The 65,795-nt window shown below is 43.8% G+C and overlaps 2 protein-coding genes and 1 pseudogene across 6 annotated transcripts; all 3 read right to left on the bottom strand.

Annotated features, from left to right (window-relative positions):
* Positions 1-5,182: 5,182 nt before the first annotated feature.
* On the bottom strand, positions 5,183-6,192 carry LOC119537213 (annotated as a pseudogene).
* Positions 6,193-19,269: 13,077 nt separating this feature from the next.
* Positions 19,270-31,642, bottom strand: LOC119537211 (cohesin subunit SA-1-like). The gene is given in 7 exon segments (XM_037839761.1): positions 19,270-20,004; positions 20,007-20,432; positions 20,435-21,072; positions 21,156-21,502; positions 29,192-29,405; positions 29,933-30,086; positions 31,558-31,642. Coding segments are annotated over 7 exon segments (2,397 nt in total). The 3' UTR covers positions 19,270-19,471.
* MOGAT2 (monoacylglycerol O-acyltransferase 2) lies at positions 31,451-64,408 on the bottom strand. Of its 5 annotated transcripts, none has more exons than XM_037840698.1 (7): positions 64,206-64,408; positions 58,974-59,152; positions 51,131-51,335; positions 50,630-50,804; positions 49,837-50,036; positions 33,745-33,836; positions 31,451-33,219 (listed from the first exon to the last, which is right to left on the bottom strand). In XM_037840698.1, the coding sequence occupies exons 1-7, from the start codon at positions 64,294-64,296 to the stop codon at positions 32,974-32,976; spliced, it is 1,188 nt and encodes a 395-aa protein (XP_037696626.1). In that variant the 5' UTR covers positions 64,297-64,408; the 3' UTR covers positions 31,451-32,973. The 5 variants fall into 5 exon arrangements, with proteins under 5 accessions (XP_037696626.1, XP_037696628.1, XP_037696630.1 ...); XM_037840702.1 differs by having other exon boundaries at positions 33,086-33,219; positions 49,841-50,036; XM_037840700.1 differs by lacking the exon at positions 33,745-33,836.
* Positions 64,409-65,795: the final 1,387 nt, after the last annotated feature.

Genomic DNA, 65,795 nt, shown 5'->3' with positions numbered 1-65,795 from the left:
TGAAGGTCAAATTGAAAAGAGGGAGTACAGTCAGCACTGGAGTTTTCAGGGATGGTGTGCTTCAGGGAAGAGATCGAGGACTGATATAAATCTAGCCCTGACTTTTTGCATAACACTGTATATGAATCTTATTTAATCTTCAAAGTACTCCTTGAGTAGGCGTAAGCTCTATTTCTAAACATCTAGATTAGAGATTAAAAATCCCTAGATTAAGAAATTGAGGCTTAGAGAGGTGATAGCTATTTAGAGGCAGAGCTGAGACTTGAATCCTGGTTAGTATGATGTGATGGAAGTGTGGGTCTTGGCTAAGTGGAGAGAGGCAGGGCAGCAGCAGGCTAATCTCTGGTTTAGTCCCAGAATGAGATGGTGCTGTGGAGGTGGCTTGGGCAGAAAGCATATGTCTAGGGGTTTTCCATCACTACCACTGGGCAATCCCTAGAGTTGAGTCCATGGCTACCACTACTTCTCTATCTGATACTGAGAAAGAGGCTCAGACCGGAGATAAACTTAGAATTTGAACCTAGTCAACTATCGCCAGTGTGGCCTCTGCCAGTCTAACTCCATCTCCTTTGGGGTGGGGGATTTGTTTGCTACAATAGTTTGGGCACTCTGTAGCCCACACTTCCTCTCTCATTTGCCCCCAGCTTCAGCATTAGACCAGACTCAGATAGGGAAGAAATGGCTTGGCCACTTCTGAAGGCCCTCCGTTAGGACATTTCAACTAAGATATCAAATATATTGACATAAAATTGTTTATAATATTCATTTATTAGCCTTTTAGTATCTGTAGGAGCTGTAGTGATGTCTCTTTTTCATTCATCATGTTGGTAATTTGTGTCTGCTTTTTTACTTGACCAGTCTGACTAGAGGTTTATCAATTTTATTGATTTTTTTTCAGTAACAATCTTTTGATTTCAGTGATTTTCTCTATTTTAAATTTCATTTATTTCTGCTCTTTATTGTTTCCTTCCTTCTGCTCACTTTGGATGTAATTTGCTTTTCTTTATCTTAAGCTTTGATTACTGATTCAAAACGTTTCTTGTTTTATAATATAAGCATTGAATGTTAAAATATCTCTCTAAAATTGCTCTATCTGTATCTCATCAATTTTGAAATGCTGTGTTTTCATTTTCACACAACTCAAAATAGTTTTAAATTTCCTTTGTGATTTTTTCTTTGACCCATTATTTATTTAGAAGTGTGGTTTTACAATTATTTGGGGATTTTTCAGATACCTTTAAAAATTGATTTCCAGTTTACTTCCATTGTGATTAGAGAACATACTTGATGTGACTTCAATTCTTTTAAGCTTGTTGAGGTTTGTTTCATGGACAGAATATGCTCTATCTTGGCAAATCTTTCACGCACATTTGAAAAGAATATTTACTCTGTTGTTCTTGGGCATAGTGTTCTATAAATGCAATTAGGTCAAGATATTTGATATTGTTGTTCAAGTCTTTAATATCCTTAGCAATTATTTGTCTACTTGTTCTATTGGTTACTGAGAGTGGAATTTTAAATCTCCAACTATAATTGTGGATTTGTTTATTTCTTCTTTCAATTCTATCAGGTTTTGTTTCATATATTTTGAAGACCTGTTAGGCTCTGTTTCAGATTCCTAGGCTTCTCCAAGTAAATACCATGAAATGGGTTGACTTAAACAATGGGAATTTATTAGTTTACCATTTTGAGGCTATGAAAGTGTCCAAATCAAGGCATCAGGGCAATGCTTTCTTCCTGAAGATTGGCTGCCCACAATCCTTGGCTCCTCTGGCACGTGGCAAGGCACATGGCAGCATCTCCTGATCTCTTCCTTCTCTTCTGGGTTCCCTTTCAGCTTCTTGCTTCCTGTGGCTTTCTTTTCTTAGTCTGCCTTTCATTCTCTTATAAAGGACCAGAATGGATCCAGGATTAAGACCCATTCTGAACCATGCCTTAACTGAAGTAGCCTCATCAAAAGTTCCTACTTACAATGGGTTCACACCCACCAGAATGCATTAAATTTAAGAACACAATTTTCTGGGGTACTTACAGCTTCAAACCACCACAGACTCTTTGTGTTTAGGATCATTATATCTTATTGATAAATTGACCCCTTTAATGTTATGTAATATCCCTCTTTATTCCTTGTAATATTCTTTATTATGAAATCCACTTTATCTGATACTAATATAGCCACCTTAGCTTTCTTTTGATTAGTGTTTGTGTGTTATAACTTATTTCATCCTTTTACTTTTAACCAATCTATTTCTTTATATCTAAAGTGAGTTTCTTATGGAACTTGATTTTTATCCAATCTAATTGGGTGTTAAGATCTTTCATCATTGATATAATTACTGATATGCCTGGATTTAAATCTGCCACCTTTATCAGCATTCCTCAACCTCTTCTCCATGACATCTATTTGCTACCTTATATCTGTGGTTGGTCTTGGGTGGAAAAGTGTTTCCAGCCCCTCTCCAATGGTAACAGACTTCTGCTTGCTGTCTGTGCAGAATCCTAGGACCAAGACAATTTCCTTCACCTCCACCAAGAGGAGAGGGTTTCTGTCTTTACCTGTGTCCTACAGTGAGTTTCTCATCCCTCTCTCAAAGCAAATGAATGTTGCTTCTACTCCTCCCCCAGAAGCCATGATTTTTGCCTGGGCCCTAAGAATGAGATGATTTTCTGCCCCTACCGTTTAGACTTAAGGCTGTTGTGTTGTAAAGAGAAGGGTCTAAGGAAGAGGGTGGGGTTTCTTTTCCTTTTTTCTTTTCTTTTTTTTTTTTTTGACATACAAAAAGACAAATCATGCTTATTTTACTCAAGTTTTCTTATAAGGAGTTGAACAAAATGATCCCTAATTGAAAACATTATAAAAAATGTTCTTAGCATTGTTTCATGTATCCCTTTGATGCCTAGAAGTAGAAAAAAACTTATCTAAATGAAAGAATAAAAATGACCATTCTTAGAGTGGACTTACTTAATATGTGAGAAAAAAAATCCATATGGGTAAGATATAAAATAATAAATGAACCTATTAGTTTCCTGTGGGTGATGGGAATCCCACTGATGTGTGAAGTCTCCAAGACCTCTTAAGACCTGGGAATCACTTTTCAGCCATTATAAAACAGCCATAGGTACTCCCATAATTCACTGACCCCCTTTTCCCTCAGCTATTTTAACTGCTAAAAGAGGAGGAACCAAAATACAGTTTCCCCATGGCCAGGCTGCTTGACTGTCAGCACCAATAATTCCTTGGCCAATCAGAATTCCAAAGCATCCCCATCCCCCAACTGCTGTCTAAATGGGAAAACAGTAAAAATGGCTTTGGATGAAGCATTTAGGTGTTTTGTCTCCCAGAATCATAAAATACCTAGCTAGGAAGTAATCTGGTTCCTATAGAGGAAAACCAAATATTCCTTCCAGAGAACAAAAGAACAAAGTAGAACATCCATTGTGCCTTTCTCCCAGCCTCAATATGACCTCAAAAATAAGAGCACAGTGAGGAAATGACTTTACATCTACCATTACCCTGAACTCCAATTTCCTCAGAAAAACCAGGGCAGAGTGCCCTTCCACTATGGTGGAAGCATGTTGCCACTTTTGCCCAAACCTGTGGGGAGAAGGGATTTCTGATCTTCCCTCACAAAGAGCAGGAATTGCAAGTAGCATATCTTTTTTAATAAGAATGGGTAAATGTTCCCAGAGCTTGTGATATCAAGTGCCCAATTTCCTTACCAGTAATTTGAGTCTTTGTAGGTGTGAGGAGAGAAATGCTGCGGGGGTGGGAGGGGGGAGGGTGGTACGGACCTCTCATTTCCCATACTTCTTTAAATTTGGAAAAATTAGGAGGAATATATGGATATGTTGTGGGGATGAGTGAGAATGGAACCCTAGCATTTGCAAAAGATTAGCACAAACACAGCATCTTGGATGGATGATTATCATACAAGACAGAAAACTTACTTAATAACCATTTGTGGCAGTCAGAGAAAAGAGGATTCCCAGAGCCAATCTTGTAAAGAAAGAGAAAATGACTGAACTATTCTTTTTCCTCAAACAAACAGCAATTTTCTAAGTGAAGGTAGTATCTCATTTCTGTTTAGAAAACATGTAGAGAAACATTAAATGTGGAAAACCCTCAAACAATCGGGGACTCACTCAGAAGTTATAAATTATGCAAGCATTAGTCATTTTTCTCAGTCTACTCACACTTAACCTGAAATGCAAGTTATCCTTGCCTCTGTAGGTGTTCTGAGCAGAGTTATATCCTGATTTTCAATGAAAGGTGAAAGTTAGGCTACAATAAGGGGAGTGAGGGAGAGTGCAAAAGGGGAAATCAGGTGGGAGAGTTGAGGAATTGAAAGGTCTGGAAAATGATTGGTGGTAAGCACTGAGAGCCCTAACTGGAGTTCAGACTCTGTGAGGGGGATCATGTCTCATACCTGGGAGCCTGGCCAAGCTGGGCACATAGTAAATACATGATTTGAGTAGCTGAGGTAAAGAAAAAAATACATCACTAGAGACTGCATGGTTTAAACTTTAATACCCAATGAATCACTCTGACTCCTGACTCCACTGCTCTCAGAAGACTGCAATGGCTTTTGAAAGATCTTGGTAAAGAGGATGCCTCTGATTTTTCTGTAACTGTCATCATCTTGGCTTTGAAAGCAGGTAAAGTACTGCTGAAGGGGATGATGAGTCTGAACTATTATAATAGCCGTAGACATTACTCAATGGGATCCCCAAAAACCAGAATAGATTTTATCAATTTTGTTTGCTGGATGTTCTCTGTGATTCGGTTCGGCATTAGCATTTGCCACCCAAAATGAGTTCCCCCAAATAAAACTTGTTGGTGCTATTTGACAGAGAGAATACAAAGCAGGCATAGATCTCTTAGGAAGTTGCCACAACTCTCAATAATATTAACTCTACTATCATTATCACTTTTTGCTTTATCCCCTAGTTTGAGGCCTTCACATAGGAGTCTGCTTTTATAATTCAATGAGAATGACTCTACTCTTTTTCATTTTTCATTTTTCAGTGCACAACTCAACCTGAAGATCTGTGACTCGTACGAGCTGCCTATTTTAAATGGTCTAGTAGTTTCAGTTTCCATTTACTAAGTTCCCAGATAATAAATGGAGAATGGGATGAATCTTCACAAGGCCACATTGAAGGTAAAAGGAAATCATTCCCATCACTGAGAAGCTCTCTCCAGGTTTTCTATCAACACTGCAGACTCAGTTTCTTCTTTGGTTTGTTTTTCATAGATGCCATACTTCTTCCAGTGCAGAGTATCATCATTCTGGTCTCCCAACATTTCTTTAAAAATCTTGCCTGGCTCAGGAATGGGAGGAAATGTAATGACCTTGAGCCTTTTTAGGTGAAGCAGGAGGACTATGATTGCACCTGCAGCCGTGACTGGAATGATGAGTAATGTGATAATGCAGGGGGTGGAATTGACCTCATTGCCTGTACTCATTGCTTGACTCCAATTACTCCAGTTTGTCATCTTCATTGCAGAACTTTATTTGTTTTGACTCTTATTCTGACTGTGTTCAGAGTATCAGGAAGTACACCAGGGGCCATGAAGCAAATTTTATCCTGCAGGTTTCCCTTCATGTTCTGAGCTCTGACACATTTAGTTTTGGTATCTTCAACATACGTTGAAAACAACGTATGTCTCAGTTTGGCTGTTATTGACTTCTACATGGTAAGATTAGCATCTGCTAATAAAATTCTGTGGATTCTTCCATTCCATGTACAAGCCACCTTTTTTGGAAGGAAAGATTTAACATGTGGAGGATCAGGTTTCACACAGGAAGTTAAGGCACTGTATTGAAGGATGGTCTAATTTTTCCTGCATTATCCTTGACCATTATTTGGACACTGTGTTGTTAAAAACTGGAATCCTTCACTTTAGTAAGATAAAGGAACAACCAACGTGTTGACCTTCTCTATAGATGTTTTCACATTGAAGAATTTTTTCCAGGCTGCTGTATCAATTGTAGAGAGTGTAGTTAATGTCCGGATTTGTGTCTTGCCAGGGAGCCAAGAACAATTCCATTGCAGCTCAGTCACAGCAGACTCAGGATCACCCTCATGGGGTGAGATGCACTTTTCCATTAAAATGCTAGTGAAGTCATCTGGTCCTGGACTTTTCTTTGTTGGAAGATTGATTAGTGATTCAATGTCTTTACTTGTCATTCATCTGTTAAGATCTTCTACTGATTGCTTCTTGAATCAGTTTAGGTAATTTGTGTGTTTCTGTGAATTTGTCCATTTTATCTAAGTTATCTAATTTGTTGGCACACACTTGTTCATACTATTTTAACCCTTTTAATTTCTGTAAGGTCAGTAGCAATGTTCCCCCTTTCATTTCTGATTTTAGTTATTTGTGTCCTCTCCCTTTTTTCTTTGTCAGTCTGCAGGTTGTCAATTTCATTGATCTTTTCAAAGAATCCCCTTTTGGTATCACTGATTGTATTAGGGTTCTCCAGAGAAACAGAATTGGCAGGATAGATAGATAGATAGATAGATAGATAGATAGATAGATAGATAATTAGATATAGTAATTGGCTCATGTGACCATGGGATTGACAAGTGTGAATTCCATAGAGCAGACTGCAAGCTGGAAACTGCAAAGAAGCTGAAGTTGTATTCCCCAGGAGAAGATGGCTGGCAGAAATTCTTCTTTCTGGTTGCTAAAATCCTCAGTTCTCACTTTAAGGCCTCCAACTGATTTGATGAGGAGACTCCCCTCATTGCTGAAGGCAGTCTCCTTTCTTGATTGTAGCTGGATTCAGCCATACATGTAATCAGCTGACTAATGATGTAACTCCATCTATGTAATACCCTCACACTAGCAATTTGGCAGGTTCCTGTTTGACCAAACAATTGTACACCATAACCTAGCCGAGATGACACATAAAATTAACTGTCACATTGATTTTCTGCATTATTTTTCTATTTTCTGTTTCATATATCTCTGCTCTAATGTTTATTATTTCCTTTCTTCTACTCACCTTGGGTTTAATCTGCTCTTTTTTTTCTAGTTCTTTCAGGTATCATGATAAGCTACTGATTTGACACCCTTCTTTTCTAATGTAAGAGTTTACAACTATAAATTTATATCTGAGTACTGCCTTTGCTGCATCCTGTAAATTTTGGTATGTTGGTTATTTTTTTTTTTCATTCATCTCAAGATATTGCCTAATTTCCCTTGTGATTTCTTCTCTGACTCATTGGTTATTTAAGGATATATTGTTTAATTTCCACACATTTGTGAATTTTCCATATTTAACTGTTAGTGATTTCTAGCTTCATTCCATTGTGGTCAGAGAAGAGTTTGTATGATTATAGTATTTTTTAATTTGAGACATGTTTTGTGACCTAACATATGGTCTATCCTAGAGAATGATTCATGTGCACTTGGGAAATATGTGTATTCTGCTGTTTTGGGGTGAAGTGTTTCTGTACATCTTTTAGGTTTAGTTGGTTTATAGTATTGTTCAAGTCCTCTGTTTCCTTATGATCTCCTTTCTAGATGTTCTATCCATTATTGACGGTGGTGTGTTGACATCTCGTACTATTCATGTGGAATCATCTATTTCTCCCTTCAAATCTGTCAGTGTTTGCATTATATACTTTGGGGCTCTGTTGTTAGGTGCATATATTTTTATGATTGCTGTAACTTCTTGATAAATTTGCCCTCCTTTCAATATATTGTGTCCCTCTTGTCCCTTGTAACAATTTTTGACTTAAAGTCTGTTTTCTCTGATATTAGTATAGCCATTCCAGCTCTCTTTTGGTTATTCATGTGGATTTTTTTTCCCATCCTTTCTCTTTACACCTATTTGTGTCTTTGGTTTTTTTTTTTTTTTTTTAATTTTACAATTTTTTATTTATTGAGATTGTTCACATACCATACAATTATCCAAAGATCCAAAGTGTACAAACAATCAATTGCCTCTGGTACCATCATACAGCTGTGCATCCATCACCACACTTAATTTTTTTTTCAATTTTTAGAACATTTTCATTACTCCAGAAAAGAAATACAGACAAAAAAAAGGAAACTCAAATCCTCCCATACCCCTAACTACCCCCCCTCCATTGTTGACTCATAATATTGGTATAGTACACTTGTTACTGTTGATGAAAGAACATTAAAATACTACTAACTGTAATTGGTTTGCAATAGGTATAATTTTCCCTATATGCCCCCTATTATTTTTTTTTAAGTTTCAGAATAGTATTTAATTTTCAGATATTTATAGTCATCTTATTTGATATCACAAACTAGTGGCCGTGTTATAAATTTTACAGATGAGGATATTGTTGCACTATTCTCACCATACATAGGTTGCAGAATAAATTTGAATACAGATCAATACTTCCCCTTCTTCCTCCTTTGTATATTTACAAACATGCCTACATATAACCCTTGCTATTCAAATTATTTTTATCTGAACCAAGGAACTAAATGCATTGAGATAATTTTGTTTTGTTTATAGGAATTCTCACTGTAAACTATAGAAGCTTAGGGATCAGAGAGTAAATAGATTTTTTTTTTTTTTTTTGCCAAACCCTCTATCTGAACTCAGAAGCTAAAATTGTTCAGTATTTTCCTTTAACTATGCAATAAATAGCAAATCTTGGGTCCACAATTAATGTTCTTTTCTTTCAGCATATGAAATAGAAGTTAATAATTGCCACTTCAATTTAGTGGTTCAATGACTACCATAACAGATGTCTCTCCATATATAAATAGACATTTTCCCCAACACTGCTCTCTATATGCATTTTCTCTATATCCCATGCCTATCTCTAGACAATGGCATCTAATCTATACCAACCAATAAAATGTAATTGAGAATACACATTTTTCAATGGTCTCAAAAAGTGTAAGAGTCTTCCTTTGGATTTTCAAAAGAAGTCTTTATTTTCAGATGTCAATTTAATAGTTTTTAATTAATTTTAGTCTAATTCCTATTTTATCAATTAGGAAACTAAGAGTCATCTTACGAGTTAAGTGAGATGACCACATTTACAATCAGCGAGTCAGAAAAGTGAGGCAAGTATCTTCATCTTCTGACTTCTAGTGTTTCAGAAAGAATGCCATACCATAAGCCTGAGTTATCCATTTGCAATAGAGTGAAAGAAATGGTGGCATGGAATAGGATGTGATACCAAGTATGTTTTCTCCTTCATAATGTCACTATTCTGCAATGTCTGTTTATTCCTCTCTGAAATATGGAATTAAAAATAATTTAATATGAAAAAAAAAAGACAGTCTAAATAGATGACAATTGAATGCCACGGATGAACCTGGATGGGATTGGAGGATGGAGGACAGGAGGCTCAAAGGGTCACAGTTGAGACATAAGGAAAAGGAAATACAGAATGTAAGCCTTGTATCATTGTTGAATGTCTTGTACTTCTTAGCTGCGCTTAATGAGATTGCATAAAAGAATGTTCTTATTCATGGGAAGTGTATATGTGAATTATAGTGTTTGTTCAAGGGTGTGAGCAGCTAGCTCTCATATGTTCAGAAGACAGAGCAATAGATGATGGATGATAGGGAGGCAGGGAGGGAGGGAAAGAAATAGCGATGTGACAGCATGTTAAAGTTGGTGGATTGGGCTATCAGGGGAGGGGGGCCAGGGTATGATGGAATTCTGTGTATGGGGTTAGTATTGTTTTTGCAACTGTTCCTATAACTTTGAATTTATTTCAAAATAAAAAAATAAAAAAATAATTTAATATAGGGTTGTGTCTTATGATGACTATGATGATAATAAAGCCAAACTTATATTCAGTGGTCACTATATGGCTTAAAAAATGCATCTTCATCTAATATTACGGAAACTTCCTCCATCTCTCTCTCTCCTTTCTTTGTTTCTCTGTTAGTACGGCTCCTTTTAGAATCTCAAGTAGGGCAGGTCTTTTATTAGCAAAATATCTCAGCATTTGTTTGTTTGTGAAAAATTTAAGCTCTCCCTCAAATTTGAAGGAGAGCTTTGCTGAATAAATAATTCTTGGTTGGCAATTTTTCTCTCTCAGAACTTTAAATATGTCGTGCCACTGCCTTCTCGCTTCCATGGTGGCCGCAGAGTAGTCACAACCTAGTCTTATGCTGTTTCCTTTGTATGTGGTGAATTTCTTTTCTCTTGCTGCTTTCAGAACTTGCTCCTTCTCTTCAGTATTTGACATTCTGATCAGAATATGTATCGGAGTGGGCTATTTGGATTTATTCTATTTGGAGTTCACTGGGCATTTATGCTTTGTGTATTTATATTGTGTAGAAGGTTTGGGAAATTTTCCCCAACAATTTGTTTGAATACTCTTTCTAGACCTTTACCCTTCTCTTCCCCTTCTAGGACACCAGTGAGTCTTAAATTTGGAAATTTTATTTTATCTATCATATCCTTGAGGTCCATTTAGATTTTTTTGATTTTTTTCCCTCATTCTTTCTTTTGTTCTTTCATTTTCCATTTTGTCATACTCCAGGTCACTGATTCATTGTTCAGCTTCCTCTAGTCTTGTAATATGAGTATCCAGAATCTTTTTAAGTTGGTTGACAGTTTCTTTTATTTCCATAAGATCATCTATTTTTTTTATTTACTCTTGCAATTTCTTCTTTATGCTCTTCTAGGCTCTTCTTCATTTCTTCTATATCCTGTGCCATACTCTTCTTCATGTCCTTTATATCCTGTGCCATGGTCTCATTCTTTGTCTTTAGTTCTTTGATTAATTGCTTCAAGTACTGCATTACCTCTGATCTTTTGATTTGGTGTTGGATTTGGGTTATCCCTATCGTCTGATTTTTTCATATGCTTTAAAATTTTCTGTTGTTTTTGGCCTCTTGGTATTTGCTTAACTTGATAGGGTTCTTTTAGGATGTGTATGCTAATTCAAAGACTTCTCTCTAATTTGCAGATCTACAGCTTGGTGGGGTACACTTTCTCTAACTAACCATCAGGTGGCATCTGTGAGCCACCTATTCCCCTTACGCCAGTTCTCCCCAACTTTGTCTTTGTGGTGTGTGGGGGTCTGATTCTTGTGGAGTCCAATTGGTGCACCAGTTTTGCATGTGTAGTTGGTGCTGTCTGCCCTGAATGTGGGGCATGTGTCTGAGCAGTTAGGGAACGAGGGCAGCTTTAACAATCAAATCTCCCAGGTGTTCCTGGAGATTAAAGGCTGTTCCAAGAGTCTAAACCTTCAGTTCAGTCTCACCACAGATTGTCTCTGCTGCTGACCTACAAGTCCTTGGTATTGGCATATGGTCTCTGGGATTTACGAGTGGGTCCCTCTTCCAAGCCGTGCCCTTCTAGGGCCTCTGCTGAGGGAAGGCTGTGCTATGTCACAAGTGCGTGTTGACCCTCAAGAGAAGTTCTGGGCTGCAGGGCTGTGTAGGGGCGTTCCCAGCCTGCTGAAAGGATGGCTGAATGGGGCATGTTAATTTTCCCCTTTTCACACCTCTCTGCCTTCCTAGCTCGGGGACAATTAGCTGCGGGTTCGCAAAAGGCTATTGTCCACACCAGATATTGTAGCGTGTGTGCGCATTGCTGGAAACACTTCCTGTCACACTGGGTTTTTTGGTGCAGCTTTTGGCTGTGGCTCTGGTGCCAGGCAGGAGTGTTCCCAGCTCACCAGGAAGATGGCTGCAAGGGGTGTGGTTTTTTCCCCTTTTGGCTAACCTCTGCCTGACTTGCTCCAAAACACTTAGCAGTGGGTGCACAAAAGGCTGTCATCCATGCCAGATACTGAGGCACGCTCACAGGTTGTGGAGATGCTGTTCCTGCCACGCATCCCTGTGCAGTTCCTGCTGCCATATCGACAGCCGCTTTTGGGTTTTTAAAAAAGAACTAGTCTGACTCCAAACGCCAACCCATGGTTTCCCCACACTGCAGTGTGGCTGCTGGATATTCAGCAGACTCACTCACTTGCTTTGGAATGCAGACTCCCGGTTTCACCAAGTGCATGGTCTCTGTGGATTTAGCAGACCTTGTCCAGCTGGTGCATCGCTGGAACTGGGGTTCTGGGTGACTTTCTGGCTTTTATCTAGTATTTTTCATGGCGGTGTTTTTTTTGCCCTGTCTCTCCTAACCGCCATCTTCCGGAGGTCTCGATCCACAGTTTTTACTTACAGATTTTATGCTGTGATCTCAGGCATTCCTCCCAATTCAGGTCGGTGTATGATGAGTGGGTGGTCACGTTTGTCCCCCCACAGTTATTCCGGCTTATTTACTAGTTGTTTCTGGTTTTTTTTAGTTGTTCCAGGGGGACTACTTGGCTTCCACTCCTCTCTATGCCGCCATCTTAGATCTAGACCTGTCTTTGGTTTTAAGGTCAGTTTCTTGTAAACAGCATATAGTTAGGCCATGCTCTTTTTTTATCCATTCTGCCAATCTCTACCTTTAGCCTGGAGAGTTTCATCCATTTATATTTAAAGTAGTAACGCAAAACCTATTTCTGCCATTTTGCTCTTTAATTTTGTAAGTCTTATACCTTTTTTGTCCCTTAATTCTTCCATGCCTGCCTACCTTTGTATTTAATTGCTCCTTTGTAGTGAATGATTTAGAATCCTGTCTCATTTCCTTCTGTGTATATTTGTCAGTATTTTCTTTGTGGTAACCATAGAGTTTAAATTTATTGTCCTGAATATACAAAAATCTCATTTTATTTGCTACCAGCCTAACTTCAGTAGCACTCACAAACTATGTTCTTATTCCCTTCCACACCCCCAGTGTTATGTTGTTCTTGTCACATCTTTATACGTTTTGTGTCTAAAACCATAATTTATCATTACTTTTTATGCATCTGTATTTTAGACCCTATAAGAAGTAAAAAGTGGAGTAACAAATCAAAAATACAATAACATTGGCATTTATATTTACAAATGTAGTTACCATTGCAGGAGATCTTTTTTCTTCATGCAGCATTGACTTACTATCTAGTATCCTTTCCTTTCAACCTGAAAAATTCCCTAATATTAGTCTCTTGGGCAGGTTTAATGCGATGAACTCCTTCAGCCTTTCTTTATCAGAGAATGTCTTAATCTGTCCCTATTTTTGAAAGATAGCTTTTCTGGATATAGAATTTTTGGTTGGCAATTTTTTCCTTTCAGCACTTCAAATATGCCATCCTACTACATTTTTGCATCCATGGTTTCATATGAGAATTGGCACTTATCTTATTGGGGATCCCTTATTGAAAGATGTGTTGCTTCTCTCTTGCAGCTTTTAGGATTCTCTTTGTCTTTGGCGTTTGACATTTTGATAAAAATGTATGTCATTGTGAGTCCTGAGTTTATCCTTCTTGGAGTTCATTGAGCATCTTGGCTGTGTATAATCATGTCTTTCATTAAATGTGGGGAGTTTTCAGCCATTATTTTTTTGAATATTCTCTCTGTTCCTTTCTCTCTTTCTTCTCCTCTGGGAGGAGTCCCACAATGCATATATTGGTACACCTGGTAAAGTCTTTAGGTCTCTTAAGTTCTGGTAACTTTTCTCCATTCTTTTGTCTTTTTGCTTCTGAGATTGGATTATTTCAGTTGTTCTATCCTCAAGTTGACTGATTCTTTCTTATTCTAGTTCCCATCTTCTGATATACTCTTCTAGGGAATTTCTTTTTCAATTATTGTGGTCTTCAGCCCCAATATTTCTATTTGGTTCATTTTTGTGATTTATATATCTTTATTGAATTTCTCATTTTGTTTAGATATCATTTTTCTAATTTCCTTTAGTTCTTTGTCCATGTTTTCCTCTATCTCTTTGACAATATTTAAGATAGTTTTTTAAAAGTCTTTTTCTGGGATATCCAAAGTCTGAGTTTCTTCATTAATGGTTTCTGATATATTATTTCATTCATTCCTTGGAATGGGCCATCATTTTTGTTTCTTTGTATGCCTTGTCATTTTTGTTGCATACTGGATGTTTGATATTTTAATGGGTTAACTCTGGAATTTTGTCAGTGACGTGTCTCTTCCTTAAGCTTGTATACAGCTAGTTTATATTGTTATGACAGAGATTTCCTTTAATACCAGGACATAACCAAGAAAAAAAATGAAGAAGAAAAAAGAAGGAGAAAATGAATGTAAACTCCTTTCCCAGTCTTTGCAGATTTGCTGTGTGTGAGTGTTCTCCTTCAGAGCCTAGCCAATCTTACAGTGGGCCTAAAGGACAGCCCAAGGCAAAAGTATAGGGTCCTCTCCAGTCTTTTATGAGTATGTATCTTGTTCTGGGCATATGTGTGTGGCCTTATCAATTCCTCCAAATACATAGAAACTCCAAATGCCTCTCTTTCCCCAGGAAATTTGAAGTCTTTCCTCTGGATCCTAGGCACACTGTTGTATGTAGTAAAGATGGTAATCTTTTGCCCATGGCAGTTGAAGTTTGAGTGTTTTCTTACGTTTTAGCCTCCCTTTGAGCCGCTTCTATGTCCCAAGCAAGTTCTGGGACCAGCCAGCCAGAGATAAGCATCCTGGTTGAGTCTTTCAGGCTGCCTCTGGACGGATTAGTACAGACATGCATTAACCCAATATGAATATAAGGGTTACTCTGCTTCCTCTGGAACTGAGACCAAGTATCCACATTAGGAGCACAGGCTGGCTCCACAATGAGCTGGGAAGGGGTGGGGAAAGGGCCAGTGAAGGCACCATGAGATTTTCCTACTGTTTTTAAGTTGCCTTTTTCTTAATTTGGTTCTTGCCCAATTATTACAATCCTTTAACTGTTTTCCAGTGCTCTGAGAAAAAAGGTTCTGCCAGTTTTTGTTTCTTGTTCAGAAATTCTGTGAGGGGACAGAACCCTGGAACATCTCACTCCACCATCTTGGTGATCCCCACCCCAATCTTTCCAATGGGCAATTGGTGGAGGCCTGTGGCAAAGAAGTTGTGAGCATGAACCCCCCTTGTATCTGAGGCTCTTACTTTTTTCCAACTCCATGCTAACCCATACTTACCCTTTAAGAATTCATTGAAATTGTATCTGATTTCTTCCTACCCTTGTATGGCAGCTGCCTTTCTTTTGTGTTCTGGCAAAGGTGCCATACTTTATATGTCCTGTCTCTCACTGGAGGGCTTGTCATTTGTAATTCAGTTTACTTCATTACCTTGAGACTTCACCTTTCTGATGGGCTCAACCAAAGCTCTGATTCTTTAGATTATCTGGCTTTTTCTCCTTGTTTTCTGGCTTTTCCTCCTTGTTAGGATGAGAGAGACATTCTCTTTAAGTTTTCTACATCTTAAGCAGAGGCAGAATAACCCTCTACTAGGACTTGTTCCTTTCTCTCTACAGGGCCGACGGGGACCTGTGAGTCAAGGACTCCTCAGGTACAACCTGAGGGGATTTGGCTAAGCAGAGAAACATGGAGAGGGGAAGCCAAGATGGCTGGTGGTCATGCCTGCTTCTTTACCCTCCCAACAAACATGGGCCGGTGTCCTTCATTGCTGCTTCCCAGCCCCATGAGCCTGACAGGGTCAGGAACATTTTGTTGAATGAATGAATGAAAATTTTTCTCTTCCATTGAATCCTAAACCTTCAGTGTTAGTGAGTTCCTTCTGAGTTCCAGGCTTAGCACCAGTGCCAGGCACATAGAAAACCAGGAAACTATTAGTAAATATTTATTAACTATCTCATCCCTCCAAACCAAATTCTTACACAGATTAAATAATAAAAACAAAGCTAAACAAAAATGCTTTCTGAATGAAGGCTGGTGGGGAAGAGGGTAGAGGTAAAGATTAAGCTTGCATTATTTCTGTTTGCTTTATCAAATGGAAAGGAAACAAGGTTTGGCTGTTCTCTTCAGCTGATACTGTCACACACACACACACACACACACACACACACACACACACACACATCCCTGCCCAGAATAGCTCATCTGCCCTGGGTACCCACTGGGCACCCAGTCATGTGCCTGGAGCCACTGGGGAATCTGTTTCTTCTTTCTGAAGCCAGGGTCAGTGTTAGAGGCAGGATAGGTGGGACAGGGAGAAGGGAAGCTCCTTAAACTCTCCTTCCAAACAATCTCCTTTGTGCAATGTCCTTTGATTTTTGCAAAGCATGGGAGTTGTGTCAAGTCAGTGAGGCCATGGGAATAAGCTAGTTACACAACACTGGGACAGAACGAAACAAGGGCCAGAATAGCCATCCCCTCCCCAAGCTTACCATGTGTCAGATCTGCCAAGAGCCTTACGTGCATCACCCCATTTAATCCTCACATTAAATGCTGTGGTTGTCTACATTTGACAAATGAGGAAATGAAAGTGTAAATGGACAGAGCAACTGGCTTGTTCAGAGTGCCATGCCCGTCAGAAGTGGATTTGAGACTTGAATCTTCTGCTGTGAAACACTATGCTTCGCTGTGCTCCATTGCTGGCATTCCATAAATGGAGAAATTGAGTCCCTCGGGCCTTGGCTAAGTTATTCAGGCAGGTGATAGCAGGGTTGCTTCTGGGATCCAGGTCTCCCAATTCCAACAGCAGGGCCTTTCAGCCACACCAGGCCTTGTCTGAGAATGAGAAGGTCTGGATTTTGTCAGCTGCCTCCTAGTTGTTCACCCCGGAAGGCAGTGTGGTAAGGAGTATTGGCAGAAGAGATCTTGCCTTGCTGATGCCTGTCTTGAAAGATTTCTCTTTTCCTGCTTTCTTGCCCTGAGCACTTCATTTTCCAAGGTGAGCTGGGAATTTAAAGGGACACCCGCAGGGATAGAGGACCCAAGCAGGCTCAAGAAACCTTCCTAACCCAGGACTGTCGGGGATTGTTGCAGAAACGGCCTCGGGCCTGAGGTGGGGATGGTAGAAGGGGCAGCAGAGATGAAGGGTAGCATTACAGCATGCCAAAGGAGGCTCTGAAGACACACATGCCCCCTCTGGGTCTCACTTTCTTTGTCCAGTGGGGTTCAGGGGGAGATAGTCGGGCTAAGTTGTTTCTAAGCTCATCCTCCCTGTCTTCGTTTGGGTTCCCTGGAAGCAGACTCTGAGATGAGCATTTAGGAAATGTTCCCAGGAAAATTGGTGGGGGAGTGGGGGAGGCAGAACAGGGAAGAGAAAGAAGCTAGGCAAGGGTGTACTTTCCAGCCAAGTGCAGCCTCAGCCTGATCCTGAAGAGGGGCTCAAGTAAAAATTATGCCCCAGAGTTAGTTCCAGCTGGAAGCAAGGCAGCTGGGGCCTTCACCAGTCTTGACTAAGGTTCACCTGGATGGCATGGTGGGAGGAGATATAATATCCCAACTGTTTATCATTCTCTGCACAGGGGAACAGTGTCTTCAGTAGCCCAAGGGCAAGCCCTAGAGAGTTGCAGGTGTAGTTAGAAGGAAAAGCAGACAGAAGCTGGAGGAGGCACAGAAACGATAAAAGGGAATTTGGTGTGCACTGAGTATTCCTGTACCTCCCTCAGGATCCATCCTGTTCTTTCAGGATTCTGGGTCTCTCCCAATAGCAACAGTCTGATGAGAGATGGGGTGAGGGCACATAAACACTGGAAGCCAAGAGCAAGTGACTTGAGTGGGAGCTTCAGAGGGAGAATGGACGGTACAGTGTCAGGGGAGCCCCAAAGAAACAGAACTGTCATAGTTTGGCAGGGGTAAGGGAGCTTGACTCTGCTGCACTCGCTCAAGTTCTGCTGTGCATTTGAACATACAGGGGCACAAGAACACACTTGTGTGAATATGCATGTGGAAGCACACACACTAGTGCACACAAGAATACAAACTCAGGCACACGCATGTACACACTGTCACACAAGCTCATATACACACACAGAAACTTTTGCAGAAACAGATCTGTAGACATACACACTTGCTCTGGCTCTCAGGGGAGGGAAGGGTAGGAATAGTCAGACAGAGGCCAGCTGCAGCTGGCCTCTGAGAGTTGACTTTGGCTGGCATAGCCCAGATCATGCCGTTCCCAGAGCCCAGGCTCGTGTCTGTCTGGGTAAAAGTATCTAGAAGCTCAGCTGCCACACCCCCACCCCCGGGTCCCACTGCCACCTTTGATCCAGGCCATAGACTGTTGGCAGCCAGGGGTCCCCTGCTCCCATGGATGATGGCACTGCAGGCCAAGGAAGGCTAGGAACTGCTCGAGTCAGAACTGACACTTGTGGCTTCTGAACCCCAGTCCTGGCCTGCTTCCTCCCCAAATGACAAGAGCCAGCAGAAGCATTGCCTTTGGGAAGCAGGGACATCAATGTAGAATCAGACCAGCCCCTGCTCTCGAGGGGCTCCCTGTCTGGTGGAGGTCACAGGCATTTAAAAAGTAAGATCAGTGCTGGACTGGAAAGAATCAGGATTGTGGAAGCCCAGAGGTAGCATGTAACAGCCTGGAGGGCGGTGGGATTAGGGAAGACTTTCTGGAGAAGGTGATATCTGAAATGACTTTTGAAAGACAGAGTGAAATTTGGCTTGGGTTGGTAGAGAGTAGGGTAGAGGCATTTGGGGCACAAAACTCTGGAGGCTAGGAGAAGCAGGTGCACTGGGAAGCTGGAAGATGGTGAGCATGGAGGGAGAGGAGGAAGTGGCTGTGGGGGAGGCAGGAACCAGTTGTAAAGGGTCAGAAGCCAGCCAGGGTCTGGGTGGTGTGCCTAGGGTGCACTGAGAAGCCATTGGGAAATTTATTTTTATTTTTATTTTTTTTTTACTGAGAATACTTTATTTGCTGGTAGAAGTTGCTAAAAATGCACAAAACAAATACCAATAAAAAATGTACTGTATTTGAATCTCCCTAATCTATATAAAATGAATGGTATAACAGCATCTGCTGGAAAAATGCCTGTATGGACATTTCTTATTTTATGCCCCCTTATAAATAAAAATAAACCTTTTTATTCAAGAGTATATAAAATCTGGGAATTCATATCCATATCCACAGAGGGTGTATGGTTTTTGGCAGAGATGCACTGTGTCAGAATTTCATCTTAGCTTGTCAATGTTCTCCATATTTCTATGGTCCACAAGGTCAAACAAATCCAGTGAGCTCCGAAACACTCTTCGGCAATTAGGATGAGCTGCTTACTCATAGGTTTAATAAAAATGGTTAGCTCTTAAAACATAAAAAGGCAAAATGTTAAAACAGTTTTTAAATTGTATGACAGGTAAATAAAGTTAAAAATATTTTTTTCTTTACTCAATGCTGAGTTTTCATAAAACAGGTATATAACAGTGTTTATCTTCACAGCTGTTTTAAAAATTTAAAATGTCTTCCTCCCTCCAGAAAAACACACACACATCTGTGCTGAGATAAGTCCAATATTAGGACACACATGATTTTTCAGGTCAGTCTTTCTGAGGTGACATTCACCAACATTCTCTTGAATAATTTACATGCTCCTCTTCTCAGTCACTGCAAAAAAGGGATTGACCTCAATCATTGGATTAAAAAACAAATCAATCAAAAGTGTTTTTTCCCCATACAAGCTATCACAGTATATAGGCCTCTAGCTCTAAATAATAGAGTTCCAGATTTGTAAAATTTCTTCAGACTTCAGAACATAGGCATTCCAAATCCTGAATCGTCTTCTATGATAGCTGCAGAGTCAAAGAAGTCTGGCCTTAGCTCAGCTCTCTCTCGCTGATTTCTTGAAGGGGGCAGATCAATAACCATGGTGTCTTCGAATTCTTCATTCATATCTTCTAACTGGCTCCGGGATTACATCATCACATCTTCAAAAATGGGCTCAGCATCATCCTCCATCAGACCCCGAACAGCATGCCTTACTCCAGTTCTCACTTTCATGTAGTTCATTCCTGTTCTGTCCTTCTGATTTAAGTCTTCTAACTTTGGCTGGCCTAACCAAGAGATCTGCATCTGAGGATTGTGTAAAAAGTCTGGTTCAGAACCAGGTTCAGACTCAGGTTCCTGAATCTGCTCTCCCATGGGCTGGCTATTCTCCCGTAGTACAGTGGAAGTGAGCTGTGGTGCTGGCAGGGGTCCATGGGTCTGAATCGTGGTGTCAGTCCTATTTAGCCATGTGTTATCCAGACTTTCATGTTCCACTTGTTTTTTGTGAAGTGGGGCCGTCCTTTCTTATTTCTTACTGATGAGATTTTGCTGCTGCTAATTCCACTGTTCACAGACATTCTGTCGTCTTCACCACCAGTAATTAACGAATTTCTATAGGAGATGAGTGGAAGCCATACATCTTCCCTCCTTTTCATCATCTGCTCGGTGAGGAATTTCTCTAGGTATGAGTGAACAGTCTTTTTGTCCTGTCAAAGAAGTTTAGAAGAAAATTCACTTAGTACTTCAAGGAAAGCCAGATTAGGAGGTGGATATTCTTGTCCTTTCTGATTTTGGTATTTAAAAGCAAACTCTATGCCATCCTTGTGAAGCGTGGCAACTGCTTCTCGTGTCTTGATCTGCTCTAGTCCAAATGTAAGCACAAAGCGACGGGCCAGTTCTTTAATGCCACTGACATGGGCAGATGTCCTGTCCAGGTTGGGACTTGCTCTTGAACAAGTTCATTAAACAACTGTTGCAAACTGAGAATGAGGGTCTTGACACACTGAATTTTATCAATCTGCCTGGTTTTACTCAGCGTTTCCTTAATAATATCACCATAGTCATTGTAATACTTCGTGTAGTGTTTGAAGGTGTCTGTGGCTGCATGCATGTCAACAATGTCATAAATGATAAGTTTGCTGAAGGCAGCAAGCAGATTCCTTCTTTTATGTAAGGCCTCAATTTTATTAGCTTCATCTTCTTCATCTCCCTCCATGCTTTGATTCTCCTCATCTTGGTCAATGAAAACGTGATCCATCACAAAACTGAGGAGTTCAGACTGAAGTCCAGTATCTGGATTAAACACCAAAGGTTGAAGGCCCTCCCTGCCACCTGTCATTAATTGGTGGCTAAAAATCATTAAAAGGTCACAGAGCAACATGAAAGCCTGTTCTTTCACTGGACTATTAACATTAGATAGGCACTGTTGGCAAACAGCCAGAAAGGATTTCACTGTTTTTCTCAATACCAACAAATCCTCTTTGGAAGGAGAACCATCAGTAATTTTCACCAACTGCCAAAGAATTGAGTAATGGGACACTGTAGTGCCTGCACGACTATCTGTTCTGGCATAGCTCCATGCTCAATTCCAGTCTTCAATAATCTGTAGCAGTTACCAAACAGATCCCATTTTGTGAGATCATGAGCATTGTGAAAAGAAGTTAACCTCTTTAATGTAGAAAGAACATTGAAAATATCATCATCATCGGCTTCTTCTCCCTCTTGCAATAGATCTTCCACAGAATGATTGAATTGGTCTGCAAACTCATCAATCAGCTGGCTTCGAGCTATGTCAACTCTGTTCTGGATAGTATATTCTTCACTGCATAAGATGCTATAGGTTTTACTGCAGGCTTCTAGAACATCTGATTCTACATGTTGCTGCACAACAAACTTAATCTGCTTTAATGGAGCATCCAGACGCTTTTCCATTCTCCCTGTGCTGTAGATTTCTAAATCAAAATACTGTGGGATCTGTAGCAAGTTTGCTACCTTCTCTGCATCTGCAGAATACTTTGATGGCAACATAGGAAGTGTGATAATAAAATGTTCAGTCAATTTGTTTCTATCATCAGTTTGAGTTTTCCTTTCTTTGGCAGTTAGCACTCTCTTGCCAGTACCCCTTCATTGGGAAATTTTAATCAAAGTAATGACATGGTCAGTTGCTACGTTTGGGAAGATCCTTTGGTTGTGAAGTGGATTTGAGATTGTGACTGATTAAATGGCGGCAGGAAGAGGCTTTGCAGGCCAAGAGGCAAAATCGAGGATGTTATGTAGATACTTATTAACTTAAAGAGAGGAGACAAATTTCCACAAAATTTGAATTGGAAAATTTCAAAATTAATAATAATTGAATAAATTTTTTGTAATTCATGGCTGCTAATGTGAAGAATGAAATCCTTTTGTGGGGTATGGCATTTCATGTCATTGCAGTTCAAAGTTAGTGTTCCTCATCATCAAATCAATCATCTGTAAAAATCGTTCTTAGCTTACAGGTCATACAAACACAGGCTGTAGTTTGCTGACCCTTGGTCTAGACTAATGAGGCTCTGGCGAAGTGAGTGAGAAACAAAGGAGGCTCCCTACCATCCCACCGCTGCAGCAGCCACAGGATTGCAGAGGGCTCCAAAAATGCATCTTTGTTACAGTGAGGGACTGAGGTCTTTCAGCCAACATCCTGTAATCACAGCATCTCAGGGCAAGGAGGACCCCAGAAGTCCCTCTCCACCCCTCTCCCAGGGCAAGACTAACATGTATGTGCTCCTTGGAATCACACTGTATCCCAGATAGGGAAAGTGACTTGCTCAAGGTCACAATGCAATTTCCTGACTGAGTTGGGATTTGAACCCAGGTCTCCAGATCCCCAGCCCTGAGTTCCTTTGTCTGTACTACCATGTTCTCACCATGGACCCCAGCCTGCTTGGAGAGGAGGAGTATATAGGCAAGGGGTAGTGTCAAGACTCACCTGCCTAGGACAAGGTGCTTTTCAGGCTCCTCCCTTCCCCTCCTGGCAGTCCAGTGGCAGACCAGCCCACCTGATTTAGATACCTTTGCATATGTAACTTCCAGATAAGGAATCTGAGGCTCAGAGAGGATGCATAAATTATTTGGAATCTATGGCAGGCTGAAAAGGTATCTGTGCCCTAATCCCTGGCACCTAACTATAGCAGAAAGGAAAAAAAAGGTCTTTGCATAGAAGAGTAAGTTAAAGATGTTGAGATGGGGAGATAGTCCTGGATTATCTGGATGATCCCTAAATGCAATAGCTTATGTTATTAGAAGGAGGCAGAGAGAGACTTTTACTAGAATAGAAGGCAGAAGGTGATGTAATGATGGAAGCAGAGAGAGAAATTTGAAGATGCTATGCTGCTGGCTTTGAAGTTGGAGGAAGATGCTACAAGCCAAGGAATGTAGATCTAGAGGCTAAAAAAGTCAGGGAAATGGATTTTTCCCTTAGAACCTCTGGAGAAAATGTGGCCCTGCTGACACCTTGCTTTTGGCCTGTGAAACTAATTTTGGAGGTTTGGCCTCCAGAACTGTGGGATGATAAACTTCTGTTCTGTTAAGTGACCAAGTTTGTGGTAATTTGTTATGGTAATCACAGGGAACTCATACAACATCCCATAGCAGTTTTTTAATTTAAATAAGCTTTTAATTTTCGAATAGTTTTGGATTTACAGAAAAGTTACAAAGACAGTACAGAAAGATCCTGTATAACCTCATCCAGTTTCCCCATTGTTAATATCTTACATTACTACTGTACTTTTGTCACAACTAAAGAGCCAAGATTGGTACATTACTCTTAACTAACTCCACACTTCATTCAGATTTCACTTGTTTTTCCCTAATGACCTTTTCTGTTCCAAGACCCCATCCAGGACTCCATATTGCATTTAGTTGTCATGACTCCTCATCTCCTCTAGTCTGGGACAGTGTGCTGGATCAGTTATGTACCCCAGAAAAGGCTGTGTTCTTTTAATCCAATCTTGTGGGGGCAGACCTATTATGGGTAGAATCTTTTGGTTAGGTTGTTTCCACGGAGGTGTGACCCCGTTCTTTCAAGATGGGTCATAATCCCCTTTCTGGAGTCCTCTATGAGAGGAAAAAAGGCAGAGACATTTTGGGGAGGTCAGAGAAGTTAAGAGATGTAATCCAGAGTTTGCCCCCAGGAGAAGCTAAGAAAGAAGCTAAGACAGAAGCCCAGAGACCTTTTGGAGAAATCCACAGAAACCAGAAGCTAAACCTGGGAGAGAACCAGCAGACTCCAGCCATGTGCCTTGCTATCTGACAGAGGAATCCTGGATGCCAGCAGGCTGCCTTCGGAGTCCAGGTATCAACTCGATGCCTTAATTGGGACATTTTCCTGGCCTTAGAACTGTAAGTTTGTGAACTAATAAACCCTCATTGTAAAAGCCAATCCATTTGGGGTACATTGCATTCCAGCAGCTTTAGCAAACTGGATGGTTTCTCAGACTTTCCTTGTTTTTTGATGACCTTTAGTTTTGAGCTGTAACTGGTCAGGTATTTGGATTTATCTGATGTGTTTCTCCTGATTAGATGGGGGCTAAGTGTGTTGGGGAGGAAGAGCACAGAAGTGACGTTCCGAGCTCAGCACATCAAAGCAAAGGCACGTACTGTCACCCCGACTTATCACTGATGTTACTAATCTTCGTCACCTGGCTGAGGGAGTGTTTGCCAGGTTTCCCTTCTGTAAAGTTACTCCTTCTCCCCCTTCTGGTTACCCCTCCCCCATTCACAATATCCTTTCTCTACTTCGGATTCTTCTATACAGGAGATTTGTGTCACCTCTCCCATTTATCTATTATTCAGTCATGTACTTTTATCAGTAGATACTCATGGATATTTATTTTATATTTTGGATTATAATCCAATACTATATGATCTATTTTATTGCTCAAATTGTTCCAGCCATGGCTTTTGGGGACCCTTTCAGGCTGGCTCCTGTGTTCCTTTGGCACCCCCCTCCCCACCCATCTTTGTTTTTTGAGTACTCTCTTACTTTCTGGCACAGCAAGATGCTTTAGGTTCATCTTGTACTTTCGCTACCCCAGCCCTAGAATCAGCCATTTCTCCAAGGATCCCTGACTCTTTTTCAGTAGTGAATGGTTTTAGAAACCAAGATCTGGGCCCTAGATATGCTTGTTGCTAGTGGGGTGCCATTGCTTCTAGGCCCTTTGAGCAGACAGCTAGGAGATATATATGTGTATACTAACCCTTGAATACATGCATATAATGATTTCTGCATCTTTTTTAAGCTAAACGTGAGTTCACACTGATGTCTCCCACTCTAATTTCTTACCGTGTATTCATTCCCCCCTCCTTCCTTTACCATTTGAAATTTCCAACAGTGAGACAACTGGCTCCCACCATCCACCACTGTTTACTTATTTGTTCAGTCTCAGTGTACATTGCAGCAGTTTCAGAATTGTTAATCTGTGTCCTCATGAGAAATAACTTTACCAACTAGAGTGCAGTGTTTGTATACAGTTCATTTTGTCATTAGTCTTACAATTTCCAGTCAAAACATTCTTTACCAAAATTTCTTAGTTCAGTTTCCCCTCATACCCTTCAGTGAGGTTTTCTCATACATCTGTAATACAGATAGATTCTTTTGACACAGTTTGTATTCCATTCTGGGAACACCCAACCTCCTGGCTGATTTTTAAATTTAATTTGTTTACATTAAGGTTCACTCTTTGTGCTATGAACTTCCGTGGGTTTTGACAAATGCATAGCATCATGTTTTCACCATTACAGTACCATTCAGATTGGTTCCACCACCCTCAAAAATTCCCTGTGCTTGCCCTTGTCAAACACTCCTCCCTTCCCCTGACAACCACTGACCTGTTTTCCATCCCTATATTTTTGTCATATGTCATATGAATGGAATCACACAGTATGTAGCCTTTTTGGTCCGGCTTCTTTCACTTAGCAAAGTGCATTTAAGATTCAGAGCAGTGAAATAAACAAGGCACATAGGGACAAATGTTGTATGATGTCACTCATGTGACATTCCAGATTTAGCAGATTCGCAGAGGGAGAAAGTAGATTAGAGGTTACCAGAGATTAAGAGGGGAAGGGGAATTTTTTGTTTGATGGATATAGAGTGTTTGTAAATAATAATTTATTTTAAAGAAGATTCATCCATGTTGTGTGAATTAATGTCTTGTTCCTTTTCATTTCTGAATAGTATTCCATTATATGGCTCACCACAGTTTGTTTATCCATCTACTTACTGAAGGACATCTCGGTTGCTTCCAGTTTTTGATAATTATTAATAAAGATGATATAAACATTCATTTGGACATGCATTTTCAAGTCAGTTGGGCAAATACCTAGGAGCACAATTGCTGGCTTATTTAGTAAGTTTATATTCAACTTCATATGAAACTGCCAAACTGTCTTCCAAAGAGGCTGTGCCATTTTGAATGAATGAGAGTTATTTTAAATTACAGCACTTAAGTCCAACTCTTCTGGTCCTTTCCTTTGTTTCCCAGGCTGGCAGTCAGGAGGTCACACCTTACAAGACAGTACAGGCTTTGCAGTCAGACAGATTTGAGTTCAGATTCCACCTCCACCACATAAAAACCATGTGACTTTCAACAGGTTAGTTAACTTCTCTGAACCTTATATTGGGGTTTAACTCTCCGTATATGCATAATGTCATGGGTTGGGTCCTGCAGGAAGCAGATTTTGAAGTGGAGTTTACCCTGCAGGATGTTTACTAGAGACAGCCTTTGGGGGCAACACCTGTAGAAGGAAAGGAAGGCAGGAGGGTTGAGCAAAGAGAGAGAAGTCGATCTGCAGTGGCCCATCAGAGGCGTTCTGATTTGGGCAGAAGTGGTCAAGCCTTTAAGCCCTATCTAGATCAGTCATTGGCTATGGGCCACTTAGGGATAGGTGTGCCCTTGGGTGAGGGGCAGCTGAAGTGACCTCAGAAGGGACTGACAGCATCTTCTGCAGCTGGGGACAAGGAGTCCTTCCTTGAAGGAGCGTGTGAGTGGCACAAACCAGCACTCACCATAAAAAGCAGAGTGGAAAGAGTACTGGATGAGAGCCGGAAGACCAGTCCTGCCACTTACCCACTGTGTGACTTCAGGAAGGTCTGTAGTGGTTTGAAGTGGTATGTACCCCAGAGAGGTATGGTCTTGAAGTCAATCCATATCTGTGGGTGTGGACCCATTGTAAGTAGGATCTTTTGGTGAGGCTACTTCAGTTATGGAGTGACCACCTCATTCAGGGTGGGTCTTAATCCTCTCACTGGAGTCCTTTATAAGAGAATGAAATGCAGACAAGGGGAGAAAACCACTAAAGCAAGAAGCTATAATTCACAAACTGGGAAGAGAAGGGAGAGCCCAGCAGATGCTGCCATGTGCCTTTCCATGTGACAGAGGGGTCCCGGATCACCAGCAGCCGGTCTTCAGGAAGAAGGTATCATCTTGATGATGCCTTGATTTGGACATTTTCACAGCCTCAAAACTGTAAACTTGTAAGTTACTAAATCCCAATTGCTAAAATCCAACCCATTTTATGGTATCTGCTTTTGTAACCACAGGTTAAGAATTAACAGATGATTATGATTACTGAACTAGTCGCAGCCTTGTTTTTGCTTGTTATTATAATGATAACAACTCCATCTCCACATGTTTGAATCTGTAAAAACCTAGAACTCCTTAGACTCTGGGAGACAGAATTTTGGGCTGATAAGCATCTGATCTCCTGCTTCAAGCTTAGCAATAAACTCTTTCTTTGAAACCCTGGTGTCATAGATTGGCTGTTGTGCACATCAGGCAGAGAACCTCAGTATTGCTTTCAGTAGCCCAGCAAACTAGAACAAAGTCCTTCCCTTCTCTTCCCTTCCATTCCTCAGTTTACCCAGATGTAAGTGGGTAGAACAGCAGCCCCGACCAGTTCTTGTACAGCATTTTAGCAAGTAGTTTAGCAAGGAGTTTTATGTGCACTAACTCACAACTTTATGATAGTAGTGATAGCTACAAGTTCCAGGGCAGTGCTGCTCAAGTGTAATCGGAGGACCAGCACCAGCCTGCTCACTACATTACTGGTTCCTGATAAACTAAGTACAGGAATTGGGAGTAACTGTTTGGAAACATTTATAGCAATGTGGTAGGGTGAGTTGATGTCTTTTGACTCTAATAATAAAAAATGGGGGCCTGTGTTACATTTATCTTTGTTTTCTTAATTTGCTTTTCTTGTAATTCATTTATTTTGTATTTTATGAATGTATAGGTCCATGAAAGACTGGGGGAAAAAAAAGAACAAAACTGGCTGTTCATCACAGAAATTTCAAGGAGCACTCTTTGTGGGCATCAAAAGGCAGGCTTTTGATGATTTTTAGTTATTTTTTTTTAGTGAAAAGGCCTCTTTTAATCCTTTAAAAGAGGCTGCCAGAAAGGGTCTGCCTGCTCATCTATTTCCAGTCACTATCTCACGAAAGTTGGATCTGGATATAGGTAAACTCAGTAAATGGCTCAGGGTGCTGATGTGGGTCATTAAGACAAATGCCCGGTTCAGTTCAAGGCATCCTCTCCCTCCTGGCCCTTAACTCCATCTCAAAGACCTTCCCCAGCTCTTCCATGCCTCAGGGATAAATTCCCAAGTCCTTAGCTGGACAGTAGAGTTCTACCAGGCAGTCAGGGACCCTGTCTACCTTGTCCACCACTCTCTCAGCACCTGGCACATAGCAAGTGTTCTGAATAAAGCCTAAACCTCCAGCATCCTTTTCCCTAAACCTCACCCAGTACCCTGATTCACACCCATAATCATCACAGCACGTGCCCTGCACTTTCCCTCCTCTCCGCCTTTGCTCAACTCAGCAGCTGTCGTCTGGATGCCCTCTCCGCCTCTTTGCCTCCTTCTGAGCCCTAGTGAAGCACAGCCCCTGAAGCTGAGCCTTGCCCCACAGCACGTGGCTGCTGGCTTGCTGTGCTGTCTGACCCCTTACTCACCCTGCCACTCTTGGCCCCATCAGCCATAAAGTATTGTCAGACGGGGTGGGGCCCAGCAGGCCCTTTGTTTGCTGTGGGTGATGTCTGAGAACTTCTCAGGTCAAAGGGCAGCCTGAGTTCCAGAGGAGATGCCAACTCCCCTTCCCTTGGGGGCCTCTGACCCTCTCTATCCATGCTGGACGTATCCTGTGTCCTCTGGTCATGTTTCTGTGTACGTGTTGGGGTCAGGGGGAGACCATCTTCCCCACCCAATGGTGAGGCCCCCAGAGGTGGACGCGGGGGACCCCCAGAGGAGTTGTCAGGTGGGAGGTGCTAGCTTACTAACTGAACCTTTATGTGTGCAGCTCCTAGCACACTGTATCACTTGGGGATGCCAAGTGCTGTAACAGATACTCCCAAACACAGTGGATTGACTCAATAATAGGGCATTTTTTGCTCACACGAAGTCCACTGGGGGTGTTCCTGTTTGGGTGGCTGTCTTGGGCAGTCTTCCTCTCAGATTAGGGCTCTATCCTTCTTTCTTATGCTGCCAGTGTCTTCAACATGAGACTTCCAAAGTTGCTGCAAAAGAGGGACAGTCCTCTTCCCTCTGGCTCCTCAAGTATCCCCCACTCCCATTCCTCCATCTCCCACCCTGGCGCCTTCAAGTCTAATGACCACCTCATACTCCATCCCAGCCAGGCCAGGGGGTCATGCTCATCGTGCTTCCCCCCACCCATTTGGGTGCCCTCCTCATGGCTGCTCGGCCTCCATCCTTCAGGTTCCCTTGTGCACAGGGCGCAGCATCAGAGTAACCCAGTGTAGTCTGAGCGTTAGTCCTCTGTCTCCCCGTAGCCAGCCTCCGAGGTGGCCCCCAGTGATGCTCGCCTCCTGGTATCCACACCCTGTGCAATCCCTCCTGAGAGTGGGCTAGACTTACGGAGTTGCCTCTAAAAAACAGAATAGGGCAGAAGTGGTGGTATGTGACCCAGAAACTAAAGTTTAAAGGCAGTGTGGCCTCCCTCTCTTCCAGACTGCTTGCTCTAGAAGGAGCCATGTCACAAATGACCCTGTGGAAGGCCAATGTAGTGAGGAACAGACGCCTTCCCCCCACAGCCACGTGAGCCAGCTCAGAAATGGACCCTCCACCCCAGAGTTCCAAGACTGTAGCCCCCACCAACAGCTTGGCTGCAACTTCATGAGAAATCCTGAGCCAGAGCCACTCAGCTAAGCCACTCTCAGATTCCAGACCCTCAGACACTCTGTGAGATAGTGTTTATTTTTCAAGCTGCCCAGTTTTGGAGTAATTTGTTATACAGCAAAAGACAAGCCATACTTAGATACCCAGAAATAGGGTGCTGCTGTAAGAGAAACCTAAAATGAGGGAGTGGCTTCAGAACCAGGCAGTGGGCTTTGAGGGGAGCATGATGCCTGAAGAAACTGTTAGTAGAAGCCACATAGTCTTGATAAACCTTACTGGAAACTAGGGGACAGGAGATGCTTGTCACTAGTGGCAGACCGTTTCGTGGTACTGTCACCTGCAGTAATGCGGAAGGTAGAAAATGTCCTGAGTGATCTGGATACGGAGAACTCCTGGCCGAGTATTGAAGGTGCCACCTGGTTTAATCTTGCTGTTTGTAATAAAAGATTATAGTAAAATGAAGCAAAATGGAGCCAGGATTGCTGGTTTTGAAGATTCCCAGCCCCTCCAGATGGCAAACAATGCTAAAATTAAGAAACGCCTTCCAGACAAATTGGGGGCACTTCCAGGAAAGCACAGTACATAAACAAAACCAGGGGTATCACCGTAAAACCCATTGTTAAGATCACAGAACAATCAAAAGCAGGGCCTCAGAATACATGGAGCTCTGTTTAGAGTTGAAGGGTATGCCTTACAGACCTTCTCAAAGGGCAGATGACAAAGGGCCTTGCATGTCAGTCTGCGTGGGAGTCTCAGCATTAGTGTGTGGCCCAGGAGACCAGGTTTATTTGAGAGGGGACTCGTGGTGGGAAGGCTGGCGACACGGCACTGGAGGCAGGGACATCAGTGAATGTTACTTGCTCAACAGATGACCACCTGGGGTGTTGAGTCCCACAGCAGAGGCAGGGGCAGTCTGGAGGACCTGGGGGAGACCCCTGACTCAGCCAGGAGCACGGGGGAAGGCTTTCCTGATGAGTAGGACTGACGCAGACAAAGGGTGAGACTCCAGGGGAGGTGGTGCTCCAGGCAGAGGGAAGAGCGTGGGCAAAGGCCCTGAGGGGAGAGAGACCCTAGTGGATCCAAGGGACAGCAAATGGTTCAGTATAATGGGAACAAAGGGGTGAGGGAGGCAGAGAGATGAGGCTGGAAAGAGCGGGGGCCTGGTGTGGGGGTGGGGAGCAGTGAATGGCAGGCTAAGATGCTTGGGCTGTGAGGTGGGCATCTTCTGTCTTCCCAGACCCCTCCACATCCATTTTCCACTGTCTCCTCCGTGCTTTTTCCTGGGAGACCTGCCTGTGCAGAAGGCAGCCACAGACCCTCATACCCTCTGTATTAGTTAGGGTTCTCCCTGGAAACAGAATCAATGAGAGATGTCTCTTATTATCAAATTGTAAAAGTGACTCACGCAACTGCGGGAGTGCACGAGTCCAAATTCTGCAGAGCCGTCAACAAGCTGTCAACTCCAAGGAAGACGTCCGACGAACTCCTCGGGAAACGAACCGACAACTTTGACGAACTCCTCAGGAAACGAACCGGCAACTTTGAAGAACTCCTCAGGAAACGAACCGACAACTTTGACGAACTCCTCAGGAAACGAACTGGCAACTTCGACGAGCTCCCCAGGAAAAGCTTCACTGAGCAGCTGAAGAAGAAGTGAAGGTTCTCTAACCGTCCAGCTTATAAGCCTCCAACTGATCACCCGGACCAAATACAGCCAATTGCATTCTCTCACTGTGGAAGCACGCCCCTTGATGAGTCATCAGTCAGCTGCAGTCAATTGACTGATGATCCGACAAACCAACCAGCCTCAAATAGCCTCACAGGAATCGTCAGGCCAGTGCCCGCTTGACCAGACGGCTAGGCCACCTAGCCAAGTTGACACATGAACCCAACCATCATACCCTCTAACTTCCAACTGGGTTCAGGCAGTGGGGAGCCTTGACAGGAAATGAAGCGGAGGGAGGAGAGTGAGGTGGCAATGTCCATCACCCGTGGGGTCACCCAGCACTGTCTGTGCCCCTTGACCGGTGGTGGCCTCCTTCACAGGACTCTGCTGGGTTCAGGTCACCGTGGCCTCCACTTGTCTTCCCGGCTTCAGGGTGGCAGCAGTGGGCACAGCCCTGGGTTTCCGCACCACCCTTTGCGGTTTCCAACACCCTGCACACACCTCAGAAAATTGTTCCTTTGTTAAACCCTCTTCAAATTTTCCCAATCTGAACATATCGTCTGGTGCCTGCTGGGACCTAGACTCATACAGAGGGAGATTCCCAAGCACTAGCCTGCCCAGCCATCCCCTGCCCCCTTGCTGCCCACTGTCAAAGAGAAGGCCCTGGATGGTGGGGAGGGGGGCAGAGGCTATAGGAATGCATGTCCCAAACCCAAGAATCCAGAATTCTTCTAGTCAGGGCACTTGTCTCCATCTCACCTACCCTGAGGACACATGCAAACATTCAGACTTCTCATTTGGGACTGATGGATCATGAAGAGGTCAACATGGTCTTCTCTGGCTCAATCTGGTTCACCTTCCAGAGGATCGAGACAAGGCTGGGATGGAGCTCAAAGGTCAGGCTTTGACCAGCCTCCTTGGTTACAGAATGGGGAGGAAGGCAGGAGGGCCAAAATCCCTTCATTTATTACATTGACATTTATTGAGTTCCCTTTTTGTGGTGGTCAGGAGCTGAAGTTACAAAGGATGAGTAAGAAGTGCCCTCATGGAGTCATAGCTGAGAATCAGACGTCATCTTAGCCAGTAAATGAGGCTAAGAGGGAGGGGAGGAGGCTTGCTCAGACAGACAGTGATGGAGCTGAGTTCTCCTTACCCACCTTCTGGAACCCTCTGGCTGCCACTCTATAGTCTAAAGGACCCAGAAACTCAAACATACTTAGGGTGAGTGCAGGGAACTTAATGGCCACCCACTCCCATATAGCTTTGGGAGGGAGGATGGTTACAGGATGAGGGACTTGTAGGAGAGGGGACTGGGGCTGGTGGCATCTTTTGTGCTGTCACTCAAGGTTAGAGGAAGAAAAACCCAGTCACTGCTCTTTTCCCTGTCCATTGAGTGACATCACAACAGAGGACAGAGACCTCAAATCATTCTCTTCCAGCCCCCTCTCCCATTCCAAGGGGAGTAGACAGAGGCCAAGAGGAGGGAGAGATTTGTGAAAGTTTCATAGCAGGAGTGCAAATCACAGATGGCAGAGTCTGGTCTGCTCTCCCACATTGCCAGATCTGACTTGGGACCTGGCTTGGGTGGAATTTGCAGGAGTCTGGGAAAGCTCTGGAGATAATGTTCAACAAACATCTCCAGGAAGCCTTCTTAGATCACAGCAGCTCCAGCTAGGCTCTCTAATGCTCTCCATGGCTGCCAGCCCTGCACTTGGGGCAGCACCTCCTCCAGCTGGAGGTGCTCAGTGGAACTCCAAGTGCTGGTCAATGGGGACATTGTACTTGAGCTTGTGGGTCTCAAAGAGGTTGCACAGCTCCTCGATGTAGCGCTGGTGCAGCTGGTCCACTTCTTCCTTTGAGGGGTACAGCGTCTGCTGCACCTCAATGGGCTTCCCCACTGCAAGGCACAAAAGTAGGCAGCAGCTCAGAGTGGGAACCACCCAGGTCACGGAGGATCTTGGGACAGGTACCCAGCCCCATGGGCAGCCTTGCAGGAAAGTGCTCTTACTCCCATCCCTTTCCACCGTAATTTTGGGTGACCAGTTCTAAGATATGAGGGCTTGACTCCAAGATTCTGATGTAACAACAGCAACAGCAGACGTCATGATGAACCAAGATATGTACATCATCTGCTTAGTGCATTATCTCCTTTAAGCCTCATAACAATCCTGTGGGGATCAAATCTGTTATTATTCCTATTTGACAGGTAAGGCAATGAGGCTCGGAGAAATTAAATAACTTGCTCAAGGTCACAAGGTCAGGAAGAGTCAGCACTAGGTTTCAAATCCTGGAGGTGGCTCTTAATCCCTGGGTCCTATGGTGCTGGGAGTTTAAGATGCCACTATTGGAGATACTTGTATTTCTGAATGTGACAGGCCCAAAGACCAGGCATCTCTTCTTCCCACCCCTCCTTCCATACTACCTGTAGTGCTCTGCTCATCTGAGGGAGGACTCGTAACCTCCTTCCTCTGGCTGAGAAGGCAGCTCCCCTGCCCTCTCCTCTTGGGAATAGCTCTGGAAGTAGGAGCAGTATTAAAATTCATGTATTGCCACATGGCACAGGGATGGTCATGATATAGAGGTTCACCAAGTCTGTGCTGAACTAAGAGATAAGATGGGTGGGTGGAGACAAATGGGCCTCTCTCTACAGAGTTTGGCAGAGGAACCTATTAGGAATCCAAAAATAAAGCCAAGAGGCATCCAGACAGCTGAAAAAGGTGATGCTAAGTACATGCACTAAAGTTCATGCCATTACTCATAGGAAAATCCCTCAGGCTCTAATTCAGAACCCATTGATTGCTATTTTACACACAATTTTAACAAACTTGAATTCCCTTCCCTTTATTCCCCTTCTAGGATAAGCCTTATTAGATCCTCTGGGTCAGAACTAAACCCTCCTTCTCTGGCATGATAAAAACTCATAGCAATCATGATCCAAATCTCAATTTTGTTTTTCAGAAGCAGTGTTATCTTTTGGAGTTCCTTAACCTCTCTGAGCTTCAGTTTGCTATCAGTGATAAAATAATACCTGCCTCACATGTTGTTAGGATAAACTGAGACACTGTGGGGGCTTCTGGGAAGATGGTGGAATAGGAGAGGGAATGCAAACTTCTCCATGAAAGGGACTAGAGAAGGGGCAGATGGTGCCCAGAACAGCAGTTCCAGGGTGCGACCAGCTGGAGAGGGAACTCTACAACACATAGTGGGGACTTGGAAGGAGAGGCGGGGAGACTGTGCCTGAAAGGACAGAGTGAGTATGTTCAACCATGACTGAGCTGGAGGCTGGTAGCTGGAGCCAGATGCCAAGCACAGCAGGGAGCAGCTTTCCATTCCCCAGCACCCATTTCAGCACTTGGCTGGGGAGATAACCCTTCACAGCCTGCAGCCAGGAGCTCCTGTGAGGGAACTCAGGATTCAGTGGATGTGGTGTGACCACATTTACTCTTCCTCCATGGAAGCTGGCAGTGTGCATGCACAAGAGGCAGGGAGAGGTGAGAACACTGCATGGAAGCACCAGGAGTCCTTCTCCAATCCCAGAGGCTCACAGAAACATGGCGGACAGGGTCCAGGACACATTTGAGCTAGGAGCTGAGACATGCAGCTGGGCCTGGGCTCACTGCACCCTTATGCAGATGCCCTGCCAAACTGCACAGGGCCCAGCCCCCACCCCCAGGGCTGGCAGTCTACAGTGTACACAGAGAACTGGTGCACTGACTGGATTTCCACCTGATTTGGAACCCACACAGCACATAGGCAAAGTTGGGGGAAAGCTGGCTTAAGAGTAAGAAGTGGCTCAAGAGCGCCATCTGCTGGGAGGACAGGGAAAGTGCTCCCCAGCAAGCTGAAGCTCTGCCAAATTATACATAAATGCTCAAAATAATCCTGCATATCTCAAAATAACCTCATCAAGAGAAGCAAATGCCCCAAAGCCAACAAAATCACAAAGCATATGAAGACCCAAGTAGATATGGAGAAGCCAAATGACCAAATTAAAAATCCAGAAGAGACACAGAATCTGGAGTAATCAATCAAAGAAATACATACAAATCTCCAAAACAACTTCAGTGAGTTGGCTAAAGGCATAAAGGACATCAAGAAGACTCTAGAAGAGCATAAAGAAGAATTTGAAAGAGTAAATTAAAAAGCAGCAAATCTTATGAAATAAAGGGTGCTGTAGATCAAATTTAAAATATACTAGAGACACACAGTAGCAGATTTGAAGAGGTAGAAGAAAGAATAAGTGAATTAGAGGACAAAGCAATGAATGTGAACACACAAAAAAGAACTAATGGTGAAAAAAATTGAAAAATTTGAAATGGATCTCAGAGAAATGATGGACAACATGAAGTGTGTAAATATAAGAATCATTGATGCCCCAGAGGAGGAGAGAAGAGTAAAGGCTTAGGAAGTGTATTTGATGACATAGTTGGGGAGAACTTCCCAATCCTTCTAAATGGCATAAATATGCAAATAAAAGGAGCCCAGTGAACTCCAAACAGAATAAATCCAAATAGACCCACTCCAAGACATATACTAATCAGATTCTCAAATGTTGAAGAGAAGGAGAAAGTCTTGAAAGCAGCAAAAGAGAAGCGATCCACCACATACAAGGGAAAGCACATAAGACTAAGTACTGACTACTCAGAAGACACCATGGAGGTGAAAAGGCAGTGGTATGACATGTTTAGGATTCTAAAAGAGAAAAATTGCCAGCCTTTTATCCAGCAAAACTCTCCTTCAAAATTGAAGGAGAGGTTAAAATTTTCACAGACAAACAAATGCTGAGATAATTTGTTAACAAGAGACCTGTTCTGCAAAAAATAACTAAAGAGAGCTCTACCAGCTGAGAAAAAAAGAAAGGACAGAGAGGTCTGGAGAAGGACACAGAAATAAAGACTATTAGTAAGGGTAACTTAGAGGAAAAAAAGAAAGGGGGAGGAAATAGATATGACAATTAAAAACCAAAGGATAAGAGGGCTGGTTCAAGAACTGCCTTCACAGTAATAACTTTGAATGTAAATGGATTAAGCTCCCCAGTTAAAAGATATAGCCTGGAATAATGGATTGAATTTATGACCCATCGATATGCTATTTACAAGAGACTCATCTTAGACCCTGTGACACAAAGAGACTGAAAGTGAAAGGATGGAAAAATATTCTGTGCAAATTGCAACCAAAAGAAAGCTGGGGTAGCTAGACTAATATCAGACAAAAGAGACTAAAACCAAAGACCTAACTGAACAACTGAAGAGGCTATAGAATGATCAGCAAACTAACCCAAAAGCAAGTAGAAGAAAAGAAATAACAAATATTAAAGCTGAAATAAATGATATAGAGAACAAAAACAAAGATAGAGAGTATAAATAAAACCAAAAGTTGGTTCTTTGAGAAGATCAATAAGATTGACAAAACCCTTAGCTAGACTGACAAAGTCAAAAAGGGAGAAGACTCAAACAAAATCAGAAATGAGAGTGGGGTCATTACTATGAATCCTGAAAAAATTGAAAAAAGCATAAGAGGATACAATGAACAACTGTACATCAACAAATAGATAACCTAGAGGAAATGGACAATTTCCTGGAAACACATGAACAACCTAGACTGACCTGTGAAGAAACAGAAGACCTCAGCAAACCAATCACAAGCAAAGAGATCCAATCAGTCATCAAAAACCTACATATTGCAATGAGAGCATGGCACAGGATATAAAGGACATGAAGAAGAGCATGGCACAGGATATAAAAGACAAAAAGAAGACCCTAGAAGAGCATAAAGAAGAAATTGCAAGAGTAAATAAAAAAATAGAAGATCTTATGGAAATTAAAGAAACTGTATACCAAATTAAAAAGATGCTGGATACTCATAATACAAGACTACAGGAAGTTGAACAACAACTCAGCCTCCTCGAGGACCACAGAACAGAAAATGAAAGAACAAAAGAAAGAATGGGAAAAAAATTGAAAAAATCAAAATGGATCTCAGGGATATGATAGATAAAATGAAATGTCCAAATTTAAGACTCATTGGTGTCCCAGAAGAGGAAGAGAAGGGGAAAGGTCTAGAAAGAGTATTCAAAGAAATTGTTGGGGAAAACTTCCCAAACCTTCTACAGAACATAAATACACAAAGCATAAATGCCCAGCGAATTCCAAATAGAATAAATCCAAATAAACTCACTCCAAGACATATTCTGATCAGACTGTCAAATACTGAAGAAAAGGAGCAAGTTCTGAAAGCAGAAAGAGAAAAGCAATTCACCACATGCAAAGGAAACAACATAAGACTAAGTAGTGACTACTCAGCGGCCACCATGCAGGCGAGAAGGCAGTGGCATGACATATTTAAACTTCTGAGAGAGAAAAATTTCCAACCAAGAATACTTTATCCAGCAAAACTCTCCTTCAAATTTGAGGGAGAGCTTAAATTTTTCACAGACAAACAAATGCTGAGAGATTTTGCTAATAAAAGACCCGCCCTACTTCGGATACTAAAGGGAGCCCTACTGACAGAGAAACAAAGAAAGGAGAGAGAGATATAGAGAATTTTAACAGACATATATAGAACATTACATCCCAGGTCACTGGGACACACATTCTTCTTTAGTGATCACGGATCTTTCTCCAGAATGGACAGTATGATGGGACATAAAAACAAGCCTCAATAAATTAAAAAAAAAAAAAAGAATTTGTTCAAAGCACATTCTCTGACCACGATGGAATACAAATAGAAGTCAATAACCATCAGAAACTTGGAGAATTCACAAACACCTGGAGAAATGAGGGGGAGAAAAAAACATTCCCGTATAATCAAAAGTTGAGGGACTTCATCCCCACTAATCAGTCCTATAAGAAATGCTAAATGGAGTTGAGCAGGCTGAAAGGAAGGGACACTAAACCATTGACTGAAACTACATGAAGAAATAAAGGGTACCACTAAAGATCACATGGTAAATATAAATACCAATACTACTGTATTTTTGATTTATAACTCTACTATTTACTTCCTACAGGATCTAAAATACATAAACTGTAATGATAAATCAGTGGTTTTGGACTCAATGTAAAATATGTAATTTTTGGCAAGAACTACATAAAAGTGGGGGAATGAGGGAGTATAGGAACATAGTTTGTGTGTCATATTGAAGTTAAGTTGGTATCAAAGAAAAACAAGGTTGTTATAGATTTAAGATGTTAAATTTAAGCCCCACGGTAAATGCAAAGAAAGTATCAGACAATACGACCATAGAGATGAAAAGTAGAGTAGGGGTTCTGAGAAGTGGGGGAAGGGGCAATGGGGAGTTAAGAAATGAGAGTAGGGTTTCTGTTTGGGGTGAAGGGAAACTTCTAGAAGTGGATGGTGGGAAAGTGATAGCATTGCAACATTCTAAATGTGATTAATCCCACTAATGGAATGCTGGGTGGGGGGGAATGGGAAGATTTAGGCTACATACATGCTTCCACAATTGAAAACAAAATAAAGTCTAAATAGATGACAATTAAATGCCAAGGATGATCCTGGATGGGATCTGAGGATGGAGGAGAGGAGGCTCAAAGGGACACAGATGGGACACAAGAAAAAAAAAAGGAAATATAGAATGTAAGCTTTGTATCAATGTTGAATTTCTTGAACTTCTTAGCTGCACTTAATGAGATTGCACAAAAGAATGTTCTTGTCCACGGGAAAGATATATGTGAATTAGGTTTGTTCAAAGATATGTGCAGCTTGCTCTCATATGTTCAGAGGACAGAGCAATAGATGATGGATGATAGATAGGGAGGGAGGGAGAGAGGGAGGGAAAGAAAGAAATGGTGGTGTGACAGGATGTTAAAGGTGGTGGATCGGGGTATTAGGGAGGGGGGTCAGGGTATGAGGGAGTTCTAGGTATGGGGTTTGTACTGTTTTTGCAACTCATCCTGTAAGACTGAATTTATTTAAAAATAAAATTTATTAAATTAAAAAAAAAAAAACCTACGCACAAATAAAAGCCCAGGGCCAGATGACTTCACTGGGGAATTTTACAAACTTTCCAAAAAGAATTGACACTCTTCCTGCTCAAACTCTTTCCAAAAATTGAAGAAAAAAAGAACACTTTCTAAATCATTTTATGAAGCTTATATCACCCTAATACCAAAACCAGATAAAGATACTACAAATAAGGAAAACTACAAGCCAATCTCTCTAATGAATATAGATGAAAAAATTCTCAACAAGATACTTGCAAATCAAATACAAAGGCACATTAAAAGAATTATACACCACAACCAAGTTGGGTTCATTCCTGGCATGCAAGGGTGGTTCAACAAAAGAAAATCAATCAGTGTAATATAACACATTAATAAATTGAAAGGGAAAAATCAAATGATCACCTCAATAGATGGTGAAAAAGCATTTGACAAAATTCAGCATCCTTTTTTGGTAAAAACACTTCAAAAGGTAGGAATTGAAGAAAATTTCCTCAATATGATAAAGGGCATAAATGAAAAACCCACAGCAACATAGTATTCAATGGTGAGAGGCTGAAAGCCTTTCCCCTAAGATCAGAAATGAGACAAGGATACCCACCATTACTTTTATTCAACATTGTGCTAGACGTTCTAGCTAGAGCAATCTGGCAAAACAAAGAAATAAAAGGCATCCAAATTGGAAGGGAAGAAATGAAACTGTCATTAGTTGTAGATGATATGATCTTATATTTGGAAAATCCTGAGAAATTGACAACAAAGCTACTTGAGCTAATAAACAAATTCAGCAGAGTGGTAGGATACAAGATTAACGTACATAACTCAGTAATATTCCTATATCCTAGTATGACCTAACTGAAGAGGCAATCAAGAAATTCCATTCACAATAGCAACTAAAAAAATAAAGTACCTAGGAATAAACTTAACCAAGGATGTAAAAGACCTCTACACAGAAAATTATAAACTTTACTAAAAGAAATAGAAGGCGACCTAATGAGATGGAAAGATATTCTGTGTTCATGGATAGGAAGGCTAAATGTCATTAAGATGTCAATTCTACCCAAACTGATCTACAGATTCAACAAAATTCAATCAAAATTTCAACAACCTACTCTGCAGACTTGGAAAAGCTAATTGTCAAATTTATTTGGAAGAGAAATGGGCCTCAAATTGCCAAAAAACATTCTAAAAAAGAAGAACAAAGTGGGAGGACTTACACTTCCTGACTTTAAAGCCTGCTATAAAGCCACAGTGGTCAAAACAGCATGGTACTGGCACAAAGATAGAATTACTGGTCAATGGAATTGAATAGAGAGTTCAGAAATAGACCCTCAGATCCATGGTCAAAAATAGATCATTTTGATAATGCCCCCAAATCCACTGAAACTGGGACAGAACAGTCTCTTCAACAAATGGGGATGGGAGAACTGGATATCCATATCCAAAAGAATGAAAGAGGACCCCTACCTCACACCCTATACAAAAATTAACTCAAAGTGGATCAAAGACCTCAATATAAGACACAGTACCATAAAACTCTTAAAAGATAATATGGGGAAACACCTGAAGACCTAGTAATAGGAGGTAGCTTCTTAGACTTTACACCCAAAACACAAGCAATGAAAGAAAAACAGATAAATTGGTACTCCTCAAAATCAAAAGCTTCTATGATTGTATAAAAATGTAGCTTATGGATGGGAGCTAAGATGACAGCATAGAGAGGAGTGGAAGACTGTTAGTCTCCCCTGGAACAATTCATAAATGACCAAAAAACTAGTAAATAACCTGGAATAACTGCGGGGAGACAAACATGACTGCCCACTCATCATCCACCAACCTGAATTGGGAGGAATGCCCGAGATCGCAGCATAAAATCTGTAGATAAAACTGCGGACCGGCGCTGAGAGCTGAGAGCCCCTCCCTCATGGAAGCCTCGTGATGCTAGAGAGCAGCACTCTCTCAGCCCAGCTCCAACTGGGGTTTTAATGTTAACTGCTCAATACAGACAGCAAATCCTCAACAAGCAGACACAGGCTTTTGGTGACAACTGACCTTGGGAGAGTCAGGGGACATATCTGTCTCAGGATGGGGAGCCCAGAGGATTGGGTGCTATCTCTGGTTGACAGGTGAATCTGGGAGCTTTTCTGTCCCTTTCTCTCTCTGTGGAGAAAGCCTCAGCCGTTTTCAGCCCACAGTGCTTTGCAGTAAAGAAGGCCTCAGCCATTTTAAAATTGCAGCACTTTGATCAGCAGAGTCAGAGAAACAAAGTACTTATTGATATGCAGATGACTTCTCTGGAGGGGGCATAGCTTCCCAAGAGGAAACGGAGGGGCCCAGCTCTACTGCCCACCTTTCCAGAACCAGACCCCAAAGCCTTACACCAGCCAGTGATAGGCTGACAGGTGCACCTGCTGGGCAGAAAAGCACAGGGTGTGTCAATCCTTTAAGAAAAGACATCAGGGAAACTGGATACTGAATATTTCCTCCTTCTGTGACCTGAGCCTGTTCTCGTCTGAGATAACCTGATTGGGGTGGCCTAGGAGATCAGATGCCTAGACAACAGAAAAGTACAACCTACACTAAGAAAAACAAAGTTATGGCCCAGTCAAAGGAACAAATGTACACTTCAACTGAGATACAGGAATTTAAACAACTAATGCTAAGTCAATTCAAAAAGTTTAGAGAAGATTTGGCAAAAGAATTAAAGGCTATAAAGAAAACACTGGGCATACATAAGGCAGAAATCAAAAGTTCAAAAAAACAACTAGCAGAGAGGCAAGATGGCGGCATAGAGAGGAGTGGAAGCTAAGCAGTCCCCCTGGAACAACTACAAAAAACCAGAAAGAACTAGTAAATAATCCAGAATAACTGCGGGGGGACAAACGAGACCATCCACTCATCATACACCAACCTGAATTGGGAGGAATGCCCGAGAACACAGCATAAAATCTGTAAGTAAAACCTGTGGAACCAAGTTGTGAGACCCCCTCCCCCATAGCCCGAGCTGCGTGGTGCCACAGAGAAGCTCTCTCCCAGCAAGCAAATACAGCTCAGCTGAGCTCCAACTGGGGTTTTAAGTAGCGAGTGTGAACTGCTCACTACAGGTACGCAGCCCCCAAAAACAGACAGAGGCTTTGGGTGACGACTGACCTGGGAGAGCCGGAGGGTCGCCTTGACTGGGTCTGAAGGGGACTATCTGTTTCTTTTTCGGCTCAGTGGAGAAAGCCCCAGTCATTTTAAGTTTCCAGGGCTGTGACTTGGGGAAGGGCGGAGACACCACAAGCAGAGAGCAAGACCATTGAAATGCTAATGACCTCCACCTGAGGGGTCTGTCTTCTCTAGGAGGAAAGGGGTGGGGCCCTTTCCATTCAGAACCAGACCCCAGAGTCTGGGGGAACACGGCCATACCTCCTCACACCAGTCAAGGATTATAGGCTAACAGGCATCACCTGCTGAGCAGAAAAGCACAGTGACCGGAGGCATCAAAGGGTGGAGCAATTTTCTAAGACACACCCGCAGGGAAACCAGATACTGAATATTTCTTCCCTCTGTTCTGGTCTGGGAAAACCTGATTTGGATAAACAAGGAAACCATGACTAGACAACAGAAAATTACAACCTACACTAAGAAAAACAAAGTTATGGCCCAGTCAAAGGAACAAACGTACACTTCAACTGAGATACAGGAATTTAAACAACTAATGCTAAATCAATTCAAAAAGTTTAGAGAAGATATTGCAAAAGAGATAGAGGCTGTAAAGGAAGCACTGGACCTGTATACGGCAGAAATCAAAAGTTCAAAAAACCTACTGGTAGAATCTATGGAAATGAAAGGCACAACACAAGAGATGAAAGACACAATGGAAACATACAACAACAGATCTCAAGAGGCAGAAGAAAACACTCAGGAACGGGAGAACAAAACACCTGAAAGCCTACACGCAAAGGAGCAGATGGAGAAAAGAATGAAAAAATATGAGCAACGTCTCCGGGAACTCAAAGATGAAACAAAGTACAATAATGTACGTATCATTGGTGTCCCAGAAGGAGAAGAGAGGGGAAAGGGGGCAGAAGCAATAATAGAGGAAATAATTCGTGAAAATTTCCCATCTCTTAAGAAAGACATAAAATTACAGATCCAAGAAGCGCAGCGTACTCCAAACAGAAGAGATATGAATAGGCCTACGCCAAGACACTTAATAATCAGATTATCAAATGTCAAAGACAAAGAGAGAATCCTGAAAGCAGCAAGAGAAAAGCAATCCATTACATACAAAAGAAGCTTAATAAGACTATGTGCGGATCTCTCAGTAGAAACCATGGAGGCAAGAAGGAAGTGGTGTGATATGTTTAAGATACTGAAAGAGAAAAACCACCAACCAAGAATCCTGTATCCAGCAAAGCTGTCCTTCAAATATGAGGGAGAGCTCAAAATATTTTCTGACAAACAGACAATGAGAGACTTTGTGAACAAGATACCTGCCCTACAGGAAATACTAAAGGGAGCACTACAGGGTGATAGAAGACAGGAGTGTGTGGTTTGGAACACAATTTTGGGAGATGGTAGCACAACAATGTAAGTACACTGAACAAAGGTAACTATGAATACGGTTGAGAGAGGAAGATGGGGAGCACGTGAGACACCACAAGAAAGGAGGAAAGATAATGACTGGGACTGTGTAACTTGGTGAAATCTAGAGTATTCAACAATTGTGATAAAATGTACAAGTATGTTCTTTTACGAGGGAGAACAAGCAAATGTCAACCTTGCAAGGTGTTAAAAATGGGGAGGCATTGGGGGAGGGATGCAATCAGCATAAACTAGAGACTGTAACTAATAGAATCATTGTATTATGCTTCCTTTAATGTAACAAAGGTGATATACTAAGGTAAATGCAGATAAGAGGGGGGGATAGGAGAGGCATGTTAGACACTTGACATTGGTGGTATTGTCTGATTCTTAATGGTGGGTAATGTCCATGATCAACTGTACAAATACTAGAAATCACTTCATGAACCAGAACAAATGTATGACAATACAATTAGAAGTTAATAATAGAGGGGCATATAGGAAAGAACTATATACCTATTACAAACTATATACTACAGTTAGTAGTATTTCAACATTTTTTCATAAACAGTAACAAACGTACTATATCAATACTAGGAGTCAACAATTGAGGGGGGTTGGTTAGGGATAGGGGAGGATTAGAGTTTCCTTTTCTTTTTTTCTTTTTTCATCTTTCACTTTATTTCTTGTCTGGAGTAATGAAAAGTTTCTAAAAATTGAACAAAAATTAAGTGTGATGGATGCACAGCTGTATGAGGGTACCCAGGGGCAAGTGATTGTACACTTTGGATCTTTGGATAATTGTATGGTATCTGAACAATCTCAATAAAAATGAAAAAAAAAAAAAAAAAAAAACAAATAGCAGAATCTATGGAAATAAAAGGCACAAATACAAGAGACACAATGGTAACTTACAACAGCAGATCTCAAGAGGCAGAAGAAAACACTCAGGAACTGGAGGACAAAACCCATGAAAGCCTACACGCAAAGGAGCAGATGGAGAAAAGAATGAAAAAATATGAGCAACATCTCCAGGAACTTAAGGACTACACAAAGTACAAGAATGTAAGTATCATTGGTGTCCCAGAAGGAGAAGAGAAGGGAAGGGGCAGAAGCACTAACAGAGGAAATAATCAATGAAAATTTCCCATCTCTTATGAAAGACATAAAATTACATATCCAAGAAGTGCAGCATACTCCAAACAGAATAGATCTGAATAGGCTTATGACAAGACACTTAATAAACAGATTATCTAATGTCAAAGACAAAGAGAGAATCCTGAAAGCAGCAAGAGAAAAGCAATCCATTACATACAAAGGAAGCTTAATAAGACTATATGTGGATCTCTCAGCAGAAACCATGGAGGCAAGAAGGAAGTGGTGTGATATATTTAAGATACCGAAAGAGAAAAACTGCCAACCAAAAATCCTATATCCAGCAAAGCTGTCCTTCAAATATGAGGGAGAGCTCAAAATATTTTCCAACAAACAGACAATGAGAGACTGTTAACAAGACACCTGCCCTACAGGAAATACTAAAGGGAGCACTACAGAGTAATAGGAGAAGACAGGAGTGCGTGGTTTGGAACACAATTTTGGGAGACGGTAGCACAACAATGTAAGTACACTGAACAAAGGTAACTATGAATACAGTTGAGAGGGGAAGGTTGGGAGCATGTGAGACACCAGAAGAAAGGCGGAAAGATAAACACTGGGACTGTGTAACTTGTGGAAATCTAGAGTGTTCAACAATTGTGATAAAATTAAGGGAGGGACGAAATCAATGTAAACTAGAGACTGTAACTAACAGAACCATTGTATTACGCTTCCTTTATTGTAACAGAGGCGATATACCAAGGTAAATGCAGATAAGAGGGGAGGATAGGGGAGGTGTGTTAGACACTTGACATTGGTGGTGTTGTCTGACTCTTAATCTACTTTGATTTAAAGTTACTTTTCCTTTTTCTACTTCCTGGCTGTCATTTTTTTTCCTCTTTCTTTTGCCTCTCTACGTTCTTTGACTCTCCCTCCTGCCTTGTGGAAGAAATGTAGATGCCCTTATATAGATAGTGGAGAAGGTGGTGAACACATAAATATGTGACCATACAGAGAACCATCGATTGTTTACTTAGGATGGAATGTATGACATGTGAACAAAACCATCTAAAAAAAAAAATGGGTTGATGAAGAAACCTCGAGGGCAATATACTGAGTGAAATAAGCCAGACACATAAGGACAAATATTGCAGGGTCTCACTGATAGGAACTAATTATAATATGTAAACTCATAGACATGAAATACAAGGTACCAAGATATAGGACGAGGTTTAAGAATGGGCAGTGGTTGCTTAGTATGAGCAGAATGTTCAACTAGGATGAACTTAAATGTTTGGAAATGAACAGAGGTGTCGGTAGCAAGATGTGAGAATAACTAACAGCGCCGAATGGTGTGTGAATGAGGTGGAAAGGGGAAGCTCAGAGTCATATATGTCACCAGAAGGAAAGTTGGAGGTCAAAAGATGGGAATGTATAAAACTGAATCCTATGGTGGGCAATGTCCATGATCAACTGTACAACTATTAGAAATCGCTTCCATGAACCAGAACAAATGTATGACAATACAATTAGAAGTTAATAATAGAGGGGCATATAGGGAAGAACTATATACCTATTACAAACTATATACTACAGTTAGTAGCATTTCAATGTTCTTTCATAAACGTACTGTACCAATACTATGAGTCAACAATTGAGGGGGGTTGGTTAGGGATATAGGAAGATTCGAGTTTCCTTTTCTTTTTTTCTTTTTTAATCTCTTGCTTTATTTCTTGTCTGGAGTAATGAAAGGTTTCTAAAAACTGAACAAAAATTAAGTGTGGTGATGGATGCACAACTGTATGAGGGTACCAGGGGCAACTGATTGTAAACTTTGAATCTTTGGATAATTGTAAGTTTTGTGAACAATCTCAATAAAAAATTTTTTAAAAATGTAGCTTACGAGGGGTGACAATGTGATTGGGAAAGCTGGGGGAAGGAAAAAAATAAAGGGCACCCAGTGTTCTTTTTTACTTTAATTGTTCTTTTTCACTTTAATTTTTATTCTTATTATTTTTGTGCGTGTGGTAATGAAAATGTCAAAAATTAATTTTGGTGATGAATGTACAGCTATATAATGGTACTGTAAACAATTGAATGTACGCTTTGTTTTGTATGAATGCATGGTATGTGAATATATCGCAATAAAAATGAATTAAAAAAAATCAAAAGCTGCTGTGCCTCAAAAGACTTTGTCAAAAAGTGAAGAGGCAGCCAAATCAATGGGAGAAAATATTTGGAAGCCATAAATCTGATAAGAGACTGATATCCTGCACATATAAAGAAATACTACAACTCAATGACAATAGTACAAACAGCCCAATTATAAAATTGGCAAAAGATACAAAAAGACATTTTTCTGAAGAGGAATAAAATTGGCAAAAGATACAAAAAGACATTTTTCTGAAGAGGCTAAAAAACACATGAAAAAATGTTCAGCTTCACTAGCTATTAGGGAAATGCAAATCAAGACCACGAGATACCATCTCACACCAATAAGTATGGCTGCCATTAAACAAACAGGAAACTACAAATGCTGGAGAGGATGTGGAGAAATTGGAACTCTTATTCATTGCTGGTGGGAATGTATACTGATATAGCTGCTGTGGAAGACAGTTTGGCAGTTCCTCAGAAAACTAGATATTGAGTTATCCTGCAATATGGCAATTTCACTTCTCGGCATATACCCAGAAGATCTGAAAGCAGTGACATGAACAGACATTTATACGCTGATGTTCATAGTGGCATTGTTCACAACTGCCAAGAGATGGAAACAGTCCAAGTGTCCTTCAGCAGAAGAGTGGATAAGCAAAACGAGATACATACATACAATGGAATACCATGCAGCAGAAAGAAGGAACGAGGTCCTGAAACATATGGCAACATGGATGAATCTTGACAATATAATGCTGAGTGAAATAAGTCAGACACAAAAGGAGAGATATTGTATGTTACCACTCATGTGAACTCCATGAACAATGTAAAATCAGTGTCTTATAATGTAAAATATAGGGGACCTAGAGATAGACAGAAGCTAGTGAAGTGGGAATGACAACCTAATATGTTCAGATATGTTAATGAGGGTGAATTTAAAGGTATGGGAATGGATAGGGGTAATGATTTTTCGTTAATGGGATTATAAGTATCAGAGCTGTATTGAAGGTGAACATGACTGAAAGGGGTTGTTTAAAGGCATGTATCCCACAGATTAGCACTACAAATATAAATAAGTGCTTGCATGAGACACTTCTAAGCTATGACACTAGTACAAAGAGTTAACAATAGATCAGTATATGGGAAAAACTACCTATTGCATACTAGGGACTATAATTAATAGGAATACCTTACTAGTACCACAAAAATACTAGGAATAAATAAATAAGGTTATTAATAAATGATAAGAGCTTTGGGGTGTTTTGGGTCATGAGAATTGTTTAAAATGGAGGGTGATGATGATTGTACAACTAAGTGAAGATAATATGAGACATTGATTGTTTATCTTGGACAGAACATATGCTATGTGAAATTAGGAACCCCTAGTTAGTAAGTGAAGCCCTCAATCTTGAGGCTTGCTCTTGTGAAACTTATGGTTGTGAAGGGAAAGCTAAGCCCACCTATAATTATGCCTAGGAGTCACCTCCAGAGAACCTCTTTTGTTGCTCAAATGTGGACTTTCTCTAAGCCCAACTCTGCAAATAAATTCATCACCCTCCCCCCAACATGGGACATGATTACCAGGTGAGTGAGTCTCCCCAGCGACATGGGACACAGATCCCAGGAATGAGCCTGACCCTGGCATCAAGGGAATGAGAATGCCTTTTTGAACAAAAGGGGGAAAAGAAAGGCAACAAAATAAGATTTAAGTGGCTAAGAGATTTCAAATAGAGTCGAGAGGCTGTCCTGGAGGTAACTCCTATGCAAGCTTCAGCTAGATATGCCAAATGGCCACAGTATGACAAGCCCAACTCAACAGTGGTCCCCCAAACCCTAAAGAATACCCAGGTCCCTATCTGAGACTCTATAAAAGTTTCACTAAGTTTATTTTTCAGAAACTTAAATCCCCCAGAATGTTCCTATGCCAGATAAGTCCCAAATCCCAGAGGCAACAGCCTCTTCAAGAACACCAACCAATTGCATCCCCCTTTCCCATAACATCGACAGCCCTTTTCAACATGAACAAGTTAGGGTGGTCACTGCCTGGACATCCCTGAAGATTGGGAAAGTGATTAAACTAGAGGAAGGGGTAGCAACAGACAAGATAGAATTTAACAAGGGATTACGAATACTGAATCTTTATGTAGTTCTTTTTTTCTTAGTTGCTAGGATATTAGAATAGCTAGAAGGAAAGAACTGAAGTGGTAAACTGTAACCCATAACATTCTTTGAAATTTGCTCTATAGCTACTTGTTACATTGTAATTTGGAAGTTATCACATTTTGTATATATGTTATATTTTGCAATAAGGCAATAACTGAAATTGTGGAAATGTAACCCACAATATTCTTTGAAATTTGCTAACTACTTGTTAAATTGCACTTTGAAAGTTATCACTTTTAGTATATATGTTATATTTCATAGTAAAAAAATGAAGGGAAAGAAAACACAAGGAAAAAAACAACTGAGACACTGCATGTATGCCAGCCGGGGCCGGGCCTGGCACATAGCAGGTGCTCAGTAATCAGTAGTGACTATCTTTCTTTCTGTTTCTGTTAGGGTTCATACCCCAGGCTGCCTCCTCTTAGGGTTATCTGCTTGTGTGTTTGTTTCCCAGGCCAGAATGTGAGCTCCATGAGGACGGAGATGAGCCTGCCCATCTCCACGTCCCTTGCAGCCCCCAGCCCAAGCTCCTTCCTCTACACCTCCCTCCTCCCAGCCTGGGTCTGACTCACCCACGATGGTGATGGGCCGGCGGTGGGGCAGGAAGCCAAAGCTGTACTGGAAGATGCCACGGCCGTGGAAGAGCGGTAAGGAGATTCTCATGACCTTCTGCAGCTGGTTCTGGACAGAGCGCAACCAGGAGCCAGGGGAGTTCTTTACCTGGTCAAATACCTCATTTTCCCCAAAGGAGAAGGTGGGCACCAGCGCTGCCCTGGAGAAAGACAGAGGAGTGAAGGCACCAAAGCTTCCCTCGGGGCCCCAGCATCCAGGAATTGGGGCAGAGGACAGAGCCCTGGGCTGGAAACGGGAGATCTGGGCTCTGTCCCAGGCCTACCACAGCCTTGCCCATTGACCTTGGGCAGGTTTCTTCCCCTCTCAGGGCACCAAGACAGGTAGATCCTTCAGAGCCCTCCCAGATAAAAAACATCTGCAAACTTTCTAGAAAAATCTCCCCTAGTCCAGCTGGCTCCTAGTCCTCAAAGATGCTTACCCCAAGGTGGGAGAACAGCTCCCAACCCTCATTCTCCCTGATTCCATAGGTCTCAGATCTAGTGTCAGCTTTGGGGAACGTGTTCCTTCCTACCTAGTCCCTTTGATCACTGAATATCCTCTTGTGGAAGCCTTTCTGGGTGTGTGAAGATGATATAGTACATCTCCCACCAAAACACAATCTTCATTGTGAAGGGACTGAGAATCTCCCCACCAAAATATAATCTGTGTTAGTCTCTGGCTGTCTTCCCACCAAAATATAAGCCTTTGTAATCTCCAGCAGAACGCAGAGCCCTCTTCCTAAAGGCTTGATACCCGTGCATGAGGGCAAGCCTGACAAAGCCCTTGCGGTTCTGCAGCAACAGTGTGTAGGCTCCAGGTCTGGCATCTAGCGCCTCCCGAGCGCCCCCTATGATGATGCCCAGAAGGTTGCCGCCCTCCTTTTTGTTCAGCACGTAAGCAGCGCTCTCCTTGTCTGCGGTGATCAGCCCTGGGGAGAGAGGAAAGTGGGTCAGGAACGGGGCAAGGGGGCTGGGACTGTGAGGGCGGGTATGGTCCAGGAAAGAGGTCACCAGCAGTGCCCACAGGGGAGCTCCCCTGAGGACTAGGCCTGAATCTTCTCCCTCCTCCCAACTCTCTCACCAAGCTCACTGCCCAGCACAGGGCTGTGGGAAGTGCTTCCTTGGGTCTGGCCTTCTTCTCCCACTGCTCGTGCTCTTGGAAGCAATGCAGAACTGTTGGCAGCCCTCCCGAAAACCCCTCTTCCCGTATCTCCAGCCTCAACTTCCTGAGCTCCCCAGGGGTGAGAAGACTCACCTCCGGCCATGAGGTATTCCCTGAGGAAAGGGACCCGGAACCATAAATTCAGCATCATCACACGGGGACGGATGCCGGAGAAGAGCGAAGGGAAGCTCGTACTCTCGGTGCACAGGGTGGTAAAGACCCCAAAGGCCAGGATCCCGTGGGGGTGGAAGCCAGCCAGGTAGTTCTGGGAGGGATCCAGCTCAGCAGTCTTGACCAGCTGCAGGGACAGCCTGGTGAGCCGGGGCTGGCCCTGGGTGCCAGACCCGACCCTACCACTCACAGCTGTGTGGCCTTGGGCAAGTCGCTCCAAATCGCTTCCCACTCAGGCTGTAAACTGGGGTATCTGGACCTGTTCCACCCACCACCCACGGCTGCCCAGAGGCTCAGATGGAAGGTGCCCTGGAATCACCAAGGCTATGTTGCAGAGTATAATTTGAAGGCACCAGAATTGCCACACGGGGGCGCCACCATGCTGGGCCAGCCTCATGGTGATAAAACAATATAAGAAAAGTTGGTCTTTAAGACCTGTGAGTGAACATTGATAGCATATATCAAGAGTGATGCCCATTGGTTGAAAGCACATGCAGACCAGGAGGCTGGCTCTGGTCCTTTTCCTCCAGCCTGCAGTGCAAGTCTATTACCCTGGGGCCCTCTGCCTCCCTGCCCAGCCAGACCCTCACTACCCTGCCTCCACTCCCTTCCCTGGTTAAGGGGAGCTCCAGCACTGCGACTTGCCTGGTCTGGGCAGGCCTGCAGCCTGGAGGGGCTAGTGGGGTCCAGGCAGGCACTGAGTGGGGGGAGGAGAAAGGCTTAACATCAGCAGCTTCTAGCTAACAGACACTGCTCCCAGCAGCTGACCAGACAGGTTGCACTGTGGTTGAGTCTGCAAAGATTATTGCTATGGCTGGTGCTGGTGATTGTTAGGGAGATCATCCCAATCCCACTCAACCAGGAACTGCGGAGCCCACCCTTTACAGTGCCCTGCATTCTGGGAGCCACATCCATCAGAGTAGGAAGGGTCCCCAGGGCTCCAGCCCCAATCCCTAACCCCTGGGCAGGGAGCTCCCTGGTGGAAGTGCTCAGGCAATTTGCCATCCTTTCCACAATAGCTCAGCTTCACCAGGGTGAAAGTTCACTCTGCTGTAAAGCTGAAACTTTTAGCAAGTGATTTCCTGAGAGCCTGCAGGGACCTGGGAGATGGCAGTGGGGCCTTGGGTGCCCCATCCAGGCTTACCAGCCCAAGATCCTCCTATCCTTGACCTGGACTTGGCCTCTGCCCCCGCTCCGGCTTACCCACTGACCCTTTGTGGAAGGGTTGCAGGGACCGCAGGCGGAGGGGCCATCACCTCCCCAGACGAGGGCAAGTCTCCTCCCCTCGTGCAGGAGGGATTTATTGGATGTGAAAATAAAGACAGAACAGAGCAATCTCTGTTTATTCTCATTGGGAAGGAAAAGTACTGCTTTAGGAATCTACCTGATGTTGTCTTAAAAACATAAGTTGCTCAATGCTTTGAAACACTTGCTTCTAAGTTCTCAATTTCTACGAGTAGAAGGGTAATTTTGTGTAACCTTCATAAAGGCAATTTGGCAATATCCATCAAAACCAATAAAAGCAACTGCCCTTCTCACCCAGCAACCCCACTGCTGAGGGATTGAGCCTACAGAATTTCTCACACTTGTACAAAATGACATTTGCTCAAGTTATTCACTGAAGCACTTTTTGATAATATCAAAACCTTGGCATCCACTCAAATGTCCACCAACAGGACCTGTTTAGACGAATTATGAAACATGCACACAATGCACCTGCACAACCATAGACAAGCATGAAGCAGCTCTTCCTGTCCTGATAGGGGATAAGAAACGCAATAGATCAGTAGGTGAAAGAACATGGGCAGAACAATGTGTGCAGAATGCCACCATCTGGGCAGAGAAGGGGAAAAATGCATTTGCCAGTATATGGATACACCAAACACTAGTTAGTAGCTGCTTCTGGGGAAGGAAACTGGGAAGATGGGACGTGAAGTGGGAGGGAGACTTTTGACTGTATATCCTTTTGCCTCTTTTGAATTTTGAACAAGAATGTATTATCAATTTTAAATAAATGAGCAAATGAATGAATGATTACTTCCTTCATAAAAGAGCATTTTAATAGAGATATCCTGGTCAGTGTGATGGCCAGTGCTCAGGCAAGTGTGCCAATGTTTGCACATGCATCTGCTCATGTCCAAGAGTGTGCACTGGTGGGGCCAGGACTGTCCCCTGACACCCAGTCTGCACCTCCTCAGATGTCCTTTGTGGTTGTATTTCTGCATCACCCACTTCTATCTGTCCCCTGTACCCAAGTCCATTATGCCATTACTGTGAGGTCCTCAACATTAGAGACCAAGTGTCTGATGTGTCCCTGATGCGAGAGGCTCTGGCTAGCCTGTGGAATGAAGGAATGAGTGAATGAACCTATGAATGGATGCGGCCAATGCAGCTTTCTTGGAAGGAAGGGCTCCTGGACCTGATCCTGTTCCTGCATGTCACCTGGCTGCAAGGCAAAGAACCCTGCTCCAGGGAAGCAGGAGACCCAGGCTGTGCTGCTGGCTCACTGCATGACCCTTGCCAGTTTCCTCCCTGCCATGCCTCAGTTTTCCTTCTGTCCCACAAGGGCCCTGGCAGGGCTGCAGTTGGGTTCAGGTGAGGTAAACAAAGAGGATGGGAGAGGTTTATAAACTCTAAGGTGCTGTGTTCTCTGTCTTGCTCCTCAGTTCCATGAGGACAGGGAGGAGTGTGACTAAGCAAAGGTGGAAAGATGTCTGGGGAAAACTCTTGCTGGGTGCATGCACTGGCTTGGCACCAGGCAGTGGGGCTGGGGAGGGGGACAGCCAAGTTATTAGGCTCCAGGGGTTGCTAATGTTTTTTATTGGTATAATTCATTACCATAAAATTCACCCTCTCAAAGTGTGCAATTCAGTGGTTTTAGTATATTCAAAAGGTTTTGCAATCATCACCACTATCTAATTGCAGAACATTTTCAACACCTCAGAAAGAAACCCTGTACCTGTTAGCAATCACCCCCTATTCTCCCCTTCTCCCTAGCCCCTGGCAACTACCATGCTCCTATAGGTTTGCCTATTCTGGAAATTTATATAAATGGAATAACACGATATGTGATTTTTTGTATCTGACGTCTTTCACTTAGCATAATGTTTTCAAGGTTCATCCATGTATCAGCACTTCATTTCTTTTTACGGCCAAATCATATTCCATTGTCTATATATACCACACTCTATCTATTCATCAGTTGACGGACATTTGGGTTATTTCTACTCTTTGGCCATTTGCTGATGGTGCTATGAACACTCAGTATAAGTCTACATGTGAACATGTTTTCAATTCTCCCAGAGGTTGCAATATTTAGGATGGGGGTCCTTCCCTGCCCCCTCACTTCATGGCCTGGTGGATGCAAAGGCTTGGCTTCTCCCTGGCCCAGGCAGTAGCTCCCTGTGTGGTCCTGGGTCAGGATCCAGCCTCCCTTGGCCTCGTGGAGGATGAGTTGTTAGCCCTGTCCACCCACCCTCCCATTGTCAGGCACTCACTCCACAGATGCTCATTCCGTCAAGATGCACCTTTTTGCACATTTAACATTTTGAAATCAAGATGCATCTGACAATTCCAATTGGAAGAATTTTTTTCTTAGTGGTACATAAAATACTGGTATGTCCTTCCATTAAGGGTATCGTAGAGTCGAAGAAATACAGTATGTGTCAGGCACTGAGAGCCGGAAGGTAGGATGGAGGTGGTAAACATTTCCCGCACCTACTACGTGCCAGGCACCTTATGTGCAGTGTCATCCTCCATCAGGCTTACGAGGGAAGTACTGATATCGTTGCCCCCATTTTATAGATGAAGAATCTGAGACACATGGAGAGTTAGCCTACTAACACAGCTGCTAAACTGGCAGCGCCAGGATTTGAACCCAGGCAGCCTGGCCCCTTGGGCATAACAGCTGGCTCAGGCCTTGTAGGAGTCCCCAAGTGAAAGGTGGGCGGGGTGGCTAATGGGTGCTTCAAGCGAGGGTCCCAGTGCAAGTGACATAACTCATGCCTGGAGAGCTAAGATGGCAAAGGGAGGCAGGTGAGGGTGGGGGTGGGCAGAGGCCTCAGTGCGGAGGTCTGCAGGATGCAGCAGAGATTCAACTGTATTCTAAATGTGACAGGAGTCATTGCTGTGCTTTCATGTTTTATGAGGCTCATTCAGGCTGCCCTGTGGAGGAGGGCCTGAGGGGAAGCTGGCAGAAGAGCCAGTTAAAGAATTGACTGTGGTTGGGACTGAGGGTAGTGGAGGAAGAGAGAAGGATCAGACCCAGGGGAGTTCAGAAGACAGACCAGGCTTTAGAGCAGTGGTTCTCAACCAGGGGCAGTTTTGGCCACTGCCCCCAGGGGACATTTTGCAATGTCTGCAGACATTTGGGGCTGTCACATCTCCGGGGAGTGCTACCGACATCACATGGGTGGGTAAAGGCCAGGGATGAGGACAGGCCTCCACAACAAAGAATTATCCGGCCCCAAATGTCAATAGGGCAGAGGTTAAGAAACCCTGCTGAAGAGCTGCCTGGCGGGGAGGGGCAGGAAGGGCAGTGGAAGTGGATAGGGCAGGAAGGTCCCCAATCCCTGCAGGGCAGCCCTAGGGCCGAGGGGGAGGGGCCTCAGCACTAGCTCCCCCTGCAAATGGCAGAGGTGGGACTCCTGGAAGTTCACGGGAGACAGGCGCCACTCCACGTGAAGACAGACCTTCTCCCAGGCAGAAAGCAGCCATCTCAGGGAGTGAAGTCTCCATCTCTAGGGTTGTATAAGCTGGAGTTCCTGACCTGGGCGAGTAGCTGCCCATCTGAGGCTCTCTGACTCTGCTTGAGACCCTGTGTGCTGAGGGGAGCATGGGCTGGGAAGTCTGGGCACTAAGCCCCTTGTGAAGCCTGCCGAGCTCTAGAGGGGCTGAGGGCCTGTCCCAGGTGAGCACAGCGGGGAGAAGAGGGGCTCAGGGAGGTTTCCTGCACAGCCCCAAGCCTGGCTCTGACCAGAACTATGCAGATAGCATCCTAAGACATCACGCTGTGTAAACAATGTTTGCTCCGAGATGATGACATCTTCTCAGTGAGGGAACTCAGCTCTCCAGCAGGTCTTCAGCATAAGGTGGTGAAAAATCCCCTGACACTAAACATTGCCCAATTTTTGCCGCTCTTTGGCAGGCCTACAGGGTGACTTCAGAACGCTCCAAGGCCCAGCAACAATTTCCTGATCTTGCTTGAAATACCACCATTAGGGGCTAGTGTATAAAATCACAGCAAGAACTGGCAGGACCTCAGGGATTATTGGAGGACTACTCTCATTTGACAGAGGATGCAGAGGCTCATGAATGCCGGGGGAGCTTGTAGTAGAGCTGGGACTCACTGTCTCCTGCTCACCCCAAGATCCCTGTAGGGTCTGCAGGCTGCAGTGCCACCCGTGCAGGCCCCTAGCCTAGGGCAGGCAAAGTCAGCATGAATGGCAAGTCGCCCTCTGCTGGCCACTCGGTGCTACTGCCCACCCTTGGCAGGTAGTAATGCAAGGGGTTGAGCTATGCAACAATCCTGAAAAATTGTGTGCGTGGAATTTCTGCAAGTTGAGTCCAGTGTCCCACCATGATAGAATAGGCACGAAGCAGCACCAGATGTACCAGACCTGTAACTGGCATTGACTCCGGGTTCAAAGAGGATCCACAAGCTGTCCTTTGGAGGCCCCTGGGCTGACCAAGAGACAGTCAGTCCCCCTGAGAACTTTGAACTGAGAAGTCCCAGTTCTGTGGAATGACCTTCAAAAGCCTTGGTTATCTTGTCCCTGAAAACCTCTCAGGGGCGCTTTCTGCTTTAGTCACATCAAATGTCAGGTTATTGTTCAAAAATCAAAATGGGGCAAGCTTCCAGGCCTTTGCTTGCGCTGGTCCCGTCGCAGGCCGCCTCTCCTTACCCTCCTTTCCCTGGTGAACTTGGGATTCACCTCACAATAGGAAGTGAGACCACAGACAGAATCTACAAAGCTCTCCTAGAGGCCAGACTCTCCCCTGGCTGCAGGCCACTCTCCCAAGGAAACTCTGACCTTCCTGGCACAAGAAGGAGCCCCAGGCTGGGAAGAGATTTCAGAATCTCAAAGCTTAGCAGTCCTGGGGTGGGGACAGGGACTGTGCTCGTGACACACCCGTGACTCCTCTCAGCACCCAGCAGGCCCTGCTTATCTCTGCTGGCAAGACCCTGGGAGGGGGCCCTGCAGAGGAAGGAGATATGGTGGGAGGAGGGGGTGGGCGAGACAGCTCCCACCTGGAGCCCCAGACCAGCTCAGCCCTCATGACCACAGAAGTCTCTTCCAGCCAACCTCCTGCCCTCTGCCCAGGCCCTGCTCTTGCCCTTTGCCCTGGAGGCCCTGCTTACTGGGGTTCTGGCAGCCCATGCACTCCAGTTTTGCTCAGTCTTTGCTAGTCCTTGTTGGGCCCTAGGCCTCTCAGAAGGGAGCAAGGCGGGAGCCCTGACTCTGCCACTGAGTCTTCATGACTCCAGCAAGTTTTAACATTTATGAGCCTATTCCCTTCACTCCTTCTCCCAATGGCACTCCCAGCTTTACCAGCTGGAGACCTAATTCCTGGAGGGCAGGAGAGGCCACTCAGGTGTGCAGGTCAGGTCAGCAGGGTTCCAGCTGTCAGAGTCCTCCCCAAGCCTCCTCGGAGTCCCTACTGACTCAGTAAAATATCAGTAGCTGCTAGTTTACTGAGAAACTACCAGCTGCTTTACTTGCACTACCTCATGGAGTCCATTGGATATGTGGCATCATCCCCATTTTACATACGAGGAAACAGGCTCAGAGAGACTATGTAACTCACCCAAGGTCACACAGCTGCTATGTGGCAGACCTGGGATTAGCATCCAGTCTGTCTAACTTTAGAGACCACAGATGACACCTTTCCTTCTCCCTGGTTTCCAGATGAGGGGCAACTGTCCCTGCCAGGCACATCTCTGCATTCCCACTGCCTTCCCCATTCTGTCCCATCTGGTGAATAAACCATCCCTGCCTGACTGCTTAGATCCATGGGTTTAGTCTGTCTGAGATTCTGTAAAGGACCTGAAGGATCTGCTTCCTCAAATTTAGAGATCTACTCTACTCAGGACTGACCATCGGGTCCAGGGCCAAGTGTCCATCAATGGCCATGAGGTGAGACAGAGAAACAGAGATTCAAAGGCACTTAGAGTAGTAGGGGCCAGCCTGCTTACTGGATCCATGGGGACACTGAGGCTCAGACAGGGCAAGGTCTTACAAGGACACACAGCTCACCAGAATTAGGAGCAGGAAAGAACCCGGGAACAAGTTCACAGCTCTTTGCCCTGCATCTTTACCCACAGTCAATGCACAAACTTTAAAACCAGTAAAAGAACTTGCTGTGTGATCTTGGCCTCACCCTTGTCCCTCTCGGGGTATCAGTCTTCTTATCTGTTGTATTTCTATAGGGCTAGACCTGTGAGTTTATTACCTTTACCCTTCAAACCTGGGCTGCTGGGGGTTTACAACAGTAAGACACGTACATGTGCCACACTACATGCCTCACAGCACCCCTTCAAATCCTGTACATTTGTCAGTTCTCACACTGGCCCCATGTGCCCTTTGCATGGATGGGAAAACCAAGGCCAGAGAGAAGCTGAAACCCTTCCCCAGGGCACACAGTAGTAGAAACCCAGGCTCCTGCCTCCCAGCCCAGTGTTCTCATGGAGATTTGGGGGCACTCTGGCCCTGCCCACACCCTAACCAGCCCGTCTCCCTCACCCCAAACCAGCCTCAATACTCACCGATACAGGGAAATAGTCCTTCATGTACTTCCACATGAACCAACGCCTTACGGCCATAACTTTCCTGCCCCCCTGCGCTGGCTTTTCCCAGTCCAGGTAATACCAGGTTGCATACAGGACAGAGAAGACCCAGAATCTTGTGAACAGGAGGCCTATGAAGATGGCAATGCAGATCAGGGCTGTGGAGGAAAGCAGGTGCTGTCAGTGGTCAGGTCTGAGAGGAAGGCAAGTAAGACCTTCCAGACTGAGCTTTCCCCATACAGGCAGCACTAGCAGCACTGTGTGTCCAGCCCTTGACCCCAGGAGGAAGGGATCAGTGTCCCTTGCCTTCAAGGAGATGGAGGCTCTGAGAGGGACTGCAGCCAGCTCAGTGTTACCAGGAGCCTGGACGTGAACCCAGGTGAGCCTAACTCCAAAGCTCATTTTCTTCCCACTGTACCAGGCTGCCTCGTTCACTGCCCCCTTCCCCTATCCCTTCTTCCCTATAAAATTTTCTGCAATACTTGAAACATTAATACTGTCTTGGTAGGCAAAAAAAAAATGCCTATTAATATAGCAGGTGCTCAATAAATGGGTGGTGGATACTTGGTTAGATGAACTGCTCTACTTTCCATCTTTTGGGACCTCTAAGATAAGAGACTCTCTTTCTCCCTAGCCCTCTTTCTGCCTGCCCTCTGTCCCATCTTTCCACAGATAAATCTGGCTCGGTTCCTATTTTAGCCAAAGCCCTTCCGTAGCTTTCCTGTAACTTCAAGGAAGAGTCCAAGCAGCTTAGTCTGGCATTCAAGCTCCTCAGGAGCTGACCCTCTCTCCCCTCCTGCTCCAAGCTCAGCTCTCCCATATATACATATAACCCTCCAGCTACACTAAACTGCTCAGTGTTCCTAAAACTCACTGAGCTCCCTTCTATCTCTTAGCTTTTGCTCATGCTGTTTCCTCTGCCTGTAGTGCCCTTTCCTGGTGAAGGTGAGAAAGGAAGGAAGGAGAAGGGAAGGGGCCAAGCTCTGGCTGCCCTGCAGGTCAGGGCTGCAGCACGGCTAGGAGCAGGCCCAGTGTGGAATTCCCCCCCGAAGCAACAATTCTTCATCCCTTTTCACAGATTAAGCCTGGCTTCATCACAGGGCCAGGTGATCTGTTAGGCAGCCCTCAATCTGATGCCAGTGGAGCATCTTCCCCAGAGAACTTTGCTCTCTCCCCGCCATCACCTCCACTCAACACCATGTGTTCTCCAGGAAGGCCAGCTTCCAGTTGTGTAGTTCATTTGCAAACAGGGCAGTCTGGGACTGCCAATCCTGGCAGGCTACCTGGAGGAGGGGATGTTTGACTCAGTAAAAGTTCATAAGCCAGAGGATGCAGATTTGGGTCCACACATGTTCACTTTATATGGTGTGCTAGGTGCTGGTGGTACAGCAGTGAACAAAATACAGAAATACTTGCTCTTGTGGGGCTGACTTTCCAGCACTATCTTTGGTGCACCTTGTTTTTAAATGCTATTGAAATAGTTACTGATAATTAAACATGGGGAAGTTTCACATACATACCCAGACACCTGATGCCTTCTTAAAAACCAGAAGAAATGGCAGCCCTGAGTTGGTATTCGCACAGGCAGCTACTTCATCTGGGCTTTCCCCCATTCCCAGACTGGCTGGTCAGTCACTGCTCTAACCTCTGCACCAGACTTGAGATTCCTTTGGGTTTGTCTTAAGTATTTTATAATAAAACTTTAAAAAGATGAAGTTGTGGAACAGTGGGAACAAAACGCAACCATTTGTATGAAAAAGAACATTTGCACATGCCTGGAAGATAGAAGGACTCACACAGATCTGGAGGAAGGAGACAGGATGCCAGGGGACAAGGACAAAGAGGAAACTGACTTTTTTTTTAACTTTCAAATTGAATTACTTTTAATCTTTTACATTAAAATATTGAAATGTAAAAAAATACAAATAATAAAGAACCCCATCTAGAGTTTCTGTCTCCTCAGGCAAAACCAAAAGTCTGTGCAGGTGTTTCCCATGTTTAGAAAACCAGCTCTAGAGAATAAAAAAACTAAACTAATACTGGTTACCTGGAAAGTGGGAGTCTTTTACTTTTTTAGGGTATACATTTTGTTTGAATGTGTTACAATAACAAGCAGACTTTTGCAAAAAAAAACACAGGGCATCTGCACTTGACCAGAGAAGACCTCTCCCCAAGCCCATCCCCATTCCCCAACTCTGGGCTCACCTCTTTAACTCCTTTTAGCAGACAAATATCAGACTGTGGGTCTTTACAGTAATTTAGGAAGGGCAACACCTTCTTTCCCTGAGAGGGAAAAATTTTAAACCCTACTTTACAGAGGCCCAGAGAGGGTATGTAAATTGGCTAGTCACACAGCAGGCTAGAAAGGTAGGACTTGGGATTCAATCCTACTGTTTTGGCCACTTCATGCTCCCCAAATCCATTCATTCATTTAACAAGCATGTTTTGACTCCAAGTCTTCTAGGAGCTAGAGATACAGCTGAGAATAAGGCAAACTGAATGGATAAATTCCCTCTTGTGAAAGAGTGTGAGTTGTGGGTGAGAGGAAAGGAAACACACAGCAACAAGTAACCAATTGGGAAAGTACTACTTGCTCGTGGGACCTGGGCCCTCGGTGACTGGTCCTAGCTGCCTTCTCCAGCCACTTCCCCAAAATGCATCCGGTAACTCCCACGTGAACCAACCGTTTCATAAACGTGCACAGGCTCTGCGTGTGCAGTTCCAGTGCCTCGGAGGCCCTTACTCTCCTGCCGCCTTTACATCCCTACATATTCCTTAAAACTCCCCTTTAGATAACACTTCTGTAACGCCTTCCTCTGCGTCTTCCCCTTCTCTCCCCAGCCCCCCACGCTGCCTGTCTGTTCACCTCTCTGTTATAATCCTGCTCACCCAGGATGGTAACTGCCTGGTGACTTTGCCCCCTCTGGGTGCCACCAGGCCCTCAAAGTCAACTACGTTCAAATCTGAACTTATCCTCCTTCCCCTGATGTCCCCACGCCTTCTCCTCCTGAGCACCAGTGTTCAGTGTGGACAGCCAGCACACGGTAGAGACCTCAGCATCACCCTCTCCATCCACACCTGTGGTCACCTGCCCCGTGCATGTTATTCCCTAAATATCCCTCACACCAGGACACTTCTTTCCACCCCCCTGCCAGCCTCTCTAGAACTTTTCCTTAAAGGGCCAGATAGTAAATATTTTAGACTTTGCAGCCCAAGAGGAAAATTTGAGGATATTATTTAGGTACTTAACCAACCATTTAAAATGTAACTATTTAAAAATATAAATGCCGTTCTTAGCCCCTGGTTTGTACAAAAGCAGTCAGCGCGCTGGATTTGGCCTATAGTCTGTAATTTGCTGACCCCTTAGCTAGGCTGTGACTGCTTCCTTCCATCAGTCTATTCTCCCACACCCCAAACACAGTGGATACCTCGCCTGCAGCCACAGGGACTTTGAACCCACAGATCAGATCAGTCATTGTCACTCCCCTACCTAAAGGCCTCCCAGGGCTTCCCTTTGCAGTCAGGATAAGAGATTAGTTGCAACCTCCCACACCTGGCATGAGTGAATTTAGTGCCCTTTCCGTTCCTCTGGTCCTCAGCCCCTAGGCTGCTTTGATCTCTCTGTGCCACTCCCAGGCTACTGTGCTAGCAGGGCTAGGCATGTGCCAAGGGCCTGCAGTGGGAGGGTGGGGAGTGAGCATGCATAACCAGTCAGACACACTCCTGTGCTCAACCAGCATCCAAACCAAGCTGAGCATGAGGTTCCTCACCCCTTACAGAGCCACCAGGCTATGGGGCCCCAGCGCCCTTTTTCCAGAGATGGTCAGGAGCCAGCAGACTTTGCTGGCTGCCCTGGGCTTGGACTTGCTATGCTCTCTCCTTCCCTGTCACCCACACCTTCTCCCAACTCCCTTTGCTCCTTTCTCTTTTCTCTGCCCCATTTGCTTTTCTTTCTTCGACAGTAGGAGGAGCCCAGGACTCCTGATTGGCAAGCTGAGGCATTTAAGGCACTTAATTTCTCTGCCCACCAGTGCAAATGGGGATAACTGGCGGAGGGATATTAAAAACGTGTAACAACCCTTAGGACAGAGATACAGACCAATCAGAATGGATGCTGGCCATGGCCGGGTCAGGGTCCTAGAGGGCTGCTTTGCCAAGGGTTAATCCTTTAGCTGCAAAATTGTGGGAAGGTTCTGAGGGAGCACTAAGGGGTAGGAGTGGGGGTCAGGGAAATGGCTATTGACCAAACTCTGCAGACTATGTCAATATTCCAACAACAGACTAAACACCAGCCCTGGGGGTGACAGTCCCTACCCAGTCAGGTGCCCACAGATGAAATGAAGAATCCCACATACTCCCAGTTGCTCTCTCTTTCAAACCCATAGTCCCAGTCCCTCCTTGAAAAGGTTACTTTCAACAGCACAGGAGTTTGGGTGAGTGTGGCTCTCCATGGCCACAATCAGTATTGGTTTTTGAGGGAGGGGATGCAAGGGGGCTTACCCCTACCCTCCTGTGCAATCGCAGCCCAGGGTCCAGGCCAGGTCTGTGCTGGGCAAAAGTAAGCACATGTCTTCATTTCACCTGCACAACCCTGTGAGGCCAGGATTGCTCTCTCCATTCTGCAGACAAAGGAGAGGCCTGGAGAGTCAGCAGGGGGCAACCAAGGTGACACAGCTGGTAAGCTGCTCAGCCCGAGTCTGATCCCAGGTTTGCCTGGTGCCCACTCACTCCCCAGTCCACCCCTTTCTCCACCCTGTTCATTTTGTTTCCCCATCTTCCCCTACCCTTCCTACCCAGTTCCCAGTTCCCTCCTCTGTGAAAGCAAGGAAGGAATTCTGTCCCCTCTTAGCCCCCTGAGGAGCCTGGAACTTCCCCTCAATCCCCTCTATCCTTCCCCACACCACCATGAGGCAAGGTCTCCGTCCAAGTATCAAGGGGAAATCTGCAGCCCAGGAAAGTTAAGTAACCTGCCCAAAGCCAGGGCAGTGGTCCCAGGACCCCCTACCTACCCAACTCCCCAAAGGCTGCTGGGCAGGCCCAAGAGGTCTCTCTGGGCAGGAGCTCGAGCAAAGACTCCTCCAGGTCAGACCTCTCCCCACCATCAACACACTGTGCACCTGGAGTGGCTGCTCTGCCCTCCCAGATGCCCGCGGTCTCCCACCAACCTTCCCCCCACCCCTCCCTCTCCACCCCCTGCCCAGCCTGCCTTACGCAAGACCAGTAAGGAGAAAACAAACAGCAGGACGGTGAAAGTCTGCAGCCTGCGCTCCCACGGCACGGCCAAGGGCGCGAACTTCACCATCCTGGCCCCTCTGCCTGGCTCTGGGGGCTTCTCCAAGCGAGCGCTGGTTGCGGCTTAAGGTTGTACAAGCCTGGGGGTGCCACACCCAGCCTGGCCCAGCCCGGCCCCAAGGCGTCCCTGCCTCTGCCCTGGGAGGGAACTGTTTCTTAGAAGAAACCTTTGAATTCCTCCTACTCTGGGGCCTGGCTCAGAGAAGGAGGAACAGGAGGTTGTTCAGCCCTTATCTGCTGCAGTTCCCTCCCCCGGCAAGGCCTTATCTGCCAGGTCATCTTTCTCTGATTGCTCAAATCTTGCCCTTGTTTCCACTCAGGTAAAAATGCTTGGTTCTGGATTGTCAGGCCCCAGAAAAAGAGTCTAACGTATAGAAGGAATGTCTGATCCAGGGGTCCTGCTGCTTGTCTCATAAATACCAGGTGTGCCATAAACTAAGGGTTGAAGGGTGTTTTAGGAATCCCAGTCACAGTGGCACCTAGACAGGGCAGACAAGGCAAGATCAGATATCCCCATAAAGATGAATGAACGCAAACAAGCCAAAAGGCCTGCTTCCTCCACATAGATAACATAGTGCACATCAAAGAAGAGTAGTGTGTTAAAACCCTAGTAACCAGTCAGCAGAAACTGATAAGCACTCACCCAGTCGAGGCCCAGAACACACTCAGCAGGACCTTCCCCCCAAAACCCAACGTGGGTTTTTCCTTTAAAAAATGCTGCTTTCACGAAATAGTTTCAGTGGCTGAGAGATTCCAAATGGAGCCAAGAGGTCACTCTGGTGGACATTCTTATGCACTATATAGATAACACCTCTTAGGTCTTAATGTATTGGAATAGCTAGAAGTAAATACCTGAAACTACCAAACTCCAACCCAGCAGTCTGGACTCTTGAAGACAATTATATAGTAATGTAGATTACAAGGGGTGACAGTGTGATTGTGAAGACCTTGTGGATCACACCCCCTTTATCTAGTGTATGGATGAGTAGAAAAATGGGGATAAAAACTAAAGGACAAATGGGGTGGGATGGGGGGATGATTTGGGTGTTCTTTTTTCACTTTTATTTTTTATTCTTGTTCTGGTTCTTTCTGATGTAAGGAAAATGTTCAGAGATAGATTGTGGTGATGAACGCATAACTCTGTTATCATACTGTGGACAGTGGATTGTATATCATGGATGATTGTATGGTGTGTGAATGTATTTCAATAAAACTGAATTTAATAAAAAAAAAAAATGCTGCTCTCAGATAGAGGGCCGGAGCCATTTTTCCTTTCTTTCTTTTCTGATGGCTCCCACCTGCTTTCTTCTGCTTTCTTCCTCTAATAAACCTTAAATTCTCTGCGTAAACCATGACTCGCTGTGTTTGTGTGGATTCTTGAACGGCTCTGAACCTAACATGGATCTCATCCCCTTCTGACCTGCTCAACGGCCTGGTCCCACCATGTCCACTGCTCCCTGTCCACAGGATCCTTCTCGGCAGTCCACAAATATGAATTGTAATAGCTCC

This window comes from Choloepus didactylus, chromosome 6, assembly GCF_015220235.1.
Source record: "Choloepus didactylus isolate mChoDid1 chromosome 6, mChoDid1.pri, whole genome shotgun sequence".
Lineage (NCBI taxonomy): Eukaryota > Metazoa > Chordata > Mammalia > Pilosa > Megalonychidae > Choloepus > Choloepus didactylus.
This window is presented reverse-complemented; position numbering and strand designations above follow the sequence as displayed.

Coding starts and splice junctions, on each gene's coding strand:
- MOGAT2 (XM_037840698.1), bottom strand. CDS start 64,296: ATGGTGAAGTTCGCGCCCTTGGCCGTGCCGTGGGAGCGCAGGCTGCAG. Junction 50,037..50,629: donor AGGCTTGCCCTCATGCACGG/GTATCAAGCCTT, acceptor GTCTTTCTCCAG/GGCAGCGCTGGTGCCCACCT. Junction 33,220..33,744: donor AGATGAGCAGAGCACTACAG/GTAGTATGGAAG, acceptor TGTGCCTTGCAG/TGGGGAAGCCCATTGAGGTG.